The 70,862-nt window shown below is 39.9% G+C and overlaps 6 protein-coding genes, 2 long non-coding RNA genes and 1 pseudogene across 10 annotated transcripts in view; 3 read left to right on the top strand and 6 right to left on the bottom strand.

Annotated features, from left to right (window-relative positions):
- Positions 1-6,697: 6,697 nt before the first annotated feature.
- LOC148719231 (uncharacterized) lies at positions 6,698-8,161 on the top strand. Its single transcript, XM_088741673.1, has one exon. The coding sequence runs from the start codon at positions 6,984-6,986 to the stop codon at positions 8,052-8,054; it is 1,071 nt and encodes a 356-aa protein (XP_088597799.1). The 5' UTR covers positions 6,698-6,983; the 3' UTR covers positions 8,055-8,161.
- Positions 8,162-8,774: 613 nt separating this feature from the next.
- Positions 8,775-10,374, bottom strand: LOC148719230 (histamine H2 receptor-like). Its single transcript, XM_088741924.1, has one exon. It carries the CDS (start codon positions 10,075-10,077, stop codon positions 9,139-9,141), a length of 939 nt encoding a protein of 312 aa, XP_088598050.1. The 5' UTR covers positions 10,078-10,374; the 3' UTR covers positions 8,775-9,138.
- Positions 10,375-19,731: 9,357 nt separating this feature from the next.
- Positions 19,732-24,402, bottom strand: LOC148719229 (limbic system-associated membrane protein-like). 2 transcript variants are annotated; one of them, XM_088740724.1, is made up of 5 exons: positions 24,306-24,402; positions 21,794-22,129; positions 21,376-21,705; positions 20,646-20,912; positions 19,732-20,283 (listed from the first exon to the last, which is right to left on the bottom strand). In XM_088740724.1, the coding sequence occupies exons 1-5, from the start codon at positions 24,364-24,366 to the stop codon at positions 19,937-19,939; spliced, it is 1,341 nt and encodes a 446-aa protein (XP_088596850.1). In that variant the 5' UTR covers positions 24,367-24,402; the 3' UTR covers positions 19,732-19,936. The 2 variants fall into 2 exon arrangements, with proteins under 2 accessions (XP_088596850.1, XP_088596851.1); XM_088740725.1 differs by lacking the exon at positions 24,306-24,402 and having other exon boundaries at positions 21,794-24,172.
- Positions 24,403-34,195: 9,793 nt separating this feature from the next.
- On the top strand, positions 34,196-39,509 carry LOC148719228 (uncharacterized). The gene is made up of 4 exons (XM_088742043.1): positions 34,196-34,329; positions 35,542-35,728; positions 36,783-36,895; positions 38,012-39,509. The coding sequence occupies exons 1-4, from the start codon at positions 34,309-34,311 to the stop codon at positions 38,237-38,239; spliced, it is 549 nt and encodes a 182-aa protein (XP_088598169.1). The 5' UTR covers positions 34,196-34,308; the 3' UTR covers positions 38,240-39,509.
- Positions 39,510-42,863: 3,354 nt separating this feature from the next.
- Positions 42,864-44,037, bottom strand: LOC148719227 (histamine H2 receptor-like; annotated as a pseudogene).
- Positions 44,038-48,408: 4,371 nt separating this feature from the next.
- On the bottom strand, positions 48,409-49,720 carry LOC148719226 (uncharacterized). Of its 2 annotated transcripts, none has more exons than XR_015993886.1 (3): positions 49,471-49,720; positions 49,045-49,239; positions 48,409-48,814 (listed from the first exon to the last, which is right to left on the bottom strand). It is a non-coding gene; the product is annotated as an uncharacterized LOC148719226 (long non-coding RNA). The 2 variants fall into 2 exon arrangements; XR_015993885.1 differs by having other exon boundaries at positions 49,045-49,255; positions 49,471-49,719.
- A 1,977-nt stretch (positions 49,721-51,697) lies between these two features.
- LOC148719225 (limbic system-associated membrane protein-like) lies at positions 51,698-58,384 on the bottom strand. Its single transcript, XM_088740723.1, has 5 exons — positions 58,265-58,384; positions 54,946-55,281; positions 54,528-54,857; positions 53,798-54,064; positions 51,698-53,435 (listed from the first exon to the last, which is right to left on the bottom strand). The coding sequence occupies exons 1-5, from the start codon at positions 58,365-58,367 to the stop codon at positions 53,089-53,091; spliced, it is 1,383 nt and encodes a 460-aa protein (XP_088596849.1). The 5' UTR covers positions 58,368-58,384; the 3' UTR covers positions 51,698-53,088.
- An 8,339-nt stretch (positions 58,385-66,723) lies between these two features.
- Positions 66,724-68,915, bottom strand: LOC148719224 (uncharacterized). Its single transcript, XR_015993887.1, has 2 exons — positions 68,780-68,915; positions 66,724-67,194 (listed from the first exon to the last, which is right to left on the bottom strand). It is a non-coding gene; the product is annotated as an uncharacterized LOC148719224 (long non-coding RNA).
- LOC111337403 (hemicentin-1) overlaps positions 68,798-70,862 on the top strand; it is an 11,091-nt gene continuing 9,026 nt past the window's right edge. Inside the window, exon 1 of the mRNA XM_088740722.1 lies at positions 68,798-68,904. Coding sequence (XP_088596848.1) covers positions 68,853-68,904 — 52 coding nt within the window. The 5' untranslated portion in view covers positions 68,798-68,852. The remainder of the gene's footprint in view (positions 68,905-70,862) is intronic.

Genomic DNA, 70,862 nt, shown 5'->3' with positions numbered 1-70,862 from the left:
CTGGCATGACTTAGACGATACCACAAAGGTTGGATCGTTTGGGGTGACCATATTGGTTCTCCTCCATCCTAGCATTAGCACTGCACTGATGAGGCCCAGAAGGCCGAAACAGTACTGCAGACAGTACTGTTTCGGCCTTCTGGGCCTCATCAGTGCAGTGCTAATGCTAGGATGGAGGAGAACCAATATGGTCACCCCAAACGATCCAACCTTTGTGGTATCGTCTAAGTCATGCCAGAGTGCTCAAACTAGAGTACACTAGCGAGCATGCGCTATATATTGGCTTTGCCTTTTGGCTACCTTGCGATTGAGCACTCTACACTGGGGTTGCCATGCACTTAGCCTTCGGGCGAAGCTCATTACCTTAGTTGTGATTTGAGCACTCTCGCATGGCAACGTGTCTGCACTTGGTCCCACAAGTGTAGCGCCCAGGCAATGGTTTATTCCAGAGCTTGGCCCAGTGTCTGCACTGCACTGATGACACGTCGTTAATTTTAACATCCGACGATGGGATCAAAGCTGCTCTGGAAGTTTATCATCAGTATGAGCGGGCGTCCGGGTCAAAGATCAATTTCGGAAAGTCCAAGGGCCTTTGGTTGGGCGGCTGGCGGGGCCGTACGGACTCCCCCGTCCCTTTCGATTGGACACCTTCGAAACTCAAGGTCCTTGGAGTGTTTATCGGTCCTGGTAACCTGGAAGAGGATAATTGGCGCCCGCGCATTTCTGCGGTGGACCATGTTCTCAAATCCTGGCGTTCACGTGTTCTGACCTTTCGCGGCAAGGCTCTCGTTATTAATGCTCTCGCCCTCTCCCGGGTCTGGTATGTGGCGTCACTCATCCACATGCCGGCTTGGGTGGAGACGGAGCTTACTCGACTTGTGTTTTCATTCTTTTGGTCTGGCAAGCGGGAGCTCGTCGCCCGCGCTGCAGTAGTGCAGCCAGCTCTTTTTGGTGGTTTTTCAGTGGTCAGTGTTCGCTTCAAGGTGTGGGCTCTTCTGGGTCAATGGGTGAGGAGGTTTGCCTCCTCTCCCTCCAGTTGGGTCTCACTGATGTCGTTTTGGTTTCAGTCTGTCCTTGGTGTCTCTCCTCTCGTTGCGTTTTCCCGCCCTTTTTCTGTTGACTCTAGAGCCTTGCCACCATTCTACCAGTCTGTGATCCTAGCGTGGCGGAAACTTGATGGGTCTTTTGCCACGTCCAGGGATTGCCTTGTTTATGCTTCTTCGTCTCCTTTGGTCTGTTCCCCTGTTGTCAGCATGCCTTCTAAGTCATGCTATTTGTATCTCCTTTCTGAGAACATGGTCCAGCCCCGTTGTGTGTACAAGTATGAACTTCAATTCCCTAATCTTGATTGGCCTGCCACGTGGCGTACCCTGTCTATGTTCGACCTGGATCGTCGTGTCACCGACCTTAACTGGAAGATTGCGCATGGCGTTCTGTACACCGCTCGGCGTCTCTCTCTTTTTGGTTTGTCGGTTTCTCCGTTCTGTTTTTGCGGTCCCCAGGTTGAGTCACTTGAGCATCTGTTTTACTATTGTCCGCTTGCTCAGAGTGTTCTCTCCTGGGTCCAGTCTTTGTTGTTCGTTTTCTCCCCTATGAGTCCTGTCATTCTTTTACGTCATGTTCTTTTCGGGTTTAAGACGAGTGAATTGATTTCTGTCCCTTGGGGTTTCGTCTACCTTGTTAATGTTTCTAAGTACTGTATTTGGTTGTGTAGGAACGATTACCGGTTCCGTAATGTTCGTCCTGGTGCCGTTGCGGTGATTGCGTCCATTAAAGCCCGCTTGAAGTTTTATCTACCTCTAGCCTTCAGGCGGTGCAAATCTAGCAGACGTCGTCGCTTCTTCCACAGACAGTGGTGCGCTAGTGGCGTTATTGCTTCTGTCTCAGGCAACTCTCTGGTCTTCAATCTTTAGTTCTCCCCCTTCTCCCCCGTGTGTTCCTGTGTCCGTCATGTTGCCTTTTGTGCTGGGTCTCCTTCATTGGTGTACTGCACAGGGGTTTTGTTCCGTTTCAGTCCTGTTGTGTCTGTCATGTAGCCACTTGTGCTGGGTCTCCTTCATTGGTGTACTGCACAGTGGTTCTGTTCTATTCATGTTTTGTCCATGTTTTTGTTTGCTTTTGTCCCTACTGTGGTAGGTAAGTGTGTCAGCGGGTATGCGTGAGTGTGGTATTTTGGTGCTTTGACTAACCATTATCACTAATCTGAGCATGGGAGTTTAATCTTTGAAAGTGTGTGATTAACCTGGGAGGTGGGGTTCGATCCCCCAGCGAGTTTGGCGTCCTGGTGGGCCCTCCGTTTATGGCGGTCCCAACCCTCAAGCCCTTGCACTCTGGCGGCGGGTTTGGATTAGACATTTAGGTCGGCAGGCATTGCACCGCCCTCACGGGAGCCTGGCCGTCCGCCTTAAACATAAAAAAAAACTGCACTGATGAGACCCAGGATTTACTCCTTCACCTCCACAGTATTCACTCTACTTTGGGATTCTGCGCAGGATCACTCTTGGGGCACGGACTCTTGTGAGTATTTGTCTTTTGGTCGATTTTAGTCCTCTTTCGCCTTTTTATCTTTCGGCGTTTTTCGGACTTCTTCGGCAACCCTGCCGATTTCCGGCTTCGAGCCGATTTCGGAGGGTTTTTTCGGTCCTTTCTTCGGCCTTTCTCGACCGTGGTTTCCGGGTGTTCGGCGTTTTCCGATTTTTCCGGTGTGTTTTCGGGGAAACAAAATTTTTCGGTCGCCCATCCAGTTTTGGGCTGTGTTGCGTGGGGCCGAACTCACGTTTCTTGTTGAGTTCTGGGCACTACAAAATCTTAATTATGGTTGGTTTCCAAAGAACCATTGACATACGTTGTAATTTGTTCCCTAATGGGACAAGTTCCTCACAAATAATTAGTTATATAGATGCCCACTTCCAAGAGCAAACTGGGCATGTTGCTAAAGTTGTGTCTATCCAGCAGTGCCCCGGTTTTATTGCCAGGGTGACTTTTGATGATGAAAAGGGTGCGTTAGCTATGTTCCACTATCAGGAATGTGGGTCGGTGGTTCTTAATGGGGTCGAATGTGAGGTCATTTCTCCCCCCCCACCACCCCCTCAAGTTAGTATGGTCGTCGTCCACTGGTTTCCTTATGAGGGCCCAGTGGAATCAGTTAAGAACGCGCTTTCAAGCTATGGTGAGATCAAGTCTGTCCGCCATCAAATGTGGCCTGGCAAGCCGTCAGTCTCTACTGGCTGCCGTCTTGTCAAAATGGTTGTCAAAACGGAAATTCCTCGTTTCATTTCCATCTGGGGTATTCGCTGCAAGGTGTGGTACCGTGACCAGCCTTTGCGATGCGATATTTGTAGACAAGTTGGACACGCGGCAAAACAGTGCCCTGATAAGGGTAAGTGCCGCCGCTGCCACAAGGCGGGGCATTCTGCTAGGGAGTGTACATCTGCATGGATCCTTCCCCAGGCCCCCCCGGTGGCCCCTGGGGCCCCGGTTGGTAGCGCTGGTGGGGAGGAAGAGGCTGGCGATGATGGGGGTGACATTGATGAGGGCGATGCTGCTGAGGCGGCTGGTGATATCGAGTGCGAAGACGCTGTCGATGGTGATAGTGAAGCCGAACCCTTGGTGGGTGAAGCGGCCTCCCAGGTGTCAGGCATGGAATTGGGCACCCCTGTTTTGGACTCCAGCGGCCAACTGGTACAGGCACAGATTCCTGTCGTCCCCCCGGCCAGTGGTGACCCTGTGGCCGATGGGATAGCGGCTAGTACCCAGGCCTCGGTGTCGGGTGCTCCTCTCTTTGAGGATGAGGCTTATGCTACCCAGGCAGTCCAAATGCTGTCTGTTGCAGCTAATAGTTTTGTTAGACAACTTGCTGATAGTGCCCCACAAGAGGTTGAGCTCGCTGAGTATCTAACCAATGCCAGCGCTAATACTGATCTTTCTCCTCGGACTGGGTCAGAGAGTAATGTCAGTAATTGTAAAGGAAATAGTGAGGCTCCGAATGATGAGCAAACTAGAGGGGCAGATGCCTCGGGTAAGACCCCTTCTGGGTCAACTGAAAATAATGATAGTGAACTAGTGTCTAGTAATGAAGTAAATGGTGGTACTGACAGTGCCCCTAATTCAATTAGTGTAGTTAACGTTAATCACGGTAGCGCTACTGATAATTTATCTAGTAAAGGGGAAACTGCAAGTGTGGTCCCTGCTAAAGTAAATAGTAAAGAGGATAAGAATGCCAAAAAAGGCTCTACTAGTGGTAAAGGTACCAGTAAGAATAATGTTAGCTCTTTGGCCCTGGCCGACGAGCTTTCCGAAATGGATACAGCTCCGGCCATGGCTACTCGTAAGAGGCCTGCATCGGACGCTGGTTCTGAGTCAACCCCCCAAGACCCGGATCCAGAACCTCCGGCTACGTCGGCTTTGTCCCGGCGTAAGAAGCTTGCAAAACCATCTGCAGCAGCATTGGGTAAGGCTGGCAAGAGGTCCTCGGGCGGTAAGAAGAAGACCTAAGCATGATGGCTTCCCTTTTGTGCGCAGTGATGGCTCTTTCCATCCTTACCTTAAACTGTAATGGTCTGCGGGACCAGTCTAAAAGGTTTGGCTTTCTGCAGTGGTTGCGTTCCCTCCCCGTGAAGGTTGATGTTGTCTGCCTGCAAGAAACTCATTGTGTCACTCTGGCTGAGTGTTCTTTGTGGTTTTCATCGTCCGGCTTTTCGTCTGTGTTGGCTCCTGGTTCTGTTCACTCGTGTGGTTGTGTTATTCTCTATCGTTCTTCTTTATCTCTTCTAAACTCCTGGTCTGCCGATGGTCGTTATCTGCAATGTGAATTCTCTCTCTTTGGCAAAGTCTTCCGTGTGGTCTGTGTCTATGCCCCTAACTGCAACCCTGCGCGGAATAAATTCCTTGATGACCTCCATTCAAAAGTCGATCCATCTGTCCCTACTGTGCTTACTGGGGATTTCAACGCCGTCTTTGACCGAGCCCCTGTACCGGCGTGGTTCTGAACCTGCAAGTTCATACAGAGACAGTTCTTCTTCGCTGGCCCAGCTTTTCGAGGCATGTTGTGTTATGGATGTGTGGCGTTACCTCCATCCCTCCTCCTCGGGTTTCACCTGGACCAGGTGGGATGGCAGTTTGGCGTCGCGCATTGATCTGTTTGGGGTGCCCTTTGCCTGGCTCCCATCGGTGTCCTCTTGCGCTATGTACTGCTGCCCCTTTTCGGACCACAGTGCAGTAGTGCTGTCTGTCTCTGTTCCCGACGTCGTCCCACCTGGGCCAGGCTACTGGAAACTGAACATATCCATGTTAGATGACCCGGAATATTGCCAGCTCGTTAGGGAAGAGTGGATTTCGTGGCGTCGTACCCTTCCTGGCTTCCCCTCTCTCGCCAAATGGTGGGACCGCGGGAAAGGTCGGATAAAAGGCCTTACCATCAGGTACTGTCGCAAAAAGTCATCTCAAACAACTGCATCGAGGGCTGCCCTCGTTCGCTTGATCGATCATCTTCGGGCCAAGCTGGATGCTAGCATGACCTCCTGCGCGGGCCCTTACCGATCTGCGCTGGCGGATCTGGCAGCTATGGACACCTACGTTGCCAAGGGTGCTCAAGTGCGATCAAGAGTTAAGTGGGTCGAGGAGGGTGAGTCCTCCTCGGCCTATTTCTTCCGCCTGGAAAAGAAGCGGTCTCCCGACCGCCGCATCTCTGCGCTGAGAGAGCCCGGTGGCTCTATTGTTTCTTCTTCTGTTGCTTTGTGTGCCACTCTCGGCTCTTTCTATTCCGACTTATATACGGCTTCTCCTACTGACACTTTGATCCAATCTTCTCTTTTGGGTAATCTGTCTTCTGTCCTTCCGCGAGATCGGGCTGATAGTTGTGAAGGCCTCCTCACCCCCCTCGAGGTCTATGAGGCTCTCAAGGGCATGAAGCGGAACAAGGCTCCTGGACTGGATGGCCTTCCAGCGGAGTTCTATCTTCGTTTCTGGGACGTAGTCGGTGCTGATCTCGTAGCTGTTCTTAACGACTGTTTTTCCTCCGGTTCTTTGTCTCTCTCTCTCAGCGTAGAGGTGTGATCTCGTTGTCTTTTAAAAAGGGGGATCGTCTTGATCCAAAGAATTGGCGTCCCATTTCGCTGTTGAATGTCGACTATAAACTGGCATCACGAACCATTGCTGGCCGGCTCCTCCGTGTCATTCACCTGGTCGTGCACCGGGACCAGACGTGTGGAGTGCCGGGTCGGTTCATAGGGGAGAATGTCACCTTTCTCCGTGATGTTGTGAGTTATGCTGAGTCTACGGGCACCGCGGTTGCAATCTTATCCCTCGACCAAGAAAAGGCCTTCGACCGGGTGGATTGGGGCTTTTTGCGATCTACCCTTGTCACCATGGGTTTCGGCCCCCAATTCATTGCTTGGGTAGACTTGTTCTACAGGCAGGTCCAAAGTGCCATTAATGTAAATGGTCATCTGACACCGTTTTTCGGTCTCTCGCGAGGTGTCCGGCAGGGGTGTCCCCTGTCTCCTCTACTGTACGTTTTGGTTTCGGAGGTCCTTGCCTGTAGTATTCGCTCCAACCCCCGTATCGTTGGCCTTTCCCTCCCGGGGTGTCCCCCACTATCCCCCATATCTCAGTATGCTGACGACACGTCGTTAATTTTAACATCCGACGATGGGATCGAAGCTGCTCTGGAAGTTTATCATCAGTATGAGCGGGCGTCCGGGTCAAAGATCAATTTCGGAAAGTCCAAGGGCCTTTGGTTGGGCGGCTGGCGGGGCCGCACGGACTCCCCCGTCCCTTTCGATTGGACACCTTCGAAACTCAAGGTCCTTGGAGTGTTTATCGGTCCTGGTAACCTGGAAGAGGATAATTGGCGCCCGCGCATTTCTGCGGTGGACCATGTTCTCAAATCCTGGCGTTCACGTGTTCTGACCTTTCGCGGCAAGGCTCTCGTTATTAATGCTCTCGCCCTCTCCCGGGTCTGGTATGTGGCGTCACTCATCCACATGCCGGCTTGGGTGGAGACGGAGCTTACTCGACTTGTGTTTTCATTCTTTTGGTCTGGCAAGCGGGAGCTCGTCGCCCGCGCTGCAGTAGTGCAGCCAGCTCTTTTTGGTGGTTTTTCAGTGGTCAGTGTTCGCTTCAAGGTGTGGGCTCTTCTGGGTCAATGGGTGAGGAGGTTTGCCTCCTCTCCCTCCAGTTGGGTCTCACTGATGTCGTTTTGGTTTCAGTCTGTCCTTGGTGTCTCTCCTCTCGTTGCGTTTTCCCGCCCTTTTTCTGTTGACTCTAGAGCCTTGCCACCATTCTACCAGTCTCTGATCCTAGCGTGGCGGAAACTTGATGGGTCTTTTGCCACGTCCAGGGATTGCCTTGTTTATGCTTCTTCGTCTCCTTTGGTCTGTTCCCCTGTTGTCAGCATGTCTTCTAAGTCATGCTATTTGCATCTCCTTTCTGAGAACATGGTCCAGCCCCGTTGTGTGTACAAGTATGAACTTCAATTCCCTAATCTTGATTGGCCTGCCACGTGGCGTACCCTGTCTATGTTCGACCTGGATCGTCGTGTCACCGACCTTAACTGGAAGATTGCGCATGGTGTTCTGTACACCGCTCGGCGTCTCTCTCTTTTTGGTTTGTCGGTTTCTCCGTCCTGTTTTTGCGGTCCCCAGGTTGAGTCACTTGAGCATCTGTTTTACTATTGTCCGCTTGCTCAGAGTGTTCTCTCCTGGGTCCAGTCTTTGTTGTTCGTTTTCTCCCCTATGAGTCCTGTCATTCTTTTACGTCATGTTCTTTTCGGGTTTAAGACGAGTGAATTGATCTCTGTCCCTTGGGGTTTCGTCTACCTTGTTAATGTTTCTAAGTACTGTATTTGGTTGTGTAGGAACGATTACCGGTTCCGTAATGTTCGTCCTGGTGCCGTTGCGGTGATTGCGTCCATTAAAGCCCGCTTGAAGTTTTATCTACCTCTAGCCTTCAGGCGGTGCAAATCTAGCAGACGTCGTCGCTTCTTCCACAGACAGTGGTGCGCTAGTGGCGTTATTGCTTCTGTCTCAGGCAACTCTCTGGTCTTCAATCTTTAGTTCTCCCCCTTCTCCCCCGTGTGTTCCTGTGTCCGTCATGTTGCCTTTTGTGCTGGGTCTCCTTCATTGGTGTACTGCACAGGGGTTTTGTTCCGTTTCAGTCCTGTTGTGTCTGTTATGTAGCCACTTGTGCTGGGTCTCCTTCATTGGTGTACTGCACAGTGGTTCTGTTCTATTCATGTTTTGTCCATGTTTTTGTTTGCTTTTGTCCCTACTGTGGTAGGTAAGTGTGTCAGCGGGTATGCGTGAGTGTGGTATTTTGGTGCTTTGACTAACCATTATCACTAACCTGAGCATGGGAGTTTAATCTTTGAAAGTGTGTGATTAACCTGGGAGGTGGGGTTCGATCCCCCAGCGAGTTTGGCGTCCTGGTGGGCCCTCCGTTTATGGCGGTCCCAACCCTCAAGCCCTTGCACTCTGGCGGCGGGTTTGGATTAGACATTTAGGTCGGCAGGCATTGCACCGCCCTCACGGGAGCCTGGCCGTCCGCCTTAAACATAAAAAAAAAAACTGCACTGATGAGGCCCAGAAGGCCGAAACAGTACTGCCTGCAGTTACATATATATATATTTGTATTTTTTTTAACAAAACAGCATCCTAAACCATGTTGTTTTCGAATAACTCTTACGCGTCCCATCCTTACGATTTTTCCTTTGATTACGATTTGATCTTGTCAAACAACTCACTACGATAACAAATCAGAGTAAAGAAAATTGTGCTTTTAATGAACAGGAGGATAGCATTTTTCATAGAGTTCCATTGTTCTCTCGCATTTATTAAAAAAATTATCCATTACTATACAACTCTTTCTCTCAAACTGGAAGTCCCTTTTACATTCTTTTTTCCTACATCAATTGAGACCTTCTTATGCACATTCACAATGATTAGACAGCCTTTGTGAATTACTCTGTGGTATGATATAGATAAAAATTTGAAGAAGAGGGCAGGGTGACTGTCAGATCCTAACTCTTATCGTAAAAGAGGTTCTTACTAAGTCTACAGTAGTTGCTGTTAATCAGATATCGTCGCCCTATCGGCTTTATTTGGTACTCAAAGGAATTTTGTCAAAATGATTCTGTTCACCTCAAAAGATTAATTTTAAAACATTTTTAAAATCCCCTTTAAACAAAGTGTACAACAGAGGATTGACAAGGGAAGTTCCAAATCTCATAAAAAGAAGCAGAATATTAACGGCTGGTGGAAAGTGTATCACTATATTCTCGTCATGAAAAATCGAGCTAAGGAAGTACGAAAACCAACCCAAAATAAAGCCGAAAATCATTGAGCCAAGATTGGTCACGGCGCGTTTTTGTCCCCGTTTTTGCCGGGCTCCCCTCGAATTCCGAATATGAGACAACTGTCGGCGAATTTTTCGCAGTTGCCCACGCAGCACCAAGAAAATGTGTCCATAAGCAGCTGCGAGGAGTAATAAGGGAAGAGCAACAAGCCCCACAAAACAACTGTAGCTGTAAATCACATCACTGTAAAGTTCATTGGATGTTTGTGTCGACCCGAGGCTGATCCAAATCAGTTGTAGAAGCGAGACAGCCAAAGAGAAGGTCCAAACAAATACCATCAAGACCCCCATTCGTTGTTTGCTCACGATCCTATAGTATTTCATGGGGTAGATGATCATCACGTATCGTTCAAACGTCACGACAAGAAGATGTAATATTGTCGAAATGGCAATAAATCTGGAGGCCAGATCCATTGCAATACAGAAGCTAAATCCGTCTGACACAATGAGATTGCTGGCAAATATCAAAGGAATCGCGACAAGTCCTGAGAGTAGATCAGAAAGCGCTAAACGAGCTAAGCATAAGTTTGTCACTGTTTGGAGTTGCTCGTTTCTGCACACCAAAGCGATCAGTACAGAATTTGTTACGATTATAAGGCAGGATAAAACGCCCGACAGCACGAGAGGGAGATAATTTTCATGTAGCTTTAGCATGCCCCGTGTGCTGTTTGGTTCTTGAGAAGTTGCGTTTTCACTGAAGTTGTTGAAAAGATACGCAGGGTTCATGGTGTCGTTGACTCTTTACGTATTTGATCCTGTTTCTTGTGGCTTAGCACGGTCTTTCAAACCAAAGTCTGAACGTTACCAAACGAATTCAAACTGGTTGACCTCGCTCTACGAAAACTTGACCAAAAGACCTCTGACTGTTTTATTTTTAGCAGTTGATCAACTCTTTCGACGGATTTGCGTCACTGTTACTTAAAAGAAAGGAAAAAGAGAGAGACATAAGTGATCAACGTTTTACTCTGAGACTCTTTTGGATAACATTTCAAATAGTTGACAAAGGCAATTCATTATAGCAATCTTATGCCCCCATTTAGAAAAAAAAGTATGTTTAGTTAAATGAAGTTGAACTGAATAAAAGTCAGCACTGGAAAACTGAAAAACTATAATTTGCCTAGAGTTTTTCATTGTACTAAATTTTTAAAATAGAAGACATCAGTTTAAGCAACTTAAAGGAAATAAAAACCGTGTTTGGAACAACAGCTTAGAATGTGTTCTAGATTTGGTGTGAAAAGGGTATTTAGTGAAAGTAGTACTTCCATTACCACCGTTTTGACTGCTTGGCGAAATTTCCAATTAATCTGAAATTGTTTTTGAAATTAGACCTCTGCGATCAAAAACTGTAATAACATCAAACAGATAAGTCGATATTTATATGAAATCATGTACATGGGAAATGTTATGCATACTAATAGTTGAGGGCAGGATATTCAATCCCAACCGGTGGAGACAGTTCGAATTGAGAGAAAAAAAATTAAATGTAACTTCGCAAAATAAGCCAAGTTTCGGGTGCAATTTAAAAGAAACGGGCACTATTAAATTTTTCGAAGAACACAAAAATTGCACTCTCGTCATAGGATAAAAGGGCTCATGCGGAGAGTGCAAAAGTAAATGTGCCAAATGAAAACGAACGTAGTCAATCACTAGTACAAGATTGTTGATCTTTGTGCTTATGCTTTCGCTTGTGTCAAGGCCGTTCTCACGGTGAAATGAGAGCTAGTGTACTTGTGTTTAAGCTTGCACTTGTGCTTGCGTCGTTAATGAAAATCAGCCTTTATATAAATCCTAAGGGGACGGAAAACGTTCGGTTCATTCGCCACGCATTTGGTTTCATAATCTTAATTTTCATCAATCACTGACGATATAAATTTAGAGAACTATGCTTGCTAAATTATTAAAGTTGCAAAAATGCTATGAATTATGAAAACCAATGTGAATTTCTGCCCTGATAACTTTAAAATTCTTAATGTTCGACTATTTAATTAATCTTAACCACCATGTTAAACCTGGATTTGGATGACATTGATTTTATAAAAAAAAAAAAAAAGGGTTCTCGCGTAAGGAAACATTCTTTTGTAAACCCCAGTGGCCTCACTCTTTTTACTATTGTTGGCGCCATGACGTTTTTTTTAAATGATTTTTTTTTAAGATTCCGACATGCTTCTATTTTCACGGCTGGTGAACAGTTTTTCTGATATTATTTTTTCTGAACGCCACATTAATACTGTTAAACATCAATTTCTCAAACCGAACGCCACACAAAAGTTTAGGGAGATATGTTTTAAGTTTTGGGACATGTTTTTAAGAATGTACCCATTTTTTCCACCTCATTTTCAAAATGAATGTATTACATTTCTCATCTTGCAAATCCTTTTTCTGTCGTCTATGATCTTGAAAAATTTCATAAGATTGCCGAAATCGAAGTCTCGGAGACCAAGAAAGATGCTAAATCGTAGAGTATTCCACATATTTTTCCAGTTCAGTTTAGTTTTCAATATATCACCACCATTGCGATGTTATGAAAGTCCGTTTGAATGCAACACTGACAATTTTCAAATTCTGATGACATTTGCGCTCTGTATAAAAAGTGCTCGAAAAGATAAACATTGCAATTATTAAAAAACAAATTTTTTTCCCAAGATATGAAGCCTTCGATCACATCGAAAGTTATTGTGGATATATGCCATATCTGAATAGAATATTGATTCAACGTTTCTTGTAAAACACCTATTTGTAAAATCATCGATGCGCTTTGCGCGAATGCTTGGCCCAAAATTAAACTTGAATAGGGACGCCACTTTAACTAGCTTTTCGACAGCTACAAATTGCAAAATAAAATATGCAGCTGTGTTATTAACAGAAGTTTCCGTTAAAAACATCGTTTACACCTACCTTTTGGTCTTTAAAAATTTGAGTTTTTTCTTATGAGAGAAGTGTATTGTGAACTGAAATTTTTCATGAGCATACTGCATTTGCTTTGAAAATTTCCGTTATTGATTTAAAAGTGGTTTGTTCAGCTTTAAACCCAGCTGAGAAAACGGTATTTTCTATCTAGTCCGTGCAGACCAACCTTGGGCTTTTGTTATACATTGTTAAACTTCTATTGGTGTCTTGGCTCGTGTAGAGAGACAATAAATTTCAATGGAGCACTATACAACCAAAAATACACTTTCTAAGCTACTTTTAAAAAAAATTTCTTCTTGCCAAGTGAGATTAGTCAGACTAGATACCCAAACGCGCGCGCTGAAAATGACTGATTCTGCGTCAACGATTTGTCGAGAAAATTTATATTTTTCATTGTTTATCACCCTTACAAGAAAGAAAGAAAGAGGGTCTAATAACGCATTTATTAAGCTGAGATGAACTTTAGCAAAAAGGCTTAGTTATGGATGAAATCAGTTGGCACATTTGATCTTTCAGATTCTCTTGTTGCCAGTTTTCAAAATTTTTCTCATCTCATAGTCAGATGAGATAACAACACTGTAAAAGAAAGGTAATTATTTCAAGCTGTTCTTTTTAGCTTTCTTGATGTCCTTGAACACTTCATAAACATTATTAAGACAACCACATGCATAAGATGGGAGAAGAAGCTGTCCGTGTGAAGCCTTTTTTCACTCAGGCGGTAAAAGGCGCAAAGCAAATACTAACATTTCAAGATTATCTTTAGAAATTTATTTTTCATCACCGAAAAACTGAATTATCCGGTAAGAGGATGTGGACAGATGATACTCAAACAATCATGGTGTTGTCAAGTAAGTATACTGATTCTTTTGTAATTTCTAAACCTAAAGAAATTTAATCAACTTTACATTAGCATATTAATAGGAAAAAGAAGTCTCACAGGGGAAGAACTTTCCAAGCCATTCAAAAATCTGTTTAAAAGCAAGTTAACATTTCGTTTCCAAAGTTAAATCCAAGTAAAACCCATTAGAATAGTAATGTTTGCGCTGAGAATAAAAAGCAGTTTCATATCGTTACTTTTTTTCGGCTTGAAGTGAGCTTGTTGATGACTTCGTCAGGGAATCCTACCGATGTTTCCCCCTCGTGCATGCTGTAGCGTATTTTGCATTTTGACAACAAGTGACATTAATTTTCTTCTCCCAATCGAATGATAGGACATATTGTTTTTTAAAACAACAGCTATAAATATCGATATTACAGATAAGATAGTTTACTATCCAGTTGGTCCATTATGCAACGAAGGTCGATATCATAAATTCGAAAGCAATTTTTTGGACCCTCTATATTGATATTTTATCCGACTGCTCTATCAATGGCTCATTTGGGTCACGATTGGGACTGGGCAGGATTTCATATGATCCAGTGCGACTCCATGGGGTATAATTACTCCAAAAGTATCGCAAGAATAGTCGCGTTTCAACCTTGAACTGGACAAAGCTCAATTCCGCAGGTGATCAATCGGCAGTTGGTCTTCATGTAATCCTATGAGACAAAATTTTTAGATGAAAAAACTAATCAGTGACGACCTTTTCACTCTCAAAACAAGAACGAATCAAAAGTTTAAAGTGCTACATCAAGAGGGGTTTTCTCAAAGCTGGGGAGAACTATGAACCGGTAGATATCATCAGTGGCGGATCCAGACCTTAAGCTAAGGGGGTGAGGGGGCAGTTTTGTGTGTGTATGCGCGCCGCCGGCTTTTCTCCCCCCCCCGCGTTTATCTTTTACCCAAAATAAGAGGGGACCCGGGCCCCCTGAGCCCCTCCCCTAGATCCATCTCTGCGTCTCTGTGAATATTTACTTAAGGTGAAAGGATTGGGAAAATATGAACAAAATGGTAATTAATGAAAAGAAAATCAAATCTATGCTTGTCATCGGGAAGCGATCGAGAAAACGTTTGAATCAAGATCAACATCTAGATAGCAATTTGTCTATTGCCTTGAATGATTCACACATTGAAAGAGTAAGATCACATAAATTTCTCGTGGTAGAGATTGATGATGACTTAACTTTCGAAAATCACTGTACTGCTCTCGCTCAAAAGGTATCAAAAAGAGTTGGTCTCCTCAAATATATCAGTCCATATCTAAAGAGTGACCATAAGGAAATATATTTCAATGCTATTATCAAACCGACTCTCTTATATGGCGCTAACATTTGGACACCAACATCTAAAGAAAACCTAAACAACATTCTTAGACTGCAAAAGAGAGCTTCAATGATCGTCTTAGACGCAGAACCACGCTCACGCACATTGCCTTTGTTCAACACGTTGAATTGGCTTCCCTTCTATCAAGAGGTGTACGTCAACAAATGCACATTCATTCTCAAGAGAACACTCGATAAAATACCAGAATACCTGAAATCTCTGCTTCAACTGAATTCTGATGTTCACTCCAGAAATACCGTTGCAGCAATATAAACCTACGCTGCCCCAAATATAACAACTCTACCGAATGGAGACGAATGTTCACAGTTAGATCCATCAAAGACTGAACTAATTAGAGTACAGTTCGGGCCATAACCATTTCTGGATATCGGTTTCGAGCTTTGTGATTGGGTGAGATCAAAATCAAAACAAAGCAAATTTGGCCGAGAGGTACTGGCAGCAAGAAGAAGTTGAGCTCAAGAAGAAGTTGAGCTTTTCCTTTTTTTGTGGCGGCCATGTTGTAATGTGGTAGTAAACCGAAACAGAATTCGCTAGTAAGGACTGGACGTAAGATATCATTAAAACGATTCATTTATTTCAAACATTCAAAATGCATGCCCTCTACATCCTCGCATTCTGGAAGAGTACAGTAGATTCTTTCCAGCACAAATTCTTTGTAACGCTTTGGTCCTTCTAGGAATCAAAGCTCCTCTGCCAGCTTGGATGTTACTGTTGGTTGTCCATTGTTTTCCCTATTTTGGGTTACAATAAAACCGATTATATAAGGTTGAACCAAATAACGCGCACTGATAACAATAGGGACGAGAGAGATGTGACATCGTGGAACCGGGATAATTTTATTTCTCTCTCGAGGAAAGACAATATACTGCTTCTCTCCGATTTTTAAATAGGCATGTATCAATATTCAGTCCAACAAGCCTTTACAAAACAGCAACAATAAGGCAAGAAAACAGTAACTTACCCTGCCGATCTGCTGTCCTTTGACATCTTCTAAAGTGTATGTCTTTCTCTGCGATTTGCTGAATATCTGGACTTCTCGTCGAGCCTCTGGAATGCGTTCGATTCTTCATGGAAGAAGACAAGCCGATGCTTGCGGCTCCTACGTGTTGTCGTCTTAACTTTGAATTATAAGCGGTGTTCCACGTGGAGCTTTAACCTTAAAATAATGATATCTGGAAAATAAACGCCAATAAACACGAGTGGGATAAAATAAAAGATAGTAGTCACAATCGATTTTAAGACGAATACACAAGATTGAACTATATGCAAATGAATCATAAAAGGTATTTTGCGCTATTGATCGATTCGCGGGAGAATCTAGATCTCGGAACACTATAAATTCGGTCCTATGGCTTTAAGTCAGCAATAATATATCCTTTACACTTACCCTTTGATTTGAACACCCTGTATGGAAATTTTGTACAGGTCTATCACCGAAAAATGTGAAACTGAGCACGTGCAGTGTTTTTAAACGAGTTTTGCTATTACAGACAAAGTTCCTCTCTCGCGCGTGCTTGTAGACGAAAATTTCACTCTCATCAGTCTGTGTAGTTAAATTGCAACCTTTGTTTCCGGAATGTTTTCAATAGACCACTTTCATAAATGGCTGCCGTATAAATATTCTTTTGTTTAAATCTAAAGTAGCCCTTCTGGCCTCGCTTGAGATAATGTTTCTTTTGAATTATGTACTGGAGAACGAGGCCAGTAAGGCTAATTTCAATTTAAAGAAAAGAATATTAATCCGGCAGCTGTTTATGAAAGTGGTCTATAGAGACACTTCGGCAAGGCTTTTCACCAGTGTGATTTCGTTATTTCCATCATCATACCGCTCTTAGCGCAAATTTTCCGGATGCGATACCTGACAGGAATAGAGGGCACACGATTTTCATTTCATATAATTATTCCTTTTTTTTTTTTTGGCAGTTTCCTCTAGATCGGAAACTGTGCGAACTCTACAGAGAAATCACTTGCATCCCGAACAGATTGAGGATGGATGAATCTCTCTGCTGTCAAGATCGACATTGATTTAAAAATTTCTTCCAGAGCTCTAATTTAAAAGCTTCTTTGTTTGCAGCACTGACCCTAATCCGCGGAAGATTTGTGCCACAAAGACGACAGTGTCTCGAGATATGAAATGAGTTCATCCATGCTGTTACCCTGATCTGAAATTCACAATGTAAGCTTTATAAGGTCCAATAAATAATTATTATTATTATTATTATTATTATAAGGTCGAATAAATAATTGTCATTTTATGCAAAATTGCCCGACCACAACGTATGGTTAAAATTTATGGTTTACACGATACTCCGATGGATCTAGACAAAGGGAATCCGCCTATTAGTTTGCAAACTAACAGACTTTCAACATCAGTGCACTCGAACAAAAACCTCATGCACTCGATTGAAATTTAGACAGATTGGAAGCAAATTTATTCTAGTTTTAAAAAATATTTTTTTCAGGAATCAAAAAAAATGTTATATACCTGAAAATCTCAACTAAAGAGAGGTTACTCTTCAATCGAGCGCTTCGCAACAAGCACCTCCACCCGACTTTTCATCTGAATTTTTCTGTCTCGTCATCGCAACCGCCATCAATTCGTTGCTCAATGTGTGTAATATCTTGTCTTCTGTAATTTTGCAAAGTTTCATGGGATATGGCCTGGGAACAAAGTCGCTAGGGCTCGAATAAAGTAATGAATGGGTTTCCTCGAGGTGACACCCATAGTGGTGACGTCATTAAGTATCCAGAAATGGCTATGACCCGGTTAGACCTCTGAACAACGAACAACGGCAAGGCTAGAAAAGTAGAGTCTTTAAGTTGTTGAGTACAATATGCGCGATGATTTTCAAAACGAATCATTCGTAAGCAGCCGTTCTCTGTACAGCTGTACGTAGGTATTTCTATAGATCACTTGTTAGTGTCAAACAAGCAGACGCCACCTAGCTTATTTAAAGCAATTGTTACGCGCGTCGAGAGGTTTCCCTGTAAGTACAAGTATATAAACACCTCTGCCGCTGCTTTTCATGGTAAGATTTTTTTATTACACGACTCGGGCAGTCGGAGGGCCACTAACTAAAATCAACCAATCAAAATGCTCTATTGCCGGTCCAATATTCTCTAAGTATTGGACCGGGCACCGTCCCGAATGGTCCTGAATGATACTGCACTTGTGTCCCTTTGAACTTCAGTCGTATAATAAATCTCTTATTGACCAAGCTTGCTCGGGACCGTACTGGAAGAATATCGGCCCTCGGTCTTTTTTGTCCGGACCGAGCGCAGCGAGGTCCGTACTTTCAAGACCTCAGGCCGATATTCTCCCGGTACGGCCCTCACGCTTGGTTAATAAGATATATGTAATGCCTCTCCTTTCTTCGTACTCGTTTCTGTCTGTCTCCCCTCACAAATGCTTTCTTCGCAACCAATATCAATAATTCTGCGGAAGAGGTGTAAATTATATTTGGCCTGTGAATGCAACAGTTTGCTTCGCGTAGAAATTCTCTTATTGCTTCTTTTACTATCGACAAAAGAAGACCATTACCTTCCACAAATAGGTATATTTGTTAATGAAACAAGTAGAAGAGTTATCAAAGAGCATAAGAGCTACATGAAACAATTATGTGTTTTGAAATTAAAAAACTTTCTTGCTCGAAAAACAACTTTGACTGTGTTATCACTAAAATTAGTAAGACCGTAGGAATGATTGCAAGCTGAGATACTATTTTATCATCTATCCTCACAAATATATAATAAATCCTTAATTTTACCTTATTTAACTTAGGAGCTCTTTTTTTATGGGAAAGGCAAGTAAAAAATATCTAAACAAAGTTGTTGTTCTCCAAAACGGAGTATTACGCTTAATCTACTTTACTGACAGAAAAGAACATGCTATCCCCTCATTTGTAAATGAAAAATTCCAGCTATCTATCACTCTCTTACATTATGATGTTGTATGTAAACTATTGCTCGATGTTCGTGATGACAGTCTTCCTTTTAGCGTCATGAAAATTTTTACGAGAAGGTCAAACATCCATTCCCATACTACTCGCTCATCAACATCACAACTCTTTAACGCTAAGTCATCTAGGCTTAAAATGCAAAGCAAGTCCTTTTCGCGTATTGGTGTCAGAATCTGGAAGGAGACACCTAATGAAAATCAAAATTATTTAAGAAATCCTTCAAAAAGAAACAAAAGAGTTTTTCTCTAAGACTAAAGATGCCTATATTGAGCATGACAAACACAAATTGAAGCAGTTCTACAATATTGTTACTATACTAAGAAACTTAAGGTCTTTATCTCTTTAAAAATGAATTTCTTTCATTTTACTTTTTCTTTGCTCGGGTATCCTTTTAATGTCTCTTTATGCATAGTATTCCTTCATTTCTGAATTATTTTCAGTATAATTATATTAATTTAATTTAGTTATCTATAAAATTGACCCGCCCTGATAAACATCTGCTATCTGCAAGTCAAAGAAATATCTTTTATGTTAAATATGATAAAAAATTAATGAAATTAAGTGTTTAATATTTACATAAATTTAATATTGCTTATAAGAAATGTTTTTCAAGTTGCCTCCCACAAATCTTGGTGTAAATCCGCTATCCACCAGATTGCGATTTATCCAGTAGAAAGCGTTATCCAACCTTTGAACAACCGGGGCCTGGAGCGAGTATTTCACTTCATTATGAGGCACTACCATCGACAATTACTCAATTTGTGCCATCTGTGCTATTTGCGACACATCAATTGAAAAAAGGGTGAGTGTGCTGACTAAATTGAGAAACTCAGAGTCTTTAATTACTGTTTTTACAATGAATGTGTTTCATTTTCCTTTACTTTGGTATCCTTTAATGTTTTTTAATGTATTATTTCCAGTACAATTTAATTAAGTTAAATTTAATTTAGTTATGTATAAAATTGACTCGCCTCGATTAGCATCTGCTATCTTCGGGTCAAAGGAACATTTTTACGTTAATTATGATAATTAAAAAAATTGATTTGCGTGTTTAGTATTGCATTAAAGGAAATTTTTCAATTTACGTCTCACAAAACTAAGTATACATCTGTGGAAGTCCAGTCCATTACTGAGGCACCACCATTAATAACAGACGCAATTTGTGCCATCTGTGCTATTTTCGACACATCGATTGGTGAAAGGAAAATTGTGCTGACAGTGCAAGTTTAGCCCTCCACATTAATTGCCATTCTACATTGGGTAAAAAAAGAAAGAGTCTAAACACGATAGTCGAAACTAGCTGGAGATTTATTCTAGATTCATCTGATGAGGCCAAGCGCGGGAAAAAAGGAAACTCGGGTCAATTAACGAGGCTTTTGTTACTTAAATGTGTGAGTGTATGAAGGTGCAAAAAAAATATAGCAATAAAAACTCAATAAAGTAGGCTGAGCCTTTAGGCAAAGATTTCATTAAAAAAAGCAACGCATACTGTTTATCATTGTTTTTCGTAGTAACAGTAATGTAGTTTGACGTCCTTCGTAATAAAAGACGCTGGTATCTCTCCATGGTATGAATTTTTGTTTTCTCGGTCTTCACAGTCCCAGAATAACCACTCTTCTGTAACACGCATGCCCAAAACTGCCTCGCAACGGTTTGAGTGCTTTAAGAGGAAAAAAGGCTCGCGAATGGGCAGTTCGATAGGGTTTTCCGCTGACCCATCTGATCGACAGCAGAAACGCAAAATAGTGTCCTTGCTGTATTCACCGTCAGGTAAAACGCCATCAGCCATGTTGTCGTTTTTCGTGTCCTCGTCGTCCCATTTGATCTCTCCTTCATGAAACCCTGTCGTAAACAAGATAATACTACCTTGAAACCATTCACTCGGTTGTATGTATTTTGATTGTCTCATCTTAGTATTCATATGCCTTTTTTGGTCCGGGATTCAATCCCATCATCATCACAGTTGACATCAGAACCAAGTTCTTAAAGACCCTTTTCCAGGCTGGAAACCGATCGAAATACACAATTTTCGGAGGAGTGAGACCACATAACACAAAGAAAAACACCAAGAGAAAAAGAATGAGAACCAGCAACCTTTTCGCGCAAAACAGCACAAGGTTCATGGACTACAAAGGAGGAGGGTAAGCGCACATACGGTCGCTCACTAGGGTGAAAAACTTAAAATCACAACCTCTACACCTTACCATTTGGGCACGTTCCCTTTCTGTATATACAATATTGCCCGGATGGCCAAAGTCTTCCCCCAACTATATTTGTCTTTACACAGAAATGCTGAGTAATCTGGGTAGGAGTCTTATCTCCTTTCAAGTGAAGTGGACTGGACCAACTGCTTCGTGGGCCTGTTTCCTCTGTGTCTTGCCTATGATAACCCTCTGACCATGAGAACTCACTCGTAGTTGGGCAGCCACTATTTGGCATTGGCAAACCATAAGTTCCTCTGGGCCACGACACTAGAGTTGATAATTAATGAAAAAAAGTTTCCAGAACATTAAATTTTACATTAATGGTGCATTTTTGAGAAACAGAATCGGGATTGAGAGAGATAGATGTCAACATTTATCATGGTAATACACAAATATGCGAATGCATATCAGGGCTAAAACCGCAATAATACTACAATTAGAACAGTTTTTTCCTAGTAAATATGATTAGATCGAATTTGGTCCAACACTTCTTTCACCCCCTCCATCCTCTCCAAAAACTAGATGCAAACTAAAAACCAACGAAGCTTTGCCTCAATTCCTTTTTCGCACGCTTCTGGAAGATTTCCCTTCGTACTTGGAATTCACATTAGCTCCTGTTGATATTCCCTTCGTTCTGACTGGGCTTTTGTTTTACGTGACTTGATTGCAAGACTCTCTTTTGAAGGTCAAGATGAAGGCACGAAAACCATTGTGTTAAAAAGTTACTCACCGGTCTCAAATAGATACAAATGAATAAAACTTTCTTTGACGATCCACTTTCCAAAGTCGGCTGTAGATGCAACGCATGAGTAGTTACCGACATCTTCCTTCGAAACATTTGTTATATGTAATGAAAAACTCCCTCGTCTCTTTGGGAGGAATTTGACAACGGCTCTCTTGTTTGAGCTTTTTTCTATCTCCTGGCCTTCAAACTTCCACGTAATTAAGGTATCGAGAGCTTTCACCCTTCGACCAACGCACGTCAAAGTAACATTGGAACCCTCGCTGGTCACTACGTAGGGATGACGTGCCTTAATGACTGGGAGGATTACAGAGACACCTGTATACAGAAAAGGCCACAGGCTAAGACTATTATACTATCAGCAGTTATTGCTACAAGAACGAAAAAAGATGCAATTGAAACTCACTTTCTTCCTGAAGTGACAGCTCTATATTCTCCTTTGCCTCAAGCATCTTTGCCCCGTGTAAGTTGTAGACTTTGCAGGTGTAAGTACCTACATCATTATCTGAAACATTCTTGATGTTTAGAGAAAAGTTTCCTTTTCTTTCAGCCGTCCAATAGTGTGGCTTAGCGATTATTACTCTATTACTGCTTTTTAGTTCTTGTCCGTTGAATTCCCAGGAGAATACGGTCTTACGCCGGTTTACCCTCGTGGCAAGGCATGAAAAGGTTACAGTGGAACCTTTTCTAGCAACAACAGCCTTATCGACCCCCGAGATCTTAGGCCCTAGAGCAGCAACACCTGATATTAAAAAAATGGTAAAAGCAACAATACAAATTAAGAGTTTTATTGACTTGAGCGTTTCGCTGTCGCTTTCCGAGATCAGTTGACTTGATAATGGCATGGAACTTCAAAGGAAGGCGGGACATAAATTTGTTGTATTTATACATTGCTTCCCCACTCTGAGACTTTAAAGAAAACTTCTAGTAGTATTGAAGTGAGCCATTGTGGTACCAATTAGTTATTTGTCAGCGTTTCGAAGTCGCTTTCTGAGACAGACTTATGAATTGCACATAGCTTCAAATGAAGGCAGAACAAACACTTATGCATTCCTTTCCCAATCTATGGCTCAAAAGAAATCTCATGGAAGTTAGTCTGTCACTGTGGTACGAATTAATCATTCTGAAAATACGTCTAAAACTGTCGTCATTAAATTTCAAGTCCAGTCTAGAAAACAAATATGCGTTGTGACCGGTGAATTGCGAATTTTTCCTTTATTTCCGCCTGATGAATTCCATTACAATAGAGATTGATGGGAACATAAAATGAAATAGCAAGTTGAGCTCGAAACCTGACCTATCCCTCATAGTTTGCGTATTATTAAAAGGCGCAGTGACATAATTGTCTCCCGTTTCTGTTGAAAGGGGGTCTTATGCATAAATATGACCTAATAGTCAGGTCTAAGAGGCTTTGTGGCCCATTGTCTCGAACGACAGGAGCAAATCCAGGTTTCCGTCGCAGAATAAAGGAGCCAGGCTCCCAGTAGATGGGACGCCAGTCCATTGAAGGTAGCTCCGTCTACCTTTTTTACGCTAACGTTATCTGAAAGAAACTCTCCTGAGCGGAGAGACACGAACACTGAGGAAGCGTTTGGTGCATGAGCACAACACAACTGCGGACAGGATTCGAACTCGTATGTTTTGACCATACTACAGTCATTTTTAAGCGATCGGTGAGAATGAAACAGTACATGTATATGCGTGTAATAAGTATAACAAAGTTTTACAGGTGTAAACGGACAATAAGAACATACAAAGAGAAAAAAATAATTTAAAGCTAATCAAAAACCTTTGCACAAACTGAATAACATTGTACATGGAGTGCTGGTCTCCGGCAGTTCTTTAATAAAAATATTTCGCAGATTAGAGAGTCAAATTTGTTCACGCACTTTTTTAGAACGCTAAAATCAATTTTAAAACTCTTTGGAACCAAAGATTGCTTATCACAAAAATGCTTGCCAATTGAAGAGGAGTACTAAGAGTTTTTGTGTTCTTGAACACGATGCAGATGGCGGTGTGTGAAACCAACATAGCCCGAATCGCACAAGTCACATTTAAATGAAAATGAGTCACTATTTCGGAAATTACATCTAAATGTGGATTAACATTGCTAGGAAGTTTTTAATTGCGTGCAAGAGGGCTGCAAAGATGAAATTGATTGAAACGAAACGGATAGAGAGCTGGCTGTGCGAAGATCAGATGTTACGTAAGAAAAAAAGCTGCGGTTGCTCTTCATGATGAGGTAAAATCATTTCATAACCGCTCTAATGTTCAAGGCTAATTTCTAGGTACTCCAGTCGGGGGCTTACTAAAGAGGGTGGCTGGAGTGGGGACTAACCAGGGCCCATTCAGGGTCACAATCAGAATCACAAAGCGCCGTATAACGTATACATTTCCTCCATGAGAAAGAGATTAAATGTGTGATAATACGAGAATATAACCATTTTCGCAGCACTCTCACTATAACATTATGGATTTTCATTCTTTTTCGATTAGCGAAAGGGGTGGAGGGTTTATTTCAAAGGAAGGCTGAATAGAGTTTATAAAAATCAGGTGCTCAACGTTTTTCTCAAGATAACGACCTCATCACCATCAGAAGACTAAAGGAGCGAATACATCGTGAGACGAACGATCATACTTTTCTACGATCTTGGGTATGATGTAAAACAAAACTTTATCCCGAGTCCAGGGAGATCCCGCAGAAGAATTATTTTGGGGAAAAATCAATTAAAGTTATTTAAAGCACGAAAGCCTACTTTACAGAGCCAATTTTAAACGATCACCCTGTTTCATAGGATAAATCCGGACATGCTCGGGCATGTCAAGAGCAGCCCACGTGTGAACTAATTGAGTTTACAGGTGAACGTTTTTCTCGGGTAATTTGACTCCTTTTCAAAACAAAAATAGTTTAATCTCACCTGAGATTAAGTAGTAATGTCCTAAAATACAAGCGATAAAAAGAGCTCCTCGGAAGGTCATTTTGGCATTCCCCCAAACAAGTGCAGTAAAGAGAATATTCATCTGAATTCTTTTTATTTGCAATTTACGAAAGCAAAAGTTACGCACTCATCTACAGCTGAGAATGTGGTTAACAATAGATATTTTTTGACAATAATTGGAAATTCCTAAACTTGGCTGGCACTATATCAAATTTATTGTCTGAAACTCCTGACACTTTCTGCAACGATTCTGTAACGACTCTGAAACGATATTTTTGTTTAACAATGAGATCGCAACCACCTTGTGTTTCACTTTTCTCCACGCATTACAGAATATGAACTTCCAAGACTGGAATTCCTTCTTGTCTTATAAAAATCAAACTTAAATGTACCGAATGAGTAGATTAACTACAAAGATTTCAAACACACTAATAGTCGTATGTAGACTTCGACAAAATAATTCATCTCATCCGAGTCATTTTTTTTTTAAGTCAATCAGACTTTTCCTAAAGGAAAACTCTTTACACATCGCAAAAAACGAAAATATGTAGGCAAGTTTAACAATTTATCACAGAGGGGCAAATATTTCTGTAAAATTCTTAGAAACGAATTTAAAGGGAAGATAAAGATCAAACCTCTGGCGTCAAAGTTCTCTTTTTACAGGAGGTTCATATCTCTAAGGCTAACACGTGCAATTACGCAGAACTTCTTTGTTTCCAAGATAACCCATCATCAAAAATATGTAAACAGTCAAACGCTTTCTTAAATTGTATTTTGAAAGTTTGACACGAAATATTCGTTGAAACTGAAACAATGTCATCCCCTTTTTCAATTACTTTAGCTTGCGCGTGAGTTTGCGCCACTTAAGGCTCTGACTTAAACAGTTCTTTCCCACGCCTCTCGACCGTGTTACAAGATCCCTTCTTCTCCAAAGGGTTGTATTGGATGTTAGATAACTAAGTTTACTATTTCGAATTTCTTTAATCCTTAACCTTTCTGTACTTATCTATAGATGGATATTGAAAAAGCGAGATTCGAAATTTGTTGCTTAAAGAGGAACCTTATTCCTGTTCTTCTGACCTTATTTTCTTCCTGGATGAAATACATCCGTTTGACATCTTCTCCATGTGTATACATCTATGCCTGCGTAACCCCGGTTCGAAACTGCACAAAGCAAAGGAATATACACTTTTTTGCCATGAAATATTCTTACCGTATTAGAGAAGACCGAAGCTGCCTTAAGGTCCTAAGTGTCTTAGATTGATATAGGTTACGAATCGAAAATCCCTCACGCAAACTTGTTTCCTGTCTACGTCAGGTTACTGACGTAAAGGGGTTGGGCGCTTACTAAAAACTCTACACAGGAATATGCAGCACGAGTCGAAACGTGGTAATCCACGCTGGAAGTCACTACTGAGTGAGAGAAACGATTAATCAAACTTAATTTTCAAGATTTTTGTCACGATGACTAACCCGAACCTTTTCTACGACATAAACATTCTATACATACATTTTCTTTTCACTGAAGGCGTCGAACTCTGGAACTGACTTCGCTACGAGTGCGTCTACCGTAAGCACGAGGATTTCGCACTTAATCATCGATGCGTTTGATCTACGCTTCAAGTTTAGATTAACCATGTTTCAAGACCAAGACAATTACAACGACGAGCTAGTTTTCATTAAAGAGTTGGCGAGGTGGAATACACACGCTGAGAAATTTAATAACTTTCCAAATAATCTTGATGCAACAGAATTAAACGAGCGAAACTGAAATGTCATGGGTCAGTTTTTTTCATTATTATTTTTTTTCTTTTTGTTTTTCACTATTAAATGTTACATCACATATTTAGTGTCATGATACGAGAAAACAAAGGTTCATTAACTGCGTATACGTGGAGAATACTGAACACTGATTGAATCATATGGCACACATAAGCGCTCTAAACGACACATAATCCTTAGGTATTATTGCCACACGTTTACCAAACAGTAAGCATCGGAACTACAGCACAATAATGACGATTGTTTGTATCACTCTTTCCCACTTAAGTTTCAAACCTTATTCAAAGCTTTGTTTAAACCATTACGCGTGCTGTAAAAAATTTTGTGTCAACTAAATTTTCTCCTATCTCTCTGTTCCACAAACTAATGACCGTTATTAGGATTATCCATTTTCAAACCTAGCGTTTTGTGACAGGTGTTAAATCAGTTTAGTTTACTTGCGATACATCTCATTATTGAATAACTGAGTTATGATAACTAGGAGACTTATCAAGGAATCCGCATGCCAAATGCAGATTTATCGGCTTGCTCCCGCAACCAAAGTGACTGACGTTCATTGAAGGTTTTATTGTAAGTAGGGCCCACATATTCTCGAATTACTGGTGGCTTTATTGACAAATAAATCAAGTAGTGTGAAAATGGGGAGTAGGGGAGGGGGATGATCCGCCACGATATCACAATGTCTGTATCAGGCTTCCATCACTCTCAAAGAACCCTGCTTAAAAATCACAAGCAAATATGATTCATTAAATTGTGCTTGTTGGTTAATCTACGACTTCAGCTTTCCACTTTACTTTTTCCAATCAACCCCTCCCCCCTGTTACTTCACTTTTGCTTTTATTAACGTCAATCTTTCCAAAGTGAAATTAATTTGATCTCGTGTGGAGAGCAGTTGAGGTTGTCCTTTAGGCAAGCCCTCGAAAGCCAGCAAAACATGAGCTTTTTCTTTTCACCGTTGCTGCTTGGAGCACTGTTGTAGATTTTAAGTAAGGGTACTTTCCTAAATGCAAAATGCATGTGTTAATAATATGGGTCTAAAGAAGGAAACAGCGGCAAGTCTAGTACTGGATTGATCCCGGTGAGATAGGCAGAAAAGAATTTGTTTCCTATCTGAAACTTGGCTGACGCGAGGTGAATCTAAGCAGTGTTGCGTTTTTGACTCTCCTGCAATTAACAACGTCCGTTCTGTTTAGAATTAATCTCGATCCTTTTTGTTTGCACGTCCAATATTTGAAAACTAACACAGTTAAAGTGGTCAGGAAGAAGCTGATAAATATCAAGCAAGTAACTTTTGAAAGTGAAAGTCATTCGCACACTGTTTTGCTTTACGGGCGTATCAAGATTTATTCTCCGCCAGTTGTCCTTGAGTCAGGCGAGCTTGGATATCATAGGAATAACATAACGAGGGACATTCACCCGAAGATAATGAAATCTGATTAACGACGATCTGGTATAGACACAAAGAAGAGTACCTCTTCCACTTGGTTCAAACCTAGCTGAAATAGCCCTCATTTGGCTGCCGCCCGTTTAAATAATTGTTTTGCGGCGGGTCCGGTGAGTTCTCTTCACAACTCATTCGATTTGTATTTTTTGCTTAGGGTGTGTGTGTTCCAAAATCAGAACTTGCAGAAATCTAATTAAATTTAAAAGCAAATAGATAATAATAATAATAATAATAATAATAATAATTATAATAATAATAATAATGATGATAATAATAATTCAATACTTATATAGCGCTAGGATTTCATAGGTAGATGCTTCCCAGCGTTTTAAAATATTTTCCAAATAAAATCTTATAAACTTTAGTTACAAAACAGCATATCTCCAAATATTCCTACTTTTCAGTCATTGAAAATATAACAGGTCGAAAGCAATACGAAATACCCTGTAGATGCATTTTTAACGCTAACTTAAAAATGTGCCCGTTATTTGCCCTAAAAATTTCAGACTGTAGTCTGTTCTAAAGCGCTGATACCGCCACGGTAAATCTGTGATCAGATATAAATCGCCTGTGTGATTTCGTGCCCTAAGACAGACACCTAGGAGGCCAAACTTTTTCTTTGTTACATGATCACGCGAGTTGTTAATCGAATTAAGAAATGAGTTCTTCGATACCTACGGATAGCGAGACAGTTTGGAAATTCAAGGTCAATTACGGAATGGAGTTTCATACTCAGACTTGTTACGGGTGGTTACATAGAACCAAATCATTTGCAACACGTTATGGATGTCGAAAGAGGGAAAGTTTCCAAGCGATCTATTCCTAACGATAAGACAGTTTAAAGGTGATAGTATAATTACACGACCTCAAACTATCATCAAATGGAAACACCCACGCTCACATGGAATACTTCCAAACCACATTCGCTTTTGACAATGAGTCAACTGTCACTTGTTCCTCTCAAAAGGAAGTTACGTGGATGATGAATTGAGTTTAATTTCAAAGACCAGTTAGATGGAAGGAAATAAAACAAACACGATATTTCCAATACAAAAAAAATGAGTCAGGTTTGTAAAAATGTCATGAAATATTTGAAGAAGTCTGTATCACAAATTCAAATCAGTAGTAGGTTTTTAAAAATAAAATGTTTAATAAGGGAAAAAACTGAAGAGCTCAAGGTCCTCAAGATATCCTTGACAAAAATTTTAAGCAGTCATTTTTCCAGCACAATACTTAACAAGATTCCATCCATGCTTGATAATTAATCATGATCTCCTTTTACCTACAAAAAGATCTTGTTTTCCACTCAAGCTGTGACTTAGAACTAACAAAAGACGTTTCACTGCATGCGAACAGGATGTTTTGAAAAGTGAAAATTAAATTCAGTTGACCTTTACTATCAGAGTACTTCAAAACCACGTGGAGACATTTAACTGAACTCCAGTCGAACTAATAAAGGATATGAGACTGGCAGGTGGACCCTAATGGAATTTCAAGAGAACGAAACACGAGTGAAACAAGATGCACTTTAATGCCTTCTCATTTTTAATTATAATTCCCATGACTCAGCATGAGTGATCTGGGGAAGATGGGGCGACTGTAGCAGTCTACGGCAGTTAATTAGAAATTTGTCACCAAAAACCTTTGATTTACAATCGCTTTTTGGCGCTGCCCGTTTCTAGTCAACATTCAAACGCCTTTGTTTGAATGTTTGAAGAGGTTAGTGATCACTGCCATCACTTAATCAGTGTCTTACCAACTCACTTTTGTAGCCTTACAAGCTTAATGAACCTTAAAGACGATTATAAGAGGAAAACAAATTTTCACCACAACTGACGAAAAAAATTGGATGCTTCCCTGAGTTCTTTTGATTCAAGATCATCGAAGAAAAAGGTAAATTGGATGCGTCACGATACCACGGACTCTCATAAATACTGAGGAGAGTTTTTACCTTTTCCCTGATGTCTTCTCCACGCCAAAGAGAGCGATGGAACCGCAGTCCCTGTAATTCCGTGAGTTTTTCCTTAACGGCTGTTCGCAAGGCGCCCGGGATAAATGCTAATGATTGCGCGGTATGCTGTGGGGGCGAAAAACATAGCTACCTCTGTTCTCCTTCAAAGTTATGCGTTATTATCAAGGCTTTCTCGGCAAGCGAGTATTCACCCATTGCTATCATTCCTCTTGGTTAATTTTTTCGAATTGAGTGTTACTGCTCTAAAGCCCGGATTTTCGGCGGTCAACAGCGCTATGATAGCACGAAAAGGTTCCAAGTAACCTTGATGCCTTGAATTCAAAAAAGCAACAACAGGATAAAAATCTGTTAGCCACACTGCTGACAAATAACTGATTGGTACCGCAGTGGCTGACTTCAATACTACTGGAGGTTTTTTTCAAAGCCACAGACTGCAATGTATAAATACGGAAGCAATGTATAGATACAACAAATTTATGTCCCGTCTTCTTTTGAAGCTGTTCACCATTATCAAGTCTACTGATCTCAGGAAGCAACAGCGAAACGCTCTTCTGTCAATAAAACTCTTAATTTCGTATTGTTGTTTTTACCTTTTTTTTTATATCAGGTATTGCTGCTCTAAGGTCTAAGATCTTGGGGGTTGATAAGGCTGTTGTTGCCCGAAAAGGTTCCGCTGTAACCTTGTTATGCCCTGCCACGAAGGTAAACCAGCGTAAGACCCTATTCTCCTGGGAATTCAACGGAAAAGGAATAAAAAGCAGTAATAGCGTAATAATCCCTGAGCCACACTATCAGAGAGCTAAAAGAAGAGGAATATTTCTCTAAACATCAAAAATGTTTCAGACAATGACCTGGGTACTTACACCTGCAAAGTCTACAACTTTCACGGGGCAAAGATATTTGAGGCAAAGGAAAATATAGAGCTTTCACTTCTGGAAGAAGGTGAGTTTTATCAATATTTTAATTTTCTTATAAGTTAAAAAGTGCTCCAGCTTATTCTGATGTATGCGTTCATTTAAAGAAGGAAGGAGAATTGCATCCTGTCTTCATGACGTGCAACACATCACAAACACACCGGCGCTCTTCACTCCCTGAAAAGTCTCCTTCTTTCCATCTCTTCATCTCTCCTTACCTCGTTCTCCACCGTTCATCTAGGAGAATTAACAAATGTTAAACACCACAGCGTACACTATTGAGTTATGGATGTACGCGGGAGGTTGCTAAGCACGGAAGAAGCGTAAGAGTCGCTCGAGGCGATAGCCGAGAGCGACTCTAGCTTCTTGAGTGCTTAGCAAACCTCCCAAGTGCATCCATAACTCAATAGTGTACGCTGTGGTGTTTACCATTTGTTTTATAACATAACATTGATACATTGTAGTTAAAGAGTTCCCTTTTATTTAACAAATCTTACGTGACCAGAAAAAACAAGCGCGCGCGGAAAAATAGTCTTTGCATTTGCTCACGTCAGCAGCGTACACCCATGGGTAAATGGGGGACGCTAAATTGACCAATCAGAGCGCGCGCTTTACTTTGGTTATGTTATAATAGAACGATGGGAGCCCATTTCGCGTCTATCCCAATTTACCCCATATGGATTGCAATAAGTAACGTGAATGATTTAGGCTGAATTTTCAACAACGTAGAAACCACGCTGAAAGCGTGATGTAAAAATTGGTGTCTCGCCCGTAAGGGTATCTTTCCTAAATCAATACCATTCTAAATATGGTGTCGAAGGCAGCCTCGATACGTAAACTGTGAGTTTCCCATCTCAGATCAACCTCCCTCGGTATTTGAAAGTGTACACAAGTCAACCCATTAAAGGTTCCTTTATTCTTCAAACAGTGCTTAATGTCACTTCCACGCAGACAAACATCACCCTCGACAAAGGAAGTACAACGACTCTCTACTGCCTGTAATTTTTTCAGAAGCTTTCCCTACGGAAATATATTGGCTTTTTAATGGAAAAATAGTGACTAAACCTGTAGCCTTGCACCACAAAGTAAATGGTGTGCCATTGGCAAATAAAGTCAAACGACTCAGCTATCCATTAGAGCTCAAACATGTAACCCTTGCACAAAGTGGAATCTACACTTGTGATACCAACTCCACTATTGCTTTACAAACACACGACATAGTAGTGAGTGTACATCGCACACAAGGTCCAGATTTGACCTCTTAACGAAAACTAAACTGTTTGTTGAAACTGCAGAGGCCACAAATGTTACGTTAAGTTTTAAACAAGAAAGTCGTCCAACGCTAAGGTGAAGTCTGCGTAAGAGACCACCCAGCATAGCCACGATAGACTTGTTACAAAGCAAGATGTAACATCACATACTCAGTGTCATGAAGCGAGAAAGCGAAAGTTCATTAACTGCCTTTACGCGGAGAATACTGAACAATTGAATCATATAGCACACATAAGCGCTCTAAAAGACATATAATCCTTAGGTATTATTGCCACGTGTTTGCCAAGCAGTAAGCATCGGAGCAACAGCACAATAATGACGATCATTTGTATCACCCTTTCCCACCAAAGTTTCGAACCTTATTTAAAGTTCTGTTTATAAAACATATGAAATGCTGTGCGTCAACTAAAACTCTTCCTATCTCTATGTTCTACAACCTACTAGCCTGTTGTTAGGATTGTCAATTTTCAGACCTGGCGTCTTGTGACAGGTGCTAAATCAGTTTAGTTTACTTGCGATACATCTCATTATTAAATAATTATGTAATGATAACCAGGGAGACATATCAAAGGATCAGCATGCCAAATGCGGATTTATCGGCTTGCCCAGCAACCAAAGTGATTGACTTTCATTGAATATTTAATTGATTGTATGCAAAGCTCATATATTCTCGATTTACTGGTGGCTTCATTAACAAGACTACAAAACAAATCAAGAAGTGTGACAAGGGGGGGAGGGGGATGATACGCCACGATATCACCGTGTTTGTATAAGACTTCCTTGAAAAAGACCGCGTAAGTGTCGCAGTAGCAATGAAATTGCTTCAGTGGAAGTCTCACTCTCAAAGAACTCTGCTTTTAAAAATCACAGACAAATATGATTCGTTAAATTGTATTTGTGAGCTAATCTACAACTTCCGCATTCCACTTCATTTTTTTGCAGTTAACCCCTCCCCCCCCCTTGTTACTTCACTTTTGCTTTTATTAACTTTACATCATGAGTCTTTCGAAAGTGAAAATTACCTCGATCCCTTGTGGAGAGCAGTCGAGGCTGTCCTTAGGCAAGCTCTCGAGCAGACGGCAAGGCCAGCAAAACATGAGCTTTCTCTTTTCACCGTTGCTGCTTGGAGCACTACTGTCGATTTTAGGTAAGGGTACTTTACTAAATGCAAAATGCACGTGTTAATAATGTGGGTTTAGAGAAGGAAACAGCGGCTCGTGCAGGATTGATCCCGGTGAAATGGGCAGACAAGAATTTGTTTCCTATCTGAAACTTGGCTGACGCGAGGTGAATCTAAGCAGTGTTGCGTTCTTAAATCTTCCGCAATTGACAGCATCTGATTACACGTCAGATTTTTGAAAACTAAGGCAGTTAGAGTGGTTAGGAAGAAGCTAATAAATATCAAACGAGAAGCTTTCGAAAGTGAAAATCACTCCTACATTTTCTCTTACGGGCGTTTCAAGATTTATTACCCAACCAATTGTTCTTGAGGCATGCTAGCTCGGATATGAATAACTTAACGACAGAGGCACTCACCCGAAGATAATAAAATCTGATTAGCGACGATCTTGCACAGACACAAAGAGAACCTCGTCCAATTAGCTCAACCATGACTGAAATAGCTCTCATTTGGCTGTCGCCCGTTTAAATAATTGTTTTGCGGCGGGTTCGTTCACATGCAGGTGAGCTCTCATCACAATTCATTCGATTTGTGTTTTTTACTCACGGTGTGTGCGTTCCAAAGTCAGAACTTGCAGAAATCTAATTCAATTTCAAAAACAAATAGATAATAATAATAATAATGATTAATAATTCAATGTTTATATAGCGCTAGGATTTCATAGGTAGATGCTCTCCAGCGTTTTACAATATTTTCCAAATAAAACCTAATAAACCTTAGTAACAAATGGCATATCTACAATACACATTTAATGAATAAATGAAAGGTCAAAAACAATATGAAATACCCTGTAGAAGCGATTTACATACAAACACTTTTACATACAAACACGATTTACATACAAACACTTTTCATGGTTTGCTGCTTACTTAAATGAATAAAACGATAATAGCAATGCCATTTCACCTGGAATTAGCTTGCCCATTAACGTCCAATGTCTTATGATCAGATTCGATCCGCCCCTTTATTTTGTTTACCTCAACAAAAAATCCTTTTCTTAAGTAGAATGTAAAATAACTTTAAAATAACATTCTTAAGCTTTCAATTTGAATTCAATTAAAAAAGACACTATTTTGTATACATCAGCGCTTTTAAAAACACACGCAGACGTAACTGATGCAAGTGTTCGTACTTTGGTTCGAATCAGTACATGAATAAATGTATTGTCCGTACAAGGAAAACATAGCGTTAAAGCACTATTGTGTTTCTCGGGCGCTGAATGGAAAGTTCCTTTACGTCGAATAGACAAAGGCTCATGTAATGCTTAGTCGTCAAAATCTATCTTAAAAGCTAACAGGAAAGGGAATAGCCCCGAAAATAGTTTCGAAATTACAGCGTATATATAAAAAAGGTCGAAATGTTATACGTATAACAAACAAACACAGTTAAAGGCAGAACTTGGTACATCTTCCTGTAAAATGGCCGGCGCAAGGCTAATGGTAAGTCAAGGTTTTTCAAAGGGTCTCTTGATTCGTGTGCGCCGCCAAGCATTTCTATGAAAGTCTTTTACTCTTACTATTCTAGCTTTTACTCATCGTGATGGTTTTTTTTCTTTTTTAATTTAACGTCCAGACTTTATCCGACCCGAGGAAAGCTTATACTAACTGATACCCTAAGGTAACCGTCCGTTCACTAACCTTGAGTGGATATCGGATGATCCAAAAGAAGTTTGTTGAAATCATTAAAAGAAAGAACTTATTAATTGGAGTCAGTACAGTTTAACTCGCGCTGCCTTTTTGTAACGTCCTGATTCCATCAAAGTGTTGCAGTTTTTTTTTTTATTATTATAAAAATTCAATGCTTAAACATTCCAAAAGTCGTCTTTAGACTCTACGAAGGAGGCGTTTGTTACCCAAAAACTTATCTACAGTATATTACTCTCTCCTCTTTTTATTGGTCATTTTTTTATGCAACGGTGTACTTTCTCACCATCTTTAGGCCGAGATATTTTGAAGGGAGCCCAGTCTTCCTCACCATAGGTTTCAGTCACCCCAACGTGTCTTCTTGCTTATTTCCTGAAACACTCAGTGTGGACAAGATTATATTCCCGCTCCTTGCAAAGCTGTCTATTGAGCTCAAATACTTCAGCATGTTTAGCTCGTCCGTGGGCGGGTAAAGAAATCAATACGTACAAAAACTACGTATAAAAGTTAAAGGTTAAAGTTTCGAAAGTTCCATACAGGATTGTTATAAATACTCATGGGTTTTCTTGCAAGTCTGAGTGATAAATAAGTGGTTTAATTTATTTACGTAAAGCTGGATTTGATCCCTGTGATCGACGTATAAAATGGCCGATATCTGGTATATTAGATATCTGCGATTTATGCGCCGATGACATTGATCGGTGAATAAACTCTTCAGGTGTGTCACCGGGTTAAGGATAGATTGATCATTTCTCATATAGTCAACATGATGTATTCGCACTAGCCTTCGAAAAACTAAGGAGCTGAACCATCAGACCAGAGCAATCAATTCTTTCATTTCCATCTATATTTCTTCTCTTTATAATTGACCGGTTGGTTGGTTCCACCTTCCGGTTACAAAACTTGGATCACCGGTTTAAATACCTTAACTCTATCATAAGGTTAATCCACTTAAACCACATGTTATTCTATTGACTTCCTCTATCTTTTCCTTGTCAACGTTTTTAGGTTTTGCTAGTTTTACCCTGTCTATTATTTTCTACGTGCAATGCGGAATACAAAGTAGAGATAACAAACCACACATTAAAAGCGTTCAGGAGACAAGGCACAGCCGGTTTCCTCAAAGCTGAGCGGATTGGGGATGACGGACCTTTTAACGTGTCCTTTACTGGAATGTCTACAGGTCCCGGAACAGGTGAGTATTTATTGTTAATTGGCGCAGATAATCATTCTTAACGGTAAGCCAAAACATTTACAATAGCTGATATAAAACTGACTGTCAATAGGGGAATCCTTGTTTACAATATTTGCCTTATTAGCATAAGCAATTCAGTTTCTGATGGAGCTAAAAATAAATCAGTTCGGAATATCGAAAGGCCAAAGTACGATTAACTCGGCCAATGAATACGAGCCTGATGCATTGAATACTTTTTGTGCAACACGGGTTTAAAAACTCAAAGTTTTACATAGAATGTATGAGCTCATTAGAGCTTTTGCCACCCAGAAATTTTGCAGTTTTTGATGGACTATTTCTCCTTGAGTATTACACCCAAAGAGCTAAAAATTTCACCATGTACTAAGGTTTTCTAGCTCTTTAGCTGCCTGAAGTCAATTTGTATCTAACATGCTTCCTTCTTTACGCAAAGCCGTAGGCAAATGAGCAAAAATTTAAACAATGACGTCAGCACGAATCCACCTATAGGTGGGCTAAAATCATATCGATGTGCAAATGTTGAGCAAGTGCTATGGCTTTAAATTGCAACGCCCCAAGGTACTGGAGAGCGGAACCAAAGTTATTTACTTAGCATGTTCCTCTTTTGCTGAGTGCTGTAATACTCAAGGTGTTTTCCTTTTACCCTCTCCGTACTTTATTTTTTGCCTTCGATATACCATCAATCACAATCGGATGACGGAGAGGCTTGCCGCCAAATAGTTCGCCCTCTAACGAAGGTACTATCAATGATGGTATGAAAAATACGCGGTTGGGTCTTGAGAGGGTCAGGATGGTAGCTTTGATGAATTCTCTTTACAACGCAGAGCTTCGCACATTTCACAGTGACGTCCGAAAAAAAGTTTCTCGAGATTTTGTGATAAAAGCTAAATTTAATTGCTATTCAGTCGACCGATATTGTACTAAATCCTAAATGTACGTGACTGAAATCGACGTTTCGGTTCCTCTGCCAATAGGGTAAGCGCCTCTTTTGCTCTGAATTAACTCTCACTGTTTATATCATTGTGTATATTTGTAGGTACAGAATTCCTCCTCAAAAAACACACTGATGGTTTGTCCTATTATACAATTCATCCAGCCGATTGGCCGGAGTATATGCTGGCCATTGATGGAGAACGATTGGTCGCAAAGGTTAGTGCGGCTTGAAATTAAAGACGACAGATAGAATAGTATCTCTCATGTAAAAATTAAGTAGTTTTCAGCGTGAAGTATGAAACAAAATGCTTGAAAAAATGGATGTAGGCAGAGAAAATTGCCATAGAAATAGCGAATTCAGAACCAACCCTTGTACAGGAAGATGTTTAAAGTGCACCTAAACGCAAATTTTTTTTTTCGCTTAACGAAATAAGCTTATTTTTTTGAGTATTTCTGCGCAAAATTTTTTTATTTGCTCAAATCTTCAATTTTCTGTGCCCAGTCAAAATACAGAAAATCGGCCGCCATCTTGTCCCACGACCGAGTTTAAAGAGGAATGGCTCTAGCGGGTAATGTGACGTCAAATCGAGAACACGAAAGTCTGCATTTCACACATTTCCACTTGTTTGGGAAGGTTGTAGTCGATATTGTCCGAAAATATGCCGACTAAGTGTGTTGTAGAAGGATGTAGCAACGTGCGAAATTTGCAAGAGGGTATCGCGCTTCATACATTCTTCATACAACACACCTAGTTGGCATATTTCGGACAATATCTACGACAACCTTTCCAAACAAGTGAAAATGTGTGAGATGCAGACTTTCGTTTTCTCGATTTGACGTCACGTTACCCGCTAGAGCCATTCCTCTTTAAACTCGGTCGTGGGGCAAGATGGCGGCCTATTTTGACTGGGCATAGAAAATTAAAGATTAGAGCAAATTAAACATTTTTGCATAGAAATACTACAAAAAATAAGCTTATTTCGTTAAGCGAAAAAAAATTTTGGGTTTAGGTTCACTTTAAAGGGCGCAGTTGTGTTCTTTGTTTTTTTCTTTTTTTCATTTGTTCATATTTTATTTTTTTTTTCGGAAACAGCGCACTCAACAACCTAAGCATTCCAATAGTCCGTGCGATGTACCTTGGACAACAATCTTACACTCTGATTGGTCCATTCAAAAATAGCATGTCTTTCCCGCGCTCTGGTTAGTTATGGACTATATCGAGCTCTTTTATTACTGATGCTTTAATACTAGACCCTAAGTGATGTAACAGGCTAGGGGATATAATGGACTGTAGTCCTATGAAGTTACCTTGCTCTTTCTTTTTATCGGCAGAAAGCACATAATTCTACGGCGGAACTGACGGACAAAAACTATCAATTCTTGACGAGGGATCACTGGTTCCATTACTTTGATGATGAAAGGGAGGACGATGTGACCGATGTCCTTACAGTAATAGTCTCCAGAGCCAATGGCCGCGCGATCAAAAGTGCTAAGGGTGGGCGGGTCGTTTGGAGCTCTAACTGGAGAGACTGTCGAACATGGATCTCTATCAGTCCTTAAGTAATTATTCAACTACGACATTCTCCAAATGATAGGCAGATTAATTTTGTGTCTGTAGCTTTACGTTCATTCACTTGGCTCACCCCTGGCAGTTTTATTTTACAAAACTAGTTAAGCATTTTTAGTGAGTAAAACATAACTGCAAAACAATTGTCAAAAAGTGCATTTCCACTGAGTATCGAGAGTTACGGGGATAATCAATGTATGAGACTGAATCACGAGGAGAAAATGACAACTCACCGACTTTGATCGTAAGAAAATAACTCTTTTAGGTGAGGAGTGTGAAAAAAAGCGAGTAACCATGTGACGAATGGTGTCACTTTCGCATTTGATTGGTTGAGGGAGTGACGCAATCGTGGTAATAAGAGACGAAAGCAATACAATTCAAAGAGATTTTCTATATTGGACCTTGTTATGCACTTCGAAGTTCGTTAATAACTTCTTTACGCTGAGATATGTCAGATATCAAGAACAAAAAATAAGGAGATGAAAAAGTTAAATTAAGATAAAAGAAAGTGTCAGTTGTACAGTAACGAATAATTATTTAATAGAACCCGCCGGGATATGAACTGACAATCACCTTACAAGTGAAATGCAACGTAATACTATGTATTTGAGATGAAGAATATATTCATGTTGTGCATGCTATCGACGGAGATTGAGTTTTTATATCTATGCTTTACAATGAATTCTTATATTATATTCTTTGTATGACTGACTCAGATAAGTCACTGCTATGGTTATTTAAAGACATGATTTATTTAAGTAAAGTAACCTCGACTCGTACATGAAGATTTCGACTGATTTAGATTGAGTCACTCTTAATATAGTCTGGAATAGAAAACTATATAAGTATATATATATATATATGTATAAGTAGAAGCTTGTAAGGGGTCCCACAAACAAAGCTGATCAGTCTCAAACGCGCTGCCTGGAGGATCACTGAAGCGATCGTGGGCTCTTGAAATAACGTAAATAAGAGCAGAAATGTAATGGTCAAGAGGCCAACTCTAATGTAGCTTTATTGGTTTATTAGCTCGACGTTTCGACCGTCTCGGTCTTCCTCAGGAGCATACTAATTACATGAGCAATATTCAAATTTAAAATTCGTGTCAACAGTAAACATGTCATGACGTAATAATATAAAAATAGAATAGATAACAGCGAAACGTGTTATGGTGACTAAAATAGATAAGTTAAAGTAGTTATAATTCATGTAGTAAGCTTATTGATAGTAGGATTGAGTCTTAAAATCCAATAATTTTCTCTTGCTTTTCTGGTTTCTTGATTTTGACTTCTAACTTTTTCAATAACCGTAAGTGTAAGATGGTCGACTCCACAGTTCTTAAAATGTCTGACAGAGGGTATGTTTTTATGAATAAAGGCTGATAGTTTCGAAAGAAACTGTTTGGGGCTGCGTCGGTGGGAGTAACGAAATAATTTGGATATATCAACAAAAGTTGAAATGGTAAATTGGCCACCGTAATGATTACAAAAGCTGACGTTTCGAGCGTTAGCCCTTCGTCGGAGCGAATAGGGGAATTGTGGGTTGTGTGTGCTTTTAAAGGCAGAAAATGGAGCTACGTTATTGGTGGGTGCATGGCAACGAGAAAAACATGAATAAATTAGTGGAATGAAAAAAACATGAATAAATTAGTGGAATGAAATTTTTATGTCCACCCTTGATGTCGCTACGGTGTTGATTGCCACGGTGGTGAATTGGGTGACCTGTCTCGCCTACGAACTGATGGTTACATTTGCTGCATTCTATCCGGTATATCACATTGTTAGTCTTGCATGACGTGTGTTGTCGCAGTGTCATCGTTTCTCCTGTAGTGCTGCTTTTAACTGACCCTGTAAATTGCCCGTATGTTTTGCAGCAGTTGCATCTTATGTCAGCCCTACAGGGCCAGAATCCGGAACGAGTGGATTGCAATGGTTTCTGCTTTTTATGTTTATGAGAGAAATGAATTTGGAGATTTTTGTTAGTTTTGAAGGGAGGGTAGTTGAACTTTGAACTTTTCTCGACCAGTTTCTCGACCAGTGGTTGTAGTTGATCATCAATCCACTTAGAGATGTTAGTTGTGGCAGATTTGATGGTGTTACAAATCGGTCGAGTGGGAGGTGGGCGTTGCGGTTTGTGGATTTTAGGTAAGAAATAGATATTTCCTGGTTGAGCGTTTTCCATTACCAGATACTCTGCTGTATTGGTGTTGATTATACCCTTGGAGTGGGCCTCTTGTACAGTTTCTTTTACTCTGATGACGAAGTCAGACGTGGGGTCGCTGGCCACATGTTTATATACCTTGTTACCGTTTTCATCACTACTAGTTAGTTGCTTGTAAGCTTCTGTTAGATAGTCCCTTTTGTTTTGCACTACTACTGCTTATATTGTTACGTCATGACATGTTTACTGTTGACACGAATTTTAAATTTGAATATTGCTCATGTAATTAGTATGCTCCTGAGGAAGACCGAGACGGTCGAAACGTCGAGCTAATAAACCAACAAAGCTACATTGGAGTTGGCTTCTTGACCATTACATTTGCTACTATATATATATAGTAGCAAATGGACTACTCAAGTTACGCACATATGGATTTTAATACAATCCATTTGCTACTGTAATCGCTCCTTCATTGTCGAGCACTGTCCTGGATCCTACGTTGCCTATTTCGCTTATTGACATATATATATGCACTGATGAGGCCCAGAAGGCCGAAACAGTACTGTCTGCAGTTAGTTATATATATATATATATATATATAACTAACTGCAGACAGTACTGTTTCGGCCTTCTGGGCCTCATCAGTGCAGTGCTAATGCTAGGATGGAGGAGAACCAATATGGTCACCCCAAACGATCCAACCTTTGTGGTATCGTCTAAGTCATGCCAGAGTGCTCAAACTAGAGTACACTAGCGAGCATGCGCAATTGCAGAGCAATGACTCATCCTAGTTAGAGTGCTCAATTTGGACATGAAATCAAAGCTTTGTATGCCAAAGAGCTATATCTAACTGCAGACAGTACTGTTTCGGCCTTCTGGGCCTCATCAGTGCAGTTTTTTTTTTTTTTTTTTTTGTTTTTCAGGCGCCCCCGGCCACGGACCCTATAGTGCAATGGTCAGTGCTGCAACGGCCGGACGACAGTGCTAATGCTAGGATGGAGGAGAACCAATATGGTCACCCCAAACGATCCAACCTTTGTGGTATCGTCTAAGTCATGCCAGAGTGCTCAAACTAGAGTACACTAGCGGGCATGCGCAATTGCAGAGCAATGACTCATCCTAGTTAGAGTGCTCAATTTGGACATGAAAGCAAAGCTTTGTATGCCAAAGAGCTATATCTAACTGCAGACAGTACTGTTTCGGCCTTCTGGGCCTCATCAGTGCAGTGCTAATGCTAGGATGGAGGAGAACCAATATGGTCACCCCAAACGATCCAACCTTTGTGGTATCGTCTAAGTCATGCCAGAGACATATATATATATATATATGTTGTGGGAGGAAAAAGACAAGTAAACTACAAGTTCATCCCTACAAGCCTGTTTCGTGGTCGCCCACTCATCAGGGGATTTTCAGTGGGCGACCACGAAACAGGCTTGTAGGGATGAACTTGTAGTTTCCTTGTCTTTTTCCTCCCACAACATATACTTCGCTCTACTTCTATGTATTGAGCACTGTTCTACGAAAATCAAGTCACACTTTTCAAGTCAAACTATATATATATATACATATATATAGTTTAGGTTCTTCTAGTTTGAGCACTCTGGCATAGCTTAGACGATACCACAAGTGTGGGATCGTTTAGGGATGCATATCGGTTCTCCCCCATCCGGTTCTCCCCATCAGCATTGCACTGATGAGGCCCAGAAGACCGAAATACTACTGTCTGCAGTTAGATATAGCTCTTTGACATACAAAGCTCTGCTTTCATGTCCAAATTGAGCACTGTGAGATGAGTCATCGCCGCTAGCATTATGCACAGCTCACTAGGCTCTTCTAGTATGAGCACTCTGGCATGGCTTAAACGATGCCACAAGTGTGGAATCGTTTGGAGATCCATATCAGTTCTCCCCCATCCTAGCATCAGCACTGTACTGATGAGGCCCAGAAGGCCGAAACAGTACTGTCTGCAGTTACATATATATATATATATGTATTTTTTTTAACAAAACAGCATCCTAAACCATGTTGTTTTCGAATAACTCTTACGCGTCCCTTCCGTACGATTTTCCCTTTGATTACGATTTGATCTTGTCAAACAACTCACTACGATAACAAATCAGAGTAAAGAAAATTGAGCTTTTAATGAACAGGAGGATAGCATTTTTCATAGAGTTCCATTGTTCTCTCGCATTTATTAAAAAAATTATCCATTACTATACAACTCTTTCTCTCAAACTGGAAGTCCCTTTTACATTCTTTTTTCCTACATCAATTGAGACCTTCTTATGCACATTCACAATGATTAGACAGCCTTTGTGAATTACTCTGTGGTATGATATAGATAAAAATTTGAAGAAGAGGGCAGGGTGACTGTCAGATCCTAACTCTTATCGTAAAAGAGGTTCTTACTAAGTCTACAGTATTTGCTCTTAATCAGATATCGTCGCCCTATCGGCTTTATTTGGTACTCAAAGGAATTTTGTCAAAATGATTCTGTTCACCTCAAAAGATTAATTTTAAAACATTTTTAAAATCCCCTTTAAACAAAGTGTACAACAGAGGATTGACAAGGGAAGTTCCAAATCTCATAAAAAGAAGCAGAATATTAACGGCTGGTTGAAAGTGTATCACTATATTCTCGTCATGAAAAATCGAGCTAAGGAAGTACGAAAACCAACCCAAAATAAAGGCGAAAATCATTGAGCCAAGAATGGTCAGGGCGCGTTTTTGTCCCCGTTTTTACCGGGCTCCCCTCGAATTCCGAATATGAGACAACTGTCGGCGAATTTTTCGCAGTTGCCCACGCAGCACCAAGAAAATGTGTGCATAAGCAGCTGCGAGGAGTAATAAGGGAAGAGCAAAAAGCCCCACAAAGCAACTGTAGCTGAAATCACATCACTGTAAAGTTCACTGGATGTTTGCGTCGACCCGAGGCTGATCCAAATCAGTTGTAGAAGCGAGACAGCCAAAGAGAAGATCCAAACAAATACCATCAAGACCCCCATTCGTTGTTTGCTCACGATCCTATAGTATTTCATGGGGTAGATGATCATCACGTATCGTTCAAACGTCACGACAAGAAGATGTAATATTGTCGAAATGGCAATAAATCTGGAGGCCAGATCTATTGCAATACAGAAGCTAAATCCGTATGACACAATGAGATTGCAGGCAAATATCAAAGGAATGGCGACAAGTCCTGAGAGTAGATCAGAAAGCGCTAAACGAGTTAAGCATAAGTTTGTCACTGTTTGGAGTTGCTCGTTTCTGCACACCAAAGCGATCAGTACAGAATTTGTTACGATTATAAGGCAGGATAAAACGCCTAACAGCACGAGAGGGAGATAATTTTCATGTAGCTTTAGCATGCCCCGTGTGCTGTTTGGTTCTTGAGAAGTTGCGTTTTCACTGAAGTTGTTGAAAAGATACGCAGGGTTCATGGTGTCGTTGACTCTTTACGTATTTGATCCTGTTTCTTGTGGCTTAGCACGGTCTTTCAAACCAAAGTCTGAACGTTACCAAACGAATTCAAACTGGTTGACCTCGCTCTACGAAAACTTGACCAAAAGACCTCTGACTGTTTTATTTTTAGCAGTTGATCAACTCTTTCGAAGGATTTGCGTCACTGCTACTTAAAAGAAAGGAAAAACAGAGAGACATAAGTGATCAACGTTTTACTCTGAGACTGTTTTGGATAACATTTCAAATAGTTGACAAAGGCAATTCATTATAGCAATCTTATAGAAAAAAAAGTATGTTTAGTTAAATGAAGTTGAACTGAATAAAAGTCAGCACTGGAAAACTGAAAAACTATAATTTGCCTAGAGTTTTTCATTGTACTAAATTTTTAAAATAGAAGACATCAGTTTAAGCAACTTAAAGGAAATAAAAACCGTGTTTGGAACAACAGCTTAGAATGTGTTCTAGATTTGGTGTGAAAAGGGTATTTAGTGAAAGTAGTACTTCCATTACCACCGTTTTGACTGCTTGGCGAAATTTCCAATTAATCTGAAATTTTTTTAAAAATTAGACCTCTGCGATCAAAAACTGTAGTAACATCAAACAGATAAGTCGATATTTATATGAAATCATCGACATGGGAAATGTTATGCATACTAATAGCTGAGGGCAGGATATTCAATCCCAACCGGTGGAGAGAGTTCGAGTTGAGAGAAAAAAAATTAAATGTAACTTCGCAAAATAAGCCAAGTTTCGGGTGCAATTTAAAAGTTGTTGATCTTTGTGCTTATGCTTTCGCTTGTGTCAAGGCCGTTCTCACGGTGAAATGAGAGCTAGTGTACTTGTGTTTAAGCTTGCACTTGTGCTTGCGTCGTTAATGAAAATCAGCCTTTATATAAATCCTAAGGGGACGGAAAACGTTCGGTTCATTCGCCACGCATTTGGTTTCATAATCTTAATTTTCAACACTCACTGACGATATAAATTTAGAGAACTATGCTTGCTAAATTATTAAAGTTGCAAAAATGCTATAAAATATGAAAACCAATGTGAATTTCTGCCCTGATAACTTTAAAATTCTTAATGTTCGACTATTTAATTAACCTTAACCACCATGTTAAACCTGGATTTGGATGACATTGATTTTATAAAAAAAAAAAAGGTTCTCGCGTAAGGAAACATTCTTTAATAAACCCCAGTGGCCTCACTCTTTTTACTATTGTTGGCGCCATGACGTTTTTTTTAAATGAATTTTTTTTAAGATTCCGACATGCTTCTATTTTCACGGCTGGTGAACAGTTTTTCTGATATTATTTTTTCTGAAAGCTACATTAATACTGTTAAACATCAATTTCTCAAACCGAACACCACACAAAAGTTTAGGGAAATATGTTTTAAGTTTTGGGACATGTTTTTAAGAATGTACCCATTTTTTCCACCTCATTTTCAAAATGAATGTATTACATTTCTCATCTTGCAAATCCTTTTTCTGCCGTCTATGATCTTGAAAAATTTCATAAGATTGCCGAAATCGAAGTCTCGGAGACCAAGAAAGATGCTAAATCGTAGAGTATTCCATATATTTTTCCAGTTCAGTTTAGTTTTCAATATATCACCACCATTGCGATGTTATGAAAGTCCGTTTGAATGCAACACTGACAATTTTCAGATTCTGATGACATTTGCGCTCTGTATAAAAAGTGCTCGAAAAGATAAACATTGCGATTATTAAAAACAAATTTTTTTTCCCAAGATATGAAGCCTTCGATCACATCGAAAGTTATTGTGGATATATCCCATATCTGAATAGAATATTGATTCAACGTTTCTTGTAAAACACCTATTTGGAAAATCATCGATGCGCTTTGCGCGAATGCTTGGTCCAAAATTAAACTTGAATAGGGACGCCACTTTAACTAGCTTTTCGACAGCTACAAATTGCAAAATAAAATATGCAGTTGTGTTATTAACAGAAGTTTCCGTTAAAAACATCGTTTGCACCTACCTTTTGGTCTTTAAAAATTTGAGTTTTTTCTTATAAGAGAAGTGTATTGTGAACTGAAATTTTTCATGAGCATACTGCATTTGCTTTGAAAATTTCCGTTATTGTTTTAAAAGTGGTTTGTTCAGCTTTAAATCCAGCTGAGAAAACGATATTTTCTATCTAGTCCGTGCACACCAACCTTGGGCTTTTGTTATACATTGTTAAACTTCTATTGGTGTCTTGGCTCGTGTAGAGAGACAATAAATTTCAATGGAGCACTATACAACCAAAAATACACTTTCTAAGCTACTTTAAAAAAAATTTCTTCTTGCCAAGTGAGATTAGTCAGGCTAGATACCCAAACGCGCGCGCTGAAAATGACTTATTCTGCGTCAACGATTTGTCGAGAAAATTTATATTTTTCATTGTTTATCACCCTTACAAGAAAGAAAGAAAGAGGGTTTAATAACCCATTTATTAAGCTGAGATGAACTTTAGCAAAAAGGCTTAGTTATGGATGAAACCAGTTGGCACATTTGATCTTTCAGATTCTCTTGTTGCCAGTTTTCAAAATTTTTCTCATCTCATAGTCAGATGAGATAACAACACTGTAAAAGAAAGGTAATTATTTCAAGCTGTTCTTTTTTGCTTTCTTGATGTCCTTGAACACTTCATAAACATTATTAAGACAACCACATGCATAAGATGGGAGAAGAAGCTGTCCGTGTGAAGCCTTTTTTCACTCAGGCGGTAAAAGGCGCAAAGCAAATACTAACATTTCAAGATTATCTTTAGAAATTTATTTTTCATCACCGAAAAACTGAATTATCCGGTAAGAGGATGTGGACAGATGATACTCAAAAAATCATGGTGTTGTCAAGTAAATATACTGATTCTTTTGTAATTTCTAAACCTAAAGAAATTTAATCAACTTTACATTAGCATATTAATAGGAAAAAGAAGTCTCACAGGGGAAGAACTTTCCAAGCCATTCAAAAATCTGTTTAAAAGCAAGTTAACATTTCGTTTCCAAAGTTAAATCCAAGTAAAATCCATTAGAATAGTAAAGTTTGGGCTGAGAATAAAAAGCAGTTTCATATCGTTACTTTTTTTCGGCTTGAAGTGAGCTTGTTGATGACTTCCTCAGGGAATCCTACCGATGTTTCCCCCTCGTGCATGCTGTAGCGTATTTTGCATTTTGACAAGTGACATTAATTTTCTTCTCCCAATCGAATGATAGGACATATTGTTTTTTAAAACAACAGCTATAAATATCGATATTACAGATAAGACAGTTTACTATCCAGTTGGTCCATTATGCAACGAAGGTCGATATCATAAATTCGAAAGCAATTTTTTGGACCCTCTATATTGATATTTTATCCGACTGCTGTATCAATGGCTCATTTGGGTCACGATTGGGACTGGGTAGGACTCCATATGATCCAGTGCGACTCCATGGGGTATAATTACTCCAAAAGTATCGCAGGAATAGTCGCGTTTCAACCTTGAACTGGACAAAGTTCAATTCCGCAGGTGATCAATCGGCAGTTGGTCTTCATGTAATCCTATGAGACAAAATTTTTAGATGAAAAAACTAATCAGTGACGACCTTTTCACTCTCAAAACAAGAACGAATCAAAAGTTTAAAGTGCTACATCAAGAGGGGTTTTCTCAAAGCTGGGGAGAACTATGAACCGGTAGATATCATCAGTGGCGGATCCAGACCTTAAGCTAAGGGGGGGAGGGGGCAGTTTTGTGTGTGTATGCGCGCCGCCGGCTTTTCTCCCCCCCGCGTTCATCTTTTACCCAAAATAAGAGGGGACCCGGGCCCCCAGAGCCCCTCCCCTAGATCCATCTCTGCGTCTCTGTGAATATTTACTTAAGGAGAAAGGCTTGGGAAAATATGAACAAAATGGTAATTAATGAAAAGAAAACCAAATCTATGCTTGTCATCGGGAAGCGATCGAGAAAACGTTTGAATCAAGATCAACATCTAGATAGCAATTTGTCTATTCCCTTGAATGATTCACAGATTGAAAGAGTAAGATCACATAAATTTCTCGTGGTAGAGATTGATGATGACTTAACTTTCGAAAATCACTGTACTGCTCTCGCTTAAAAGGTATCAAAAAGAGTTGGTCTCCTGAAATATATCAGTCCATATCTAAAGAGTGACCATAAGGAAATATATATCAATGCTATTATCAAACCGACTCTCTTATATGGCGCCAACATTTGGACACCAACATCTAAAGAAAACCCAAACAACATTCTTAGACTGCAAAAGAGAGCTTCAATGATCGTCTTAGACGCAGAACCACGCTCACGCACATTGCCTTTGTTCAACACGTTGAATTGGCTTCCCTTCTATCAAGAGGTGTACGTCAACAAAAGCACATTCATTCTCAAGAGAACACTCGATAAAATACCAGAATACCTGAAATCTCTGCTTCAACTGAATTCTGATGTTCACTCCAGAAATACCGTTGCAGCAATGTAAACCTACGCTGCCCCAAATATGACAACTCTACCGAATGGAGACGAACGTTCACAGTTAGATCCATCAAAAACTGAAATAATTAGAGTACAGTTCGGGCCATAACCATTTCTGGATATCGGTTTCGAGCTTTGTGATTGGGCGAGATCAAAATCAAAACAAAGCAAATTTGGCCGAGAGGTACTGGCAGCAAGAAGAAGTTGAGCTTATCCTTTTTTTGTGGCGGCCATGTTGTAATGTGGTAGTAAACCGAAACAGAATTCGCTAGTAAGGACTGGACGTAAGATATCATTAAAACGATTCATTTATTTCAAACATTCAAAATGCATGCCCTCTACATCCTCGCATTCTGGAAGAGTACAGTGGATTCTTTCCAGCACAAATTCTTTGTAACGCTTTGGTCCTTCTAGGAATCAAGGCTCCTCTGCCAGCCTGGATGTTACTGTTGGTTCTCCATTGATTTCCCTATTTTGGGTTACAAGAAAACCGATTATATAAGGTTGAACCAAATAACGCGCACTGATAACAATAGGGACGAGAGAGATGTGACATCGTGAAATCGGGATAATTTTATTTCTCTCTCGAGGAAAGACAATGTACTGCTTCTCTCCGATTTTTAAATAGGCATGTATCAATATTCAGTCCAACAAGCCTTTACAAAACAGCAACAATAAGGCAAGAAAACAGTAACTTACCCTGCCGATCTGCTGTCCTTTGACATCTTCTAAAGTGTATGTCTTTCTCTGCGATTTGCTGAATATCTGGACTTCTCGTCGAGCCTCTGGAATGCGTTCGATTCTTCATGGAAGAAGACAAGCCGGTGCTTGCGGGTTCTACGTGTTGTGGTCTTCACTTTGAATCATAAGCGGTGTTCCACGTGGAGCTTTGACCTTAAAATAATGATATCTGGAAAATAAACGCCAATAAACACGAGTGGGATAAAATAAAAGGTAGTAGTCACAATCGATTTTAAGACGAATACACAAGATTGAATTATATGCAAATGAATCATAAAAGGTATTTTTCGCTATTGATCGATTCGCGGGAGAATCTAGATCTCGGAACACTATAAATTCGGTCCTATGGCTTTAAGTCAGCAATAATATATCCTTTACACTTACCCTTTGATTTGAACACCCTGTATGGAAATTTTGTACAGGTCTATCACCGAAAAATGTGAAACTGAGCACGTGCAGTGTTTTTAAACGAGTTTTGCTATTACAGACAAAGTTCCTCTCTCGCGCGCGTGCTTGTAGACGAAAATTTCACTCTCATCAGTCCGTGTAGTTAAATTGCAACCTTTGTTCCGGAATGCTTTCAATAGACCACTTTCATAAATGGCTGCCGTATAAATATTCTTTTGTTTAAATCTAAATTAGCCTTTCTGGCCTCGCTTGAGATAATGTTTCTTTTGAATTATGTACTGGAGAACGAGGCCAGTGGGGCTAATTTCAATTTAAACAAAAGAATATTAATCCGGCAGCTATTTATGAAAGTGGTCTATAGAGACACTTCGACAAGGCTTTTCACCAGCGTGATTTCGTTATTTCCATCATCATACCGCTCTTAGCGCAAATTTTCCGGATGCGATACCTGACAGGAATAGAGGGCACACGATTTTCATTTCATATAATTATTCCTTTTTTTTTTTTTTTGGCAGTTTCCTCTAGATCGGAAACTGTGCGAACTCTACAGAGAAATCACTTGCATCCCGAACAGATTGAGGATGGATGAATCTCTCTGCTGTCAAGATCGACATTGATTTAAAAATTTCTTCCAGAGCTCTAATTTAAAAGCTTCTTTGTTTGCAGCACTGACCTTAGTCCGCGGCAGATTTGTGCCACAAAGACGACAGTGTCTCGAGATATGAAATGTGTTCATCCAAGCTGTTACCCTGATCTGAAATTCACAATGTAAGCTTTATGAGGTCCAATAAATAATTATTATTATTATTATAATTATTATAATTATTATTATTAATTATTATTATTATTAATTATTATTATTATTATTATTATTATTATTATAAGGTCGAATAAATAATTGTCCTTTTATGCAAAATTGCCCGGCCACAACGTATGGTTAAAATTTATGGTTTACACGATACTCCGATGGATCTAGACAAAGGGAATCCGCCTATTAGTTTGCAAACTAACAGACTTTCAACATCAGTGCACTCGAACAAAAACCTCGTGTACTCGATTGAAATTTAGACAGATTGGAAGCAAATTTATTCTAGTTTTAAAAAAATTTTTTTTCAGGAATCAAAAAAAATGTTATATACCTGAAAATCTCAACTAAAGAGAGGTTACTCTTCAGTCGAGCGCTTCGCAACAAGCACCTCCACCCGACTTTTCATCTGAATTTTTCTGTCTCGTCATCGTAACCGCCATCAATTCGTTGCTCAATGTGTGTAATATCTTGTCTTCTGTAATTTTGCAAAGTTTCATGGGATATGGCCAGGGAACAAAGTCGCTAGCTATAGGGCTCGAATAAAGTAATGAATGGGTTTCCTCGAGGTGACACCCATAGTGGTGACGTCATTAAGTATCCAGAAATGGCTATGACCCGGTTAGACCTCTGAACAACGAACAACGGCAAGGCTAGAAAAGTAGAGTCTTTAAGTTGTTGAGTACAATATGCGCGATGATTTCCAAAACGAATCATTCATAAGCAGCCGTTCTCTGTACAGCTGTACGTAAGCATTTCCACAGATCACTTGTTAGTGTCAAACAAGCAGACGCCACCTAGCTTATTTAAAGCAATTGTTACGCGCGTCGAGAGGTTTCCCTGTAAGTACAAGCATATAAACACCTCTGCCGCTGCTTTTCATGGTAAGATGTTTTTATTACACGACTCGGGCAGTCGGAGGGCCAATAACTAAAATCAACCAATCAAAATGCTCTATTGGCGGTCCAATATTCTCTAAGTATTGGACCGAGCACCGTCCCGAATGGTCCTGAATGATGCTGCACTTGTGTCCCTTTGAACTTCAGTCGTATAATAAATCTCTTATTAACCAAGCTTGCTCGGGACCGTACTGGAAGAATATCGTCCCTCGGTCTTTTTTGTCCGGACCGAGCTGTGCTCGGTCCGTACTTTCAAGACCTCAGGCCGATATTCTCTCAGTACGGCCCTCACGCTTGGTTAATAAGATATATGTAATGCCTCTCCTTTCTCCGTACTCGTTTCTGTCTGTCTCCCCTCACAAATGCTTTCTTCGCAACCAATATCCATAATTCTGCGGAAGAGGTGTAAATTATATTTGGCCTGTGAATGCAACAGTTAGATTCGCGTAGAACTTCTCTTAGTACTTCTCTTACTATCGACAAAAGAAGATCCATTACCTTCCACAAATAGGTATATTTGTTAATGAAACAAGTAGAAGAGTTATTAAAGAGCATAAGAGCTACATAAAACATTTAGGTGTTTTGAAATTAAAAAACTTTCTTGCTCGAAAAAGAACTTTGACTGTGTTATCACTAAAATTAGTAAGACCGTAGGAATGATTGCAAGCTGAGATACTATTTTATCATCTGTCCTCACAAATATATAATAAATCCTTAATTTTACCTTATTTAACTTAGGAACTCTTTTTTTATGGGAAAGGCAAGTAAAAAATATCTAAACAAAGTTGTTGTTCTCCAAAAGCGAGTATTACGCTTAATTTACTTTACTGATAGAAAAGAACATGCTATCCCCTCATTTGTAAATGAAAAATTCCAGCTATCTATCACTCTCTTACATTATGATGTTGTATGTAAACTATTGCTCGATGTTCGTGATGACAGTCCACCTTTTAGCGTCATGAAAATTTTTACGAGAAGGTCAAACATCCATTCCCATACTACTCGCTCATCAACATCACAACTCTTTAACGCTAAGTCATCTAGGCTTAAAATGCAAAGCAAGTCCTTTTCGCGTATTGGTGTCAGAATCTGGAAGGAGACACCAATGAAAATCAAAATTATTTAAGAAATCCTTCAAAAAGAAACAAAAGAGTTTTTCTCTAAGACTAAAGATGCCTATATTGAGCCTGACAAACACAAATTGAAGCAGTTCTACAATATTGTTACTATACTAAGAAACTTAAGGTCTTTATCTCTTTAAAAATGAATTTCTTTTATTTTACTTTTTCTTTGCTCGGGTATCCTTTTAATGTCTCTTTATGCATATTATTCCTTCATTTCTGAATTATTTTCAGTATAATTATATTAATTTAATTTAGTTATCTATAAAATTGACCCGCCCTGATAAACATCTGCTATCTGCAAGTCAAAGAAATATCTTTTATGTTAAATATGATAAAAAATAAATGAAATTAAGTGTTTAATATTTACATAAATTTAATATTGCCTATAAGAAATTTTTTTCAAGTTGCCTCCCACAAATCTTGGTGTAAATCCGCTATCCACCAGATTGCGATTTATCCAGTAGAAAGCGTTATCCAACCTTTGAACAACCGGGGCCTGGAGCGAGTATTCCACTTCATTATGAGGCACTACCATCGACAATTACTCAATTTGTGCCATCTGTGCTATTTGCGACACATCAATTGAAAAAAGGGTGAGTGTGCTGACTAAATTGAGAAACTCAGAGTCTTTACTGTTTTTACAATGAATGTGTTTCATTTTCCTTTACTTTGGTATCCTTTAATGTTTTTTAATGTATTATTTCCAGTACAATTTAATTAAGTTAAATTTAATTTAGTTATGTATAAAAGCAACGCATACTGTTTATCATTGTTTTTCGTAGTAACAGTAATGTAGTTTGACGTCCTTCGTAATAAAAGACGCTGGTATCTCTCCATGGTATGAATTTTTGTTTTCTCGGTCTTCACAGTCCCAGAATAACCACTCTTCTGTAATACGCATGCCCAAAACTGCCTGGCAACGGTTTGAGTGCTTTAAGAGGAAAAAAGGCTCGCGAATGGGCAGTTCGATAGGGTTTTCCGCTGACCCATCTGATCGACAGCAGAAACGCAAAATAGTGTCCTTGCTGTATTCACCGTCAGGTAAAACGCCATCAGCCATGTTGTCGTTTTTCGTGTCCTCGTCGTCCCATTTGATCTCTCCTTCATGAAATCCTGTCGTAAACAAGATAATACTACCTTGAAACCATTCACTCGGTTGTATGTATTTTTATTGTCTCATCTTAGTATTCATATGCCTTTTTTGGTCCGGGATTCAATCCCGTCATCATCACAGTTGACATCAGAACCAAGTTCTTAAAGACCCTTTTCCAGGCTGGAAACCGATCGAAATGCATAATTTTCGGAGGAGTGAGACCACATAACACAAAGAAAAACACCAAGAGAAAAAGAATGAGAACCAGCAACCTTTTCGCGCAAAACAGCACAAGGTTCATGGACTACAAAGGAGGAAGGTAAGCGCACATACGGTCGCTCACTAGGGTGAAAAACTTAGAATCACAACCTCTACACCTTACCATTTGGGCACGTTCCCTTTCTGTATATACAATATTGCCCGGATGGCCAAAGTCTTCCCCCAACTATATTTGTCTTTACACAGAAATGCTGAGTAATCTGGGTAGGAGTCTTATCTCCTTTCAAGTGAAGTGGACTGGACCAACTGCTTCGTGGGCCTGTTTCCTCTGTGTCTTGCCTATGATAACCCTCTGACCATGAGAACTCACTCGTAGTTGGGCAGCCACTATTTGGCATTGGCAAACCATAAGTTCCTCTGGGCCACGATACTAGAGTTGATAATTAATGAAAAAAAGTTTCCAGAACATTAAATTATACATTAATGGTGCATTTTTGAGAAACAGAATCGGGATTGAGAGAGATAGATGTCAAGATTTATCATGGTAATACACAAATATGCGAATGCATATCAGGGCTAAAAACGCAATTATACTACAATTAGAACAGTTTTTTCCTAGTAAATATGATTAGATCGAATTTGGTCCAACACTTCTTTCACCCCCTCCATCCTCTCCAAAAACTAGATGCAAACTAAAAACCAACGAAGCTTTGCCTCAATTCCTTTTTCGCACGCTTCTGGAAGATTTCCCTTCGTACTTGGAATTCACATTAGCTCCTGTTGATATTCCCTTCGTTCTGACTGGGCTTTTGTTTTACGTGACTTGATTGCAAGACTCTCTTTTGAAGGTCAGGATGAAGGCACGAAAACCATTGTGTTAAAAAGTTACTCACCAGTCTCAAATAGATTCAAATGAATAAAACTTTCTTTGACGATCCACTTTCCAAAGTCGGCTGTAGATGCGACACACGAGTAATTACCGACATCTTCCTTCGAAACAGTTGTTATATGTAATGAAAAACTCCCTCGTCTCTTTGGGAGGAATTTGACAACGGCTCTCTTGTTTGAGCTTTTTTCTATCTCCTGGCCTTCAAACTTCCATGTAATTAAGGTATCGAGAGCGTTCACCCTTCGACCAACGCACGTCAAAGTAACATTGGAACCCTCGCTGGTCACTACGTAGGGATGACGTGCCTTAATGACTGGGAGGATTACAGAGACACCTGTATAGAGAAAAGGCCACAGGCTAAGACTATTATACTAGCAGCAGTTATTTCTACAAGAACGAAAAAAGATGCAATTCAAACTCACTTTCTTCCTGAAGTGACAGCTCTATATTCTCCTTTGCCTCAAGCATCTTTGCCCCGTGTAAGTTGTAGACTTTGCAGGTGTAAGTACCTACATCATTATCTGAAACATTCTTGATGTTTAGAGAAAAGTTTCCGTTTCTTTCAGCCGTCCAATAGTGTGGCTCAGCGATTATTACTCTATTACTGCTTTTTAGTTTTTGTCCGTTGAATTCCCAGGAGAATACGGTCTTACGCCGGTTTACCCTCGTGGCAAGGCATAACAAGGTTACAGTGGAACCTTTTCGGGCAACAACAGCCTTATCGACCTCCGTGATCCTAGGCCTTAGAGCAGCAACACCTGATATAAAAAAAGGTAAAAGCAACAATACGAAATTAAGAGTTTTATTGACACAAGAGCGTTTCGCAGTCGCTTTCTGTGATCAGTAGGCTTGATAATGGCGCATAGCTTAAAGGAAGGCGGGACATAAATTTGTTGTATCTATACGTTGCTTCCCCACTCTGTGGCTTTAAAGAAAACCTCTAGTAGTATTGAAGTCAGCCATTGTGGTACCAATTAGTTATTTGTCAGCGTTTCGAAGTCGCTTTCTGAGACAGACTTATCAATTGCACATAGCTTCAAATGAAGGCAGAACAAACACTTATACATTCGAAGGTGTAGTCTGATCTTCCGGGTGAGTGTAGTCCTGAGAAGGACTGTTGTCGGTGGCAGTGACTGACGTTTCGACAACCTGTGCGACCCGCGTCGCCCACAAACCCATCACCACACTACGTCAGTCACTAACCAACGTTAAAGACAAAGACGAACCGAGGAACAGACAGGGAACGATTTATAAGATCAATTGTTCCGACTGCCAAGCCTCCTACATCGGTGAGACTGGCAGAAACCTCACAACAAGACTGACTGAACACAGACGGGCGACGAGGAAAGGTGATGTCAGCAATCACATTGCTGAACACCATCGACTTACCAACCACAACATTGACTGGGACTCTGCGCAATGCCTAACCTACAGCACTGACTATTTTCAACGACTGACTCTGGAAAGCTGGTTTACTAACTTAGAACAGACTCCCCTAAACAGATGTCAACAACTACCCGCCCCATACAAACGACTCATTCACGACATAAACATCACAAACGACCGAAAAAGAACAACCTAGCTTTACCGACAGACCGAAACAGACCAATCACGAACGACTTACGTCACTTGAGTCTTACAGCCAATAACATCACGGCAAAACCAACCGATCATTTCACACGAACTGGAATAAGAACATTCTACTGACAACAATCACTCACTTGACTCTGATGATGACTTCCGCACAGGTTGTCGAAACGTCAGTCACTGCCACCGACAACAGTCCTTCTCAGGACTACACTCACCCGGACGATCAGACTACACCTTCACATGTTACCCCCGGGTTCAAACCATTTACTGCACTTATACATTCCTTTCCCAATCTATGGCTAAAAAGAAATCTCATGGAAGTTAGTCTGTCACTGTGGTACGAATTAATCATTCTGAAAATACGTCTAAAACTATCGTCATTAAATTTCAAGTCCCTCTAGAAAACAAATATGCGTTGTGACCGGTGAATTGCGAATTATTCCTTTATTTCCGCCTGATGAATTCCATTACAATAGAGATTGATGGGAACATAAAATGAAATAGCAAGTTGAGCTCGAAACCTGACCTATCCCTCATAGTTTGCGTATTATTAAAAGGCGCAGTGACATAATTGTCTCCCGTTTCTGTTGAAAGGGGGTCTTATGCATAAATATGACCTAATAGTCAGGTCTAAGAGGCTTTGTGGCCCATTGTCTCGAACGACAGGAGCAAATCCAGGTTTCCGTCGCAGAATAAAGGAGCCAGGCTCCTAGTAGATGGGACGCCAGTCCATTGAAGGTAGCTCCGTCTACCTTTTTTACGCTAACGTTATCTGAAAGAAACTCTCCTGAGCGGAGAGACACGAACACTGAGGAAGCGTTTGGTGCATGAGCACAACACAATAACTGCGGACAGGATTCGAACTCGTATGTTTTGACCATACTACAGTCATTTTTAAGCGATCGGTGAGAATGAAACAGTACATGTTTATGCGTGTAAGAAGTATAACAAAGTTTTACAGGTGTAAACGGACAATAAGAACATACAAAGAGAAAAAAATAATTTAAAGCTAATCAAAGACCTTTGCACAAACTGAATAACATTGTACATAGAGTGCTGGTCTCCGGCAGTTCTTTAATAAAAATATTTCGCAGAGTAGAGAATCAAATTTGTTCGCGCACTTTTTTAGAACGCTAAAATCAATTTTAAAACTCTTTAGAACCAAAGATTGCTTATCACAAAAATGCTTGCCAATTGAAGAGGAGTACTAAGAGTTTTTGTGTTCTTGAACACGATGCAGATGGCGGTGTGTGAAACCAACATAGCCCGAATCGCACAAGTCACATTCAAATGAAAATGAGTCACTATTTCGGAAATTACATCTAAATGTGGATTAACATTGCTAGGAAGTTTTTTAATTGCGTGCAAGAGGGCTGCAAAGATGAAATTGATTGAAACGAAACGGATAGAGAGCTGGCTGTGCGAAGATCAGATGTTACGTAAGAAAAAAAGCTGCGGTTGCTCTTCATGATGAGTTAAAATCATTTCATAAGCGCTCTAATGTTCAAGGCTAATTTCTAGGTACTCCAGTCGGGGGCTTACTAAAGAGGGTGGCTGGAGTGGGGACTAACCAGGGCCCATTCAGGGTCACAATCAGAATCACAAAGCGCCGTATAACGTATACATTTCCTCCATGAGAAAGAGATTAAATGTGTGATAATACGAGAATATAACCATTTTCGCAGCACTCTCACTGTAACATTATGGATTTTCATTCTTTTTCGATTAGCGAAAGGGGTGGAGGGTTTATTTCAAAGGAAGGCTGAATAGAGTTTATAAAAATCAGGTGCTCAACGTTTTTCTCAAGATAACGACCTCATCACCATCAGAAGACTAAAGGAGCGAATACATCGTGAGACGAACGATCATACTTTTCTACGATCTTGGGTATGATGTAAAACAAAACTTTATCCCGAGTCCAGGGAGATCCCGCAGAAGAATTATTTTGGGGAAAAATCAATTAAAGTTATTTAAAGCACGAAAGCCTACTTTACAGAGCCAATTTTAAACGATCACCCTGTTTCATAGGATAAATCCGGACATGCTTGGGCATGTCAAGAGCAGCCCACGTGTGAACTAATTGAGTTTACAGGTGAACGTTTTTCTCGGGTAATTTGACTCCTTTTCAAAACAAAAATAGTTTAATCTCACCTGAGATTAAGTAGTAATGTCCTAAAATACAAGCGATAAAAAGAGCTCCTCGGAAGGTCATTTTGGCATTCCCCCAAACAAGTGGAGTAAAGAGAATATTCATCTGAATTCTTTTTATTTGCAATTTACGAAAGCAAAAGTTACACACTCATCTACAGCTGAGAATGTGGTTAACAATAGATATTTTTTGACGATAATTAGAAATTCCTAAACTTGGCTGGCATTATATCGAATTTCATTGTCTGAAACTCCTGACACTTTCTGCAACGATTCTGTAACGACTCTGAAACGATATTTTTGTTTAACAATGAGATCGCAACCACCTTGTGTTTCACTTTTCTCCACGCATTACAGAATATGAACTTCCAAGACTGGAATTCCTTCTTGTCTTATAAAAATCAAACTTAAATGTACCGAATGAGTAGATTAACTACAAAGATTTCAAACACACTAATAGTCCTGTGTAGACTTCGACAAAATAATTCATCTCATCCAAGTCACTTTTTTTTTTAAGTCAATCAGACTTTTCCTAAAGGAAAACTCTTTACACATCGCAAAAAACGAAAATATGTAGGCAAGTTTAACAATTTATCACAGAGGGGCAAATATTTCTGTAAAATTCTTAGAAACGAATTTAAAGGGAAGATAAAGATCAAACCTCTGGCGTCAAAGTTCTCTTTTTACACGAGGTTCATATCTCTAAGGCTAACACGTGCAATTACGCAGAACTTCTTTGTTTCCAAGATAACCAATCATCAAAAATATGTAAACAGTCAAACGCTTTCTTAAATTGTATTTTGAAAGTTTGACACGAAATATTCGTTGAAACTGAAACAATGTCATCCGCTTTTTCAATTACTTTGGCTTACGCGTGAGTTAAGGCTCTGACTTAAACAGTTCTTTCCCACGCCTCTCGACCGTGTTACAAGATCCCTTCTTCTCCAAAGGATTGTATTGGATGTTAGATAACTAAGTTTACTATTTCGAATTTCTTTAATCCTTAACCTTTCTGTACTTATCTATAGATGGATATTGAAAAAGCGAGATTCGAAATTTGTTGCTTAAAGAGGAACCTTATTCCTGTTCTTCTGACCTTATTTTCTTCCTGGATGAAATACATCCGTTTGACATCTTCTCCATGTGTATACATCTATGCCTGCGTAACCCCGGTTCGAAACTGCACAAAGCAAAGGAATATACACTTTTTTGCCATGAAATATTCTTACCGTATTAGAGAAGACCGAAGCTGCCTTAAGGTCCTAAGTGTCTTAGATTGATATAGGTTACGAATCGAAAATCCCTCAAGCAAACTTGTTTCCTGTCTACGTCAGGTTACTGACGTAAAGGGGTTGGGCGCTTACTAAAAACTCTACACAGGAATATGCAGCACGAGTCGAAACGTGGTAATCCACGCTGGAAGTCACTACTGAGTGAGAGAAACGATTAATCAAACTTAATTTTCAAGATTTTTGTCGCGATGACTAACCCGAACCTTTTCTGCGACATAAACATTCTATACATACATTTTCTTTTCACTGAAGGCGTCGAACTCTGGAACTGACTTCGCTATGAGTGCGTCTACCGTAAGCACGAGGATGTCGCACTTAATCATCGATGCGTTTTATCTACGCTTCAAGTTTAGATTAACCATGTTTCAAGACCAAGACAATTACAACGACGAGCTATTTTTCACTAAAGAGTTGGGGAGGTGGAATACACACACTGAGAAATTTTATAACTTTCCAAATAATCTTGATGCAACAGAATTAAACGAGCGAAACTGAAATGTCATGTGTCAGTTTTTTTCATTATTATTTTTTTCTTTTTGTTTTTCACTATTAAATGTTACATCACATATTTAGTGTCATGATACGAGAAAACGAAGGTTCATTAACTGCGTATACGTGGAGAATACTGAACACTGATTGAATCATATGGCACACATAAGCGCTCTAAACGACACATAATCCTTAGGTATTATTGCCACACGTTTACCAAACAGTAAGCATCGAAACTACAGCACAATAATGACGATCGTTTGTATCACTCTTTCCCACTTAAGTTTCAAACCTTATTCAAAGCTTTGTTTAAACCATTACGCGTGCTGTAAAAATTTTGTGTCAACTAAATTTTCTCCTATCTCTCTGTTCCACAAACTAATGACCGTTATTAGGAATATCCATTTTCAAACCTAGCGTTTTGTGACAGGTGTTAAATCAGTTTAGTTTACTTGCGATACATCTTATTATTAAATAACTGAGTTATGATAACTAGGAGACTTATCAAGGAATCCGCATGCCAAATGCAGATTTATCGGCTTGCTCCCGCAACCAAAGTGACTGACGTTCATTGAAGGTTTTATTGTAAGTAGGACCCACATATTCTCGAATTACTGGTGGCTTTATTGACAAATAAATCAAGTAGTGTGAAAATGGGGAGTAGGGGAGAGGGATGATACGCCACGATATCACAATGTCTGTATCAGGCTTCCATCACTCTCAAAGAACTCTGCTTAAAAATCACAAACAAATATGATTCATTAAATTGTGCTTGTTGGTTAATCTACGACTTCAGCTTTCCACTTTACTTTTTTCAATCAACCCCTCCCCCCTGTTACTTCACTTTTGCTTTTATTAACATTACATCGTCAATCTTTCGAAAGTGAAATTAATTTGATCTCGTGTGGAGAGCAGTCGAGGTTGTCTTTTAGGCAAGCCTTCGAAAGCCAGCAAAACATGAGCTTTTTCTTTTCACCGTTGCTGCTTGGAGCACTGTTGTCGATTTTAAGTAAGGGTACTTTCCTAAATGCAAAATGCATGTGTTAATAATATGGGTCTAAAGAAGGAAACAGCGGCAGGTCTAGCACTGGATTGATCCCGGTGAGATAGGCAGAAAAGAATTTGTTTCCTATCTGAAACTTGGCTGACGCGAGGTGAATCTAAGCAGTGTTGCGTTCTTGACTCTCCTGCAATTAACAACATCCGTTCTGTTTAGAATTAATCTCGATCCTTTTTGTTTGCACGTCCAATATTTGAAAACTAACACAGTTAAAGTGGTCAGGAAGAAGCTGATAAATATCAAGCAAGTAACTTTTGAAAGTGAAAGTCATTCGCACACTGTTTTGCTTTACGGGCGTATCAAGATTTATTCTGCGCCAGTTGTCCTTGAGTCGGGCGAGCTTGGATATCATAGGAATAACATAACGAGGGACATTCACCCGAAGATAATGAAATCTGATTAACGACGATCTGGTATGGACACAAAGAAGAGTACCTCTTCCACTTGGTTCAAACCTAGCTGAAATAGCTCTCATTTGGCTGCCGCCCGTTTAAATAATTGTTTTGCGGCGGGTCCGGTGAGCTCTCTTCACAACTCATTCGATTTCTATTTTTTGCTCAGGGTGTGTGTGTTCCAAAATCAGAACTTGCAGAAATCTAATTAAATTTAAAAGCAAATAGATAATAATAATAATAATAATAATAATAATAATTATAATAATGATGATAATAATAATTCAATGCTTATATAGCGCTAGGATTTCATAGGTAGATGCTTCCCAGCGTTTTAAAATATTTTCCAAATAAAATCTTATAAACCTTCGTTACAAAACAGCATATCTCCAAATATTCCTACTTTTCAGTCACTGAAAATATAACAAATCGAAAGCAATACGAAATACCCTGTAGATGCGTTTTTAACGCTAACTTCAAAATGTGCACTTTATTTTCCCTAAAAATTTCAGACGGTAGTCTGTTCTAAAGCGCTGATACCGCCACGGTAAATCTGTGATCAGATATAAATCGCCTATGTGATTTCGTGCCCTAAGACAGACACCTAGGAGGCCAAACTTTTTCCTTGTTACATGATCACGCGAGTTGTTAATCGAATTAAGAAATGAGTTCTTCGATACCTACGGATAGCGAGACAGTTTGGAAATTCAAGGTCGATTACGGAATGGAGTTTCATACTCAGACTTGTTACGGGTGGTTACATAGAACCAAATCATTTGCAACACGTTATGGATGTCGAAAGAGGGAAAGTTTCCAAGCGATCTATTCCTAACGATAAGACAGTTTAAAGGTGATAGTATAATTACACGACCTCAAACTATCATCAAATGGATAAAGGCTGATAGTTTCGAAAGAAACTGTTTGGGGCTGCGTCGGTGGGAGTAACGAAATAATTTGGATATATCAACAAAGTTGAAATGGTAAATTGGCCACCGTAATGATTACAAAAGCTGACGTTTCGAGCGTTAGCCCTTCGTCGGAGCGAAGGACGAAGGGCTAACGCTCGAAACGTCAGCTTTTGTAATCATTACGGTGGCCAATTTACCATTTCAACTTTGTTGATATATCCAAATTGTATCATCAAATGGAAACACCCACGCTCACATGGAATACTTCCAAACCACATTCGCTTTTGACAATGAATCAACTGTCACTTGTTCCTCTCAAAAGGAAGTTACGTGGATGATGAATTGAGTTTAATTTCAAAGACCAGTTAGATGGAAGGAAATAAAACAAACACGATATTTCCAATACAAAAAAAATGAGTCAGGTTCGTAAAAATGTCATGAAACATTTGAAGAAGTCTGTATCACAAATTCAAATCAGTAGTAGGTTTTTAAAAATAAAATGTTTAAAAAGGGAAAAAACTGAAGAGCTCAAGGTCCTCAAGATATCCTTGAAAAAAAGTTTAAGCAGTCATTTTTCCAGCACAATACTTAACAAGATTCCGTAAATCTTTCCATCCATGCTTGATAATCAATCATGATCTCCTTTTACCTACAAAAAGACCTTGTTTTCCACTCAAGCTGTGACTTAGAAGTAACAAAAGACGTTTCATTGAATGCGAACAGGATGTTTTGAAAAGTGAAAATTAAACTCAGTTGACCTTTACTATCAGAGTACTTCAAAACCACGTGGAGACATTTAACTGAACTCCAGTCGAACTAATAAAGGATATGAGACTCGCAGCTGGACCCTAATGGAAATTCAAGAGAACGAAACACGAGTGAAACAAGATGCACTTTAATCCCTTCTCATTTTTAATTATAATTCCCATGACTCAGCATGAGTGATCTGGGGAAGACGAGGCGACTGTATCAGTCTACGGCAGTTAATTAGAAATTTGTCACCAAAAACCTTTGATTTACAATCGCTTTTTGGCGCTGCCCGTTTCTAGTCAACATTCAAACGCCTTTGTTTGAATGTTTGAAGAGGTTAGTGATCACTGCCATCACTTAATCAGTATCTTACCAACTCACTTTTGTAGCCTTACAAGCTTAATGAACCTTAAAGACGACTAAAAGAGGGAAACAAATTTTCACCACAACTGACAAAAAAAATTGGATGCTTCCCTGAGTTCTTTTGCTTCAAGATCATCGAAGAAAAAGGTAAATTGGATGCGTCACGTTACCACGGACTCTCATAAATACTGAGGAGAGTTTTTCCCTTTTCCCTGATGTCTTCTTCACGCCAAAGAGAGCGATGGAACCGCAGTCCCTGTAATTCCCTGAGTTTTTCCTTAACGGCTGTTCGCGAGGCGCCCGGGATAAATGCTAATGATTGCGCGGTATGCTGTGGGGGCGAAAAACATAGCTAGCTCTGTTCTCCTTCAAAGTTATGCGTTATTATCAAGGCTTTCTCGGCAAGCGAGTATTCACCCATTGCTATCATTCCTCTTGGTTAATTTTTTCGAATTGAGTGTTACTGCTCTAAAGCCCGGATTTTCGGCGGTCAACAGCGCTATGATAGCACGAAAAGGTTCCAATGTAACCTTGATGCCTTGAATTCAAAAAAGCAACAACAGGGTAAAAATCTGTTAGCCACACTGCTGACAAATAACTGATTGGTACCGCAGTGGCTGACTTCAATACTACTAGAGGTTTTTTTCAAAGCCACAGACTGCAATGTATAAATACGGAAGCAATGTATAGATACAACAAATTTATGTCCCGTCTTCTTTTGAAGCTGTTCGCCATTATCAAGTCTACTGATCTCAGGAAGCAACAGCGAAACGCTCTTCTGTCAATAAAACTCTTAATTTCGTATTGTGGTTTTTACCTTTTTTTTTATATCAGGTATTGCTGCTCTAAGGCCTAAGATCTCGGGGGTTGATAAGGCTGTTGTTGCCCGAAAAGGTTCCACTGTAACCTTGTTATGCCCTGCCACGAAGGTAAACCAGCGTAAGACCCTATTCTCCTGGGAATTCAACGGAAAAGGAATAAAAAGCAGTAATAGAGTAATAATCCCTGAGCCACACTATCAGAGAGCTAAAAGGAGAGGAATATTTCTCTAAACATTGAAAATGTTTCAGACAATGACCTGGGTACTTACACCTGCAAAGTCTACAACTTTCACGGGGCAAAGATATTTGAGGCAAAGGAAAATATAGAGCTTTCACTTCTGGAAGAAGGTGAGTTTTATCAATATTTTAATTTTCTTATACGTTAAAAAGTGCTGCAGCTTATTCTGATGTATGCGTTCATTTAAAGAAGGAAGGAGAATTGCATCCTGTCTTCATGACGTGCAACACATCACAAACACACCGGCGCTCTTCACTCCCTGGAAAGTCTCCTTCTTTCCATCTCTTCATCTCTCCTTACCTCGTTCTCCACCGTTCATCTACGAGAATTAACAAATGTTAAACACCACAGCGTACACTATTGAGTTATGGATGCACTTGGGAGGTTGCTAAGCACGGAAGAAGCGTAAGAGTCGCTCGAGGCGATAGCCGAGAGCGACTCTAGCTTCTTGAGTGCTTAGCAAACCTCCCAAGTGCATCCATAACTCAATAGTGTACGCTGTGGTGTTTACCATTTGTTTTATAACATAACATTGATACATTGTAGTTAAAGAGTTCCCTTTTATTTAACAAATCTTACGTGACCAGAAAAAACAAGCGCGCGCGGAAAAATAGTCTTTGCATTTGCTCACGTCAGCAGCGTACACCCATGGGAAAATGGGGGACGCTAAATTGACCAATCAGAGCGCGCGCTTTACTTTGGTTATGTTATAATAGAACGATGGGAGCCCATTTCGCGTCTATCCCAATTTACCCCAAATGGATTGCAATAAGTAACGTGAATGATTTAGGCTGAATTTTCAACAACGTAGAAACCACGATGAAAGCGTGATGTAAAAATTGGTGTCTCGCCCGTAAGGGTATCTTTCCTAAATCAATACCATTCTAAATATGGTGTCGAAGGCAGCCTCGATACGTAAACCGTGAGTTTCCCATCTCAGATCAACCTCCCTCGGTATTTGAAAGTGTACACAAGTCAACCCATTAAAGGTTCCTTTATTCTTCTAACAGTGCTAAACGTCACTTCCACGCAGACAAACATCACCCTCGACAAAGGAAGTACAACGACTCTCTACTGCCGTGTAATTTTTTCAGAAGCTTTCCCTACGGAAATATATTGGCTTTTTAATGGAAAAATAGTGACTAAACCTGTAGCCTTGCACCACAAAGTAAATGGTGTGCCATTGGCAAATAAAGTCAAACGACTCAGCTATCCATTAGAGCTCAAACATGTAACCCTTGCACAAAGTGGAATCTACACTTGTGGTACCAACTCCACCATTGCTTTACAAACACATGACATAGTAGTGAGTGTACATCGCACACAAGGTCCAGATTTGACCTCTTAACGAAAACTAAACCGTTTGTTGAAATTGCAGAGGCCACAAATGTTACGTTAAGTTTTAAACAAGAAAGTCGTCCAACGCTAAGGTGAAGTCTGCGTAAGAGACCACCCAGCATAGCCACGATAGGCTTGTTACACTTCCCACTCGGGGCACTCCTACTCCCCCTGAGTTGGGTGCTATTTAATCTCAAGTTACCCAAAATTTCCGGCATCGTTTCCCGGGAATTTCCCTTGCTTAAATTCAGAAATCATGCACGTATAAATAATAAAAACGCGTATAATTCCTTTCTACCGCCCTTAATAGCCAAACACAGTACCAGAATACTATTAAATGTTGTTTAAAACCTAACCACATCGTGATTCATTTTCTTCACGTATTAGTTGATATGAACGGGAGTCTTGTCTAATAAGAAATCAAAGTTAATTCTACCGACTGAGTTGATTAATTGCAAAGATTACCAACACACTTACAGTTGTATGTAATCTTGGGAAAAAATTTCATCTTATCCGATTCATCTTTTTTTTTTTTTAATTGAAAGTCATTCAGACCTGTCCTACAGAGAAACTCTTCACACACCGCTAAATGTCAACTACGAAAATATGCATGCAAGCTTACCAATATATCACAAAAGGGTAAATTTTTCTGTACCCAAAATGCTTGGAAACGAATTTAAAGGGAAGATAAAGATCAAACCTCTGGCGTCAAAGTTATTTTTACACGAGGTTCGTATCCCCAAGGCTAACACGTGCAATTACGCAGAAAGTCTTTGTTTCCAAGATAACCAATGATCAAACAGTCAGAATCTAAACAAACGCTTACTCTATATTTTATTTGAAGAGCTGACATTAAATATCCTTGAAACTTAAACGATCTCATTCCCTTTTCCGATTGATTTTAGCTTTCACGTGAGTCGGCGCGACTAAGGCTCTCACTCAGACAGTTCTTTCCAGTGTCTTTCGAACTTTCAAAATGCTACTATGTTTCAGATAAACGCCTCTTGGCCGTGTTACAAGAAGATCCCTTCTTATCTAACAGGTTCAAAAGTTGTGTTAGATGATGGATTAATAGATCTAATCTTTCAATTGTCTCCCACCCTTGGCCTTTACTTACTTATCTACAGTTGGCTTTTTCAAAGCCGAAACTTGTTGCTTAAAAACGAAGCTCATTCTTGTTCTTCTGTCTCGTTTCCTCCACTATTTTCTTTCTGGTTAAATGCAGCCGTTTGACATTTTCTCCTTGCGTCTACATCCATTCCTAGGTAACCCCGGTTCGAAACTGCACAAAGCAAAGAAATATAGATTGTTCTCTAAACTAGTGACCATGAAATATTCTTACCGTATTAGAGAAGATCGAAGCTGACTTAAGGTTTCAAGTGACGGTCTTAGATTGATATAAATTACGAATCGAAAGTTTCTTTAGCAAACTAATTTCCCGTTTACATCAGGTTACTGACGCTAAGGGATAGACCGCTTTGTGCCTTGAGACACCCGTAAATAATAAACCCGATCATGACTACCAATTCCAAGCAGAAACACTCGGTACGCAATCGAAAAGTGGAGATCCACGCTGAAAGTCACTACATCTTGAGACAAATTATTAATCAAACTTACAATTTTTATCGCTATGACTTACCCTAACCTTTTCTGCGATCTAAACTTTCTACACAAAATTTCTTTTCACTGATGGTGTCAAACTCTGGAATTGACCACGTTACGAGTGCGTTTATCGTAACCACAAGGATGTCGCATTTAAACATCGATGCATTTGACATCCGCTTCAAGTTTAGATCAACCATGTTTCGAGACCAAGACAATTACAAGGACGAGTTATTTTTGACTGGAGAGTTGGCGAGGTAGAATTAACACGCTGAGAAATTTAATAACTTTCCAAATAATCTTGATGCAACAGAATTAACCGTGCGAACAGAAATGTCATTGATCAGTTTTTTCAATGTTTTTGTTTTTCTCACTTTTAGATGTAACATCACATACTCAGTGTCATGAAGCGAGAAAGCGAAAGTTCATTAACTGCCTTTACGCGGAGAATACTGAACAATTGAATCATATAGCACACATAAGCGCTCTAAAAGACATATAATCCTTAGGTATTATTGCCACGTGTTTGCCAAACAGTAAGCATCGGAGCAACAGCACAATAATGACGATCATTTGTATCACTCTTTCCCACCAAAGTTTCGAACCTAATTTAAAGTTCTGTTTATAAAAAATATGAAATGCTGTGCGTCAACTAAAACTCTTCCTATCTCTATGTTCTACAACCTACTAGCCTGTTGTTAGGATTGTCAATTTTCAGACCTGGCGTCTTGTGACAGGTGCTAAATCAGTTTAGTTTACTTGCGATACATCTCATTATTAAATAATTATGTAATGATAACCAGGGAGACATATCAAAGGATCAGCATGCCAAATGCAGATTTATCGGCTTGCCCAGCAACCAAAGTGATTGACTTTCATTGAATATTTAATTGATTGTATGCAAAGCCCATATATTCTCAATTTACTGGTGGCTTCATTAACAAGACTACAAAACAAATCAAGAAGTGTGACAAGGGGGAGGGGGATGATACGCCACGATATCACCGTGTTTGTATAAGACTTCCTTGAAAAAGACCGCGTGAGTGTCGCAGTAGCAATGAAATTGCTTCAGTGGAAGTCTCACTCTCAAAGAACTCTGCTTTTAAAAATCACAGACAAATATGATTCGTTAAATTGTACTTGTGAGCTAATCTACAACTTCCGCATTCCACTTCATTTTTTTGCAGTTAACCCCTCCCCCCCTTGTTACTTCACTTTTGCTTTTATTAACATTACATCGTGAGTTTTTCGAAAGTGAAAATTACCTCGATCCCTTGTGGAGAGCAGTCGAGGCTGTCCTTAGGCAAGCTCTCGAGCAGACGGCAAGGCCAGCAAAACATGAGCTTTCTCTTTTCACCGTTGCTGCTTGGAGCACTACTGTCGATTTTAGGTAAGGGTACTTTACTAAATGCAAAATGCACGTGTTAATAATGTGGGTTTAGAGAAGGAAACAGCGGCTCGTGCAGGATTGATCCCGGTGAAATGGGCAGACAAGAATTTGTTTCCTATCTGAAACTTGGCTGACGCGAGGTGAATCTAAGCAGTGTTGCGTTCTTAAATCTTCCGCAATTGACAGCATCTGATTACACGTCAGATATTTGAAAACTAAGGCAGTTAGAGTGGTTAGGAAGAAGCTAATAAATATCAAACGAGAAGCTTTCGAAAGTGAAAATCATTCCTACATTTTATCTTACGGGCGTTTCAAGATTTATTCCCCAACCAATTGTTCTTGAGGCATACTAGCTCGGATATGAATAACTTAACGACAGAGGCACTCACCCGAAGATAATAAAATCTGATTAGCAACGATCTTGCACAGACACAAAGAGTACCTCTTCCGGCCAATTAGCTCAACCATGACTGAAATAGCTCTCATTTGGCTGTCGCCCTTTTAAATAATTGTTTTGCGGCGGGTTCGTTCACATGCAGGTGAACTCTCATCACAATTCATTCGATTTGTGTTTTTTACTCAGGGTGCGTGCGTTCCAAAGTCAGAACTTGCAGAAATCTAATTCAATTTCAAAAGCAAATAGATAATAATAATAATAATGATTATGATAGTAATAATTCAATGTTTATCTAGCGCTAGGATTTCATAGGTAGATGCTCTCCAGCGTTTTACAATATTTTCCAAATAAAACCTAATAAACCTTAGTAACAAATGGCATATCTACAATACACATTTAATGAATGAATGAAAGGTCCAAAACAATATGAAATACCCTGTAGATGCGTTTTTAACGCTGACTTAAAAATGTGTACGTTACTTGAGCTACAAATTTCAGACGATAATTTGTACCAAAGCTTAGGCACTTGCGCCACCACGGTAAAACTGCGATCAAATAGAGATCGCTTACAGTCTGATTTCGTGCCCGGTTTAGATAAACGGCCAGAGGACCAAACTTTTTCCTTGTTACATGATCACGCGAGTTGTTTTCATCGAATTAAGAAATGAGTTTTTCGATATCAACGGATAGCTAGACAGTTTGGAAATTCAAAGTCGATTACGGAACAGAATTTCATACCCAGACTTGTTACGGGTAATTATATATAACATAATCATTTCCACGGCACATGTTATGGACATCGAAAGAGGAAAGACTTCGAAGCGATCTATTCCTCACTCCTCTTTCGTGCTCTCCAAACTTTCCGCGTGCTCCATAACTCGATAGTACACGCTAAAGCATGAACCAATTGTTAAACAAAAGACTTTTGACTGAATGCGAACAGGATGTCTTGAGAAGTGAAAATGAATTCAGTTGACCTTTACTATCCAAAGTACTTGAAAACCACGTGGAGACATCTAACTGAACTCAAGTCGAATTAATAAAGAATATGCGACTCATAGCCAGACCCTGATGGAAATTGAAGAGAACAAAACACGAGCGAAACAGGATGCTCTCTAGTCCCTTCTCATTTTTAACTATAATTCCCACCAGTGATCTGAAGAAGACCGTGCGACTGTAGCAGTCTACGGCAATAAAAATACACTGAATTTGTTACTGAACATATGAAAAAAAACCTTTTACAGACAATCAATTTTTTGGTGCTGCCCATTTCTCGTCTACTCTCAATGTTTGACTGTTTGAAGAGGTTAGTGATTACTAATCACTGCCATCACTTACTCAGTGTCCTTAAGTAGCATTTTCAAGCTAAATGAACCTTAAGAGATGAACTTGAATCCTCGCCCTAGATAGCAGAAATTTTAATGCTTGCCTGAGTTCTTTTGATTCAAGATCTCCGAAGAAAAAGGTAAATTGGCTGCCTTACGTTACCACTGAGGAGAGTCTACCTTTACACCGATGTCTTCTCTATGCCAAAGAGAGCAAAAGAACCGCAGTCGCTTTC

This window comes from Stylophora pistillata, chromosome 12 (assembly GCF_964205215.1).
Source record: "Stylophora pistillata chromosome 12, jaStyPist1.2, whole genome shotgun sequence".
Classification (NCBI taxonomy): domain Eukaryota; kingdom Metazoa; phylum Cnidaria; class Anthozoa; order Scleractinia; family Pocilloporidae; genus Stylophora; species Stylophora pistillata.
This window is presented reverse-complemented; position numbering and strand designations above follow the sequence as displayed.

Coding starts and splice junctions, on each gene's coding strand:
- LOC148719231 (XM_088741673.1), top strand. CDS start 6,984: ATGCCGGCTTGGGTGGAGACGGAGCTTACTCGACTTGTGTTTTCATTC.
- LOC148719230 (XM_088741924.1), bottom strand. CDS start 10,077: ATGAACCCTGCGTATCTTTTCAACAACTTCAGTGAAAACGCAACTTCT.
- LOC148719229 (XM_088740725.1), bottom strand. CDS start 22,232: ATGCCATTATCAAGTCAACTGATCTCGGAAAGCGACAGCGAAACGCTC. Junction 21,706..21,793: donor GCTGTCACTTCAGGAAGAAA/GTGAGTTTCAAT, acceptor TTCTGTATACAG/GTGTCTCTGTAATCCTCCCA. Junction 20,284..20,645: donor AAAGGGAACGTGCCCAAATG/GTAAGGTGTAGA, acceptor TGTTTACGACAG/GGTTTCATGAAGGAGAGATC.
- LOC148719228 (XM_088742043.1), top strand. CDS start 34,309: ATGGCCGGCGCAAGGCTAATG. Junction 34,330..35,541: donor TGGCCGGCGCAAGGCTAATG/GTAAGTCAAGGT, acceptor CAACGTTTTTAG/GTTTTGCTAGTTTTACCCTG. Junction 35,729..36,782: donor GTCTACAGGTCCCGGAACAG/GTGAGTATTTAT, acceptor GTATATTTGTAG/GTACAGAATTCCTCCTCAAA.
- LOC148719225 (XM_088740723.1), bottom strand. CDS start 58,367: ATGAATATTCTCTTTACTCCACTTGTTTGGGGGAATGCCAAAATGACC. Junction 55,282..58,264: donor ACATTACTACTTAATCTCAG/GTGAGATTAAAC, acceptor TTTTTATATCAG/GTGTTGCTGCTCTAAGGCCT. Junction 54,065..54,527: donor TTTGAATCTATTTGAGACTG/GTGAGTAACTTT, acceptor TATCAACTCTAG/TATCGTGGCCCAGAGGAACT.